General features: G+C 39.9%; 1 protein-coding gene across 17 annotated transcripts; it reads right to left on the reverse strand.

Annotated features, from left to right (window-relative positions):
• Positions 1-1,286: 1,286 nt before the first annotated feature.
• ppfia1 (PTPRF interacting protein alpha 1) lies at positions 1,287-49,349 on the reverse strand. Of its 17 annotated transcripts, none has more exons than XM_030724105.1 (32): positions 48,289-49,349; positions 46,500-46,769; positions 33,462-33,563; positions 32,918-33,082; positions 32,714-32,788; positions 29,077-29,178; positions 26,667-26,900; positions 24,511-24,657; positions 23,628-23,762; positions 20,288-20,371; positions 20,062-20,193; positions 19,829-19,891; positions 19,536-19,615; positions 15,179-15,329; positions 14,959-14,964; positions 14,512-14,735; positions 14,198-14,429; positions 11,749-11,778; positions 10,967-11,094; positions 10,707-10,870; positions 10,505-10,598; positions 10,087-10,098; positions 8,963-9,044; positions 8,669-8,869; positions 7,943-8,005; positions 6,639-6,665; positions 5,275-5,450; positions 4,918-5,015; positions 4,636-4,811; positions 3,904-3,972; positions 3,358-3,526; positions 1,287-2,876 (listed from the first exon to the last, which is right to left on the reverse strand). In XM_030724105.1, exons 2-32 carry the CDS (start codon positions 46,767-46,769, stop codon positions 2,815-2,817), a joined length of 3,753 nt encoding a protein of 1,250 aa, XP_030579965.1. In that variant the 5' UTR covers positions 48,289-49,349; the 3' UTR covers positions 1,287-2,814. The 17 variants fall into 17 exon arrangements, with proteins under 17 accessions (XP_030579965.1, XP_030579969.1, XP_030579967.1 ...); XM_030724109.1 differs by lacking the exon at positions 48,289-49,349 and adding an exon at positions 3,132-3,194; XM_030724107.1 differs by lacking the exon at positions 48,289-49,349 and adding an exon at positions 3,132-3,194 and having other exon boundaries at positions 1,287-2,898.
• Between the last annotated feature and the right edge of the window lie 2,122 nt (positions 49,350-51,471).

Here is a 51,471-nt window from a genome sequence, read left to right on the forward strand (position 1 = left end):
GTTGACCTTATGTGTCTTTCTGCAAAGAATGTTTTCACAGTTTTTGCTCTTTGGCAAGATGCATTATCATCTTGAAAAATGATTTCATTATCCCCAAACATCCTTTTGATAGTTGGGATAAAAAAAGTGTCCAGAATGTCAATGTTAACTTGTGTAATGACAGCTATCACCCCACTGCCTTTACCTGACATGCAGCCCCATATCATCAATGACTGTGGAAATGTACATGTTTTCTTCAGACAGTCGTCTGCATAACTCTCATTGGAAAAGCACCAAACAAAAGTTCCAGCATCATCACCTTGCCCAATGCAGATTTGAGATTCATCGCTGAACGATTGCCTTTCCTTAGCCCATTGTAACCTTGTTTTTGTCTATTTAGGTGTTAGTGATGGCTTTCTTTTAGTTTTTCTGTATGTAAATCCCATTCCCTTTAGGGGTTTTCTTACAGTTCGGTCACAGACGTTGACTCCAGTTTCCTCCCATTTGTTCCTCATTTGTTTTGTTGTATATTTTCTGTTTTCAAGGCATATTGCCTTAAGTTTTCTGTCTTGACGCTTTGATGTCTTCCTTGGTCGACCAGTATGCTTGCCTTTAATCACCTTCCCATGTTGTTTGTACTTGGTCCAGGTTTCAGACACAGCTGACTGTGAACAACCAACATCGTGGGCAACACTGCGTGATGATTTACCCTCTTTGAGGACTTTAATAATCCTCTCCTTTGTTTCGATTGACATCTCTGGTGTTGGAGCCATGATTCATGTCAGTCCACTTGTTGCAACAGCTCTCCAAGATGTGATCACTCCTTTTTACCTGCATACTAACGAGCAGATTTAATCTGATGCAGGTGTTAGTGTGTGTAATGAGAATTTGCAGGGTGATTCCATAATTTTTTCCTCAGAATTGAGTGATTCCATAATTTATTCCCTGTGCTTGTTCTAACAATCTAACTGTTACTGGCTACCACAATTATTTTTCTTGATTTCCTTTAGTGCTTCTTAAAGCCAGAAAGTTGCCATTTGAAATGCCTTTAGTTTTTTGTCATGTCTGTGATCTGCTTTTTTTCTACGAAATTAAACAACTGAAGGAACATCCTCAGAGACTGGTGATTCCATAATTTTTGCCAGGGGTTGTAGATGCAGCTTTATTTAAAGTCTCATGGATACTTAAAGAGTGACAAACCTGCTCCAGAAAAACTGCACTAAGCCTCGCACCACTCTTTGTAAGTTAATCATACCAACAAACACCAGCACAGAATGACGGGAAAAGAAAGAAGCTAAGTCTTTTATCTGCAGTGGAAAATAGCTTTCAGTATTTTATTGAAAGTAAGCAATAAATAATACTGTGATAAAAATAGTTTATAAGTACTCAGACTGTACATCATTGTTACAAGATCAGGAGATTCAATGGGAAGAGCAGGAATAAAAACAGCAACAGGATTTGCATTGTGCATAAATGACTAAATAAACAAAAAACATTTCTAATGTCAGCCTCAACTACATGTAGAGTGAAAAGAAAAGTCTACAGTTCCAACTCATTTGCCATGAAGACCAATGCTGGAACCTGTGTTGTGAGTGTAGATGGGACAAACTTAGACACAAGAAGCACTGCAACACTCAGACGTAGCTCTGGAAGCATCACTGACGACACAAAACATGGAGGAGTAATAATAAATAAGAAGAGACGACAAAGAGTTAAACAGTAAGGCTTAATATAAGATCTTCGTACAAAGTGTTTTTAAAAAAGGTTGGCGGTGGATCGCACCACCTTCAGGGTTATCTGGTGACAGCGGGGATCGACTGAGGCCTCAGTGAAGTTGGTCCATTGAAGTAGTTTCCACGCTTTGGAATCATCTGCACACTTGTTTGAAGTCCTCCTACGAGTGACCATTCCTCCAAAGGTGAGGAAGGTTTTGTTAAAGGGATAATCGGATGGATGGGTGGGTGGGTGGGCGGGGGGTATAAGTGGAGTGGATTCTGCATGCAAAGTAAACTACAGAGAACCTGGAAATCTGTTTTTACTTGCATCCAAAAGTAGCCCTCTTTTTTTCTCCTGCTACCGTTATATGGCTTTAATTCTTTAATTTAAGAGTTTCATTTTGGTATCGCAGATATGGAAAATAAACAAGAGACAAGAGAAATATGATGTGTTTCACATGATATCTGTGGTCATGGCCGCCTGGCTTGCCAGCAGTTATTTTGACGGCACTGAAGGACTCACAGTGTTGAGCAGTTTGTGAAACGGTGCAATAACTCCAGCAGTTTCTCTGATATTCACACATCTACTGACCTAAGAGCTGCATTTACACAATATCACAAGTAATAAGCTACTAATATTACAACAATTAAAAAAGGGCAAAGATATGAATTAAGTTATAGCACATATCCAAGTCACTTGAGCATTAATTCATTGATTAGAATTCAAATCAAAGATAGGAAACAAAAATTATACATCTGTTCAATAGAATCAGGATTATAAAAAAAGATTAGATAAAATGTCTGTTGGTAGAAATATACAAACTCCAGACTATTGAAACATTCAGTTACATACATCTGAGAGCTGAGCTTAATATGGGCACAGTGGAGAAATGTTGCTTTCTTTCTTTTTATAAAGTGGGTTGATTAAGGGACAGCGGCAAAAAGGGGTTACACAGAAATTCTAAAATCAATTAAACGTCCCATTGTTGACATAAATATATGATAAGAAATGCAGATAAATCTAGAAAAGTTCCTCTAGGGATACTGAGATTAGTGAGTAAAGTCTTTCTCTGTGATGTCAGCAAGAAGCAAAATATCTTTTGTGTCCTTGCACGTCATTTCAGTTCATCATTCTGGTCTTGAATACGGGGAATTTCCCTTCATCTTCTGACCAGCGGTTACCTATAGAAATAATGAGGATAAACTGAGAAGGGGATGAGAGAGATCACCAGACATGAGAGGGGAAGCAGGACAGAAGCCGGGGGTGGGGGGTAAATGGGTGGATGTAGTGAAGAAACAAACAAAAAAAGGAGATGCGTAAAAGGTGCGTTATTAGAGCAGAGAACTCCAGGAAACAGAAGCAGTTCAGCTGTGAAGAAATAGCCATACACTTCTCTGGTTTCATTATTTTAGCACTTTTGACATGTGCAGTCTTACCATTGCGTTAACAAGAGTAGGTCCTGACTGTGGCAGTGTCCAGCCTCTGTATAGACTGACTTCCTATGTTTCCATGTAGGCAAAATCACATGCAAAGACATGCCGTTAGTCACAGCATCATCAAAAAGCCAGCCAAAAAGAAGTAAGAGCATGTGAGGAGATGTTCTGCTCAAGTTAAGCAGCAGCATTCACAGAGCACATAACACACACACACACGCACTCTTACCATCCATCGGGCTCCTCTTTGGCTGTGTGGAGGGAGATGCTGCACCAGTGCTGGTAACTCGGAAGTTGGCAGGCAGGGTATCTGATGCACCCAAGGCCATCCCCCTCATGTCTTTGGGCCTGAACTTCTTTCTCCATGAAGGAGCACGGCGGAAGTTCTTATCATCATCCTAGAAGAAAGACGGGAAAGAAAGAGGAAGAAAGACAGATGAAGCTTTTAGTCCACGGGGGGTGGGGGGCTGTGGCTCAGGAGGTAGAGCAGGTCATCTACTAATCAGGAGGTGGTTCAGTCCCTGGCTGCTCTAGTCTGCATGCCAAAGTATCCTTGGGCAAAGTATTGAACCCCAAGTTGCTCCTGATGGAGTGTGAACGTGTGCATGAATGTTAGATAAAAACCACTCTGATGTAGAAAAAGTGCTTGTATGAATAGGTAAATGCCAAAGTGTTGTATATGTATCAAGCACTTTGAGAGGAGTAGAAAGCACAAGTCCATATACACTTTCACACTTGGTTTGTATCACTGTGTCATCGAGTGTGTGTTTGTCACCTCTTCCATCCTCCTGTCTGTGCCCATTGCCAGCAGACCGTTGTATTCGCGCTCCAGAGTTGCTCGGGCCTAGAAAGAAAGGAAAAGGAAAAGAATGATAAGCACAGCATCCCAAGGATCAGTATAAGACCCTCATCCTCCTGTCTGCTGAGCAGCTGGAACTGCGCTTTCATCCACACCCACTTGTTTCTGTCTTCAAAACCATCTCTTCCAGTTCCCATTCAATCTCATTTAACTTCCTGTATACTTACACCCTTTCACTTAAGTAACCTCAGGTCATTTATGTCAGGTAGACACCAGTGCCACATTTACAAACGGAGCACTGAAATAAATGTGTTTAAATTCTCTTTGTAAGGTTTTCAGGACGGGTCCACTGACCACACAAACTTGTCCAGGCAGAAAATTTTACATTCATATTTGCTGCTACATATTTGAGATTTTTTGTCAAATTTCAGAGTTTTTTTTTAAAGTCTATGTCCATTGCATTTTTAATGAGCATTATGATCTTTCAGCATTCGCGTTTGATTTTGAAATGTGTAAGAAAACAGCATTTACAGAACTCGTTCATACATGCAGTGCAAGCGAGAACACAAAGTTTGATCAGACATTAAACAGTTTTTAATATGCAACCTGTGAAAACAGCGCACACAGGTGAAAAATCATGTGACCATTTTTGGGCCTTAAAAAAGTAAAACAACAATTAGCTGGTGAAAACATTTGGCGTTTGTGCACCTGTGTGTTCTGAGTGGGGATCTGCAGCAGCAGGGCCAGGGTGTTGTGGTCAAAGGTTTCATCGAGGGCGAGCAGCGCGCCGTGAACTCCACTCTCATAAAGGTTGCTGCTGTACTCTTTGAGCCCAATGGACTGAACCCAACTGATCACGCGCTCATTACTCCACACCAGCACATCTGAAAGTACAAAACAGTGAATGACCTTCTAACTTGAGCGCCATTTTTAAAAGACACGTGATAACACTGTTGCTTTAATGAGGAAACAAATTAGTGGGCATGTCACCTGCCAGCTCCAGCTGGGAGTCCTCCCTCCTCCTCTCCAGCTCCTTCCTGTCATAGTTGAGCCTCCTTAGACACATCACACCACACTGAAAGCTGTTCCTATAGCACAAAAACACACACTTGTTCATTGTGGTCTCTGTTAGTTGTTACTCTGGCAATGATGCGCTCTCCTTTCCCCAAAGTAAAGTGTTTAATTTCTTTTGGACCAGTAACAGAGCTCTGTGACAGAGAATAAAAAAGTTGCATTACACTTTGTATACACTGACATATGTATGATTTGAGTGGCATAATGTTATAGTTGGCTGTGGTTTCTTCAAGACATTCACTAATAACAAAAAAAAATCCATCTACGTTTTACCTGTGGAAGCTGTCGACCATCTTAAGCTGTCCCCTAAGATCCTTCTTGGTGAGGTGGTCAAGCATGCGGGCGTCTACCAGTGACTCCATGAAGTAGGAGCGGTACTGTGGCAAACCCAGGCTGGGCAGCCACTCGTTACCGATCCACTCGTGGTTCATGTCTCCATACGCCAAAGTCTACAGACAGAGAAGAGGGGATTGAACCAGCGGTGGGAGACTGTGCTAAAAAGATGGAAAGTGATTATTATCACAGGTGTATTATAACTGTTTTAATAAAAATATCGGTTTTCCATTTGTTTTAAAAGATTATGATGAAGAGTTGCTATTTTAGAGCATATCTCTCAAGACTGTGAATGTGATGCAGCCTACATACTTCTGAACTGCAGACTTAACCAGATTTTATATTAATTATTTTGGACTCAACTTGTAAACAATTCATTTACAGTAGTTTATTACACAAACCTTTGTTATAAGCAAATAATTTTTCAAAACTCATTAAAACAAACAAACACACACACACACACACACACACACACACACACACACACACACACACACACACACACACACACACACACACACACACACACACACACGGGGGAAAAGAGCTGGTGCACATTAACCACAAGCGACAAAAGCAGGTTTCCTTCTCCAGCTTCATCTCTGCAACTCAGCAAGACAAACATTAGATGAACCCAATGAATTGTCCAGCAGCAGTGAATAAAACCAAAGTGGATTATTTTACTGAATGGAAAGAAAGAAGGAAAAACAGATTATTGTGTACTAGAGATGTACCAATCTAATATTGAGATCATATATTTGTCCAAACCTGACTCACAATGCTAGATTAGGTATCAGTGACAACACTCCACATATCAGTAGCAGTGCACTGGTTTGTATCTGGAAAGCTAACAAACTGGGATGGCACGACTGAAAAACGCTTTGACTGTTTTTATCGGACTTCACTTTAAGACTCCACCTGACTCTTGTGAGCTGTAAAAGATGTTTCTGTTTTTTTATCTTGTCCTATTGACAATATTTTACTAATAAATACCAATTCAGTATATTCTTGGATTCATTTATTTATTTTTTAAATTTTATTTCACAAAAGCAATATTTAAGTCAAGCCTGATGTAGAAATACAGATAATTAATGTAAATTTTTTGTTGCAGTGTGCTTCTGCTCTATGAGCAAACACAACTATAGTAGCATTTCATATGTGGAGAAAATCAAAATTAAACTGACTGTGCTGGAACATGCTTATTGAGAGGAAAACAAGGCAATCAACACTGAATTAAAAACAGTATTGAAGGAGAAGGGGGAAAAGCAGGTGAGCATAGGTGGGTTTGGGGAACTTATGCAAACCTGGGCCCAGCTACCCTTGTCATCCTCCTGGTGTTAGCATGGTTAGAGTGAGCATGGTGAAAAAAAAAACAAAACAGAAAGGTGAGGGGTTAGTGAGGCAGCAGTGCTGGGGTTAGAGCAGCTTCAAGTGGAAAGTATAAAATAATTAACAAAATATCAAGTCACTTAAAATATATGGAAAATAACAAAACAGACAAATGAACCGTCTGGTACGGCATCAAACAGGAAATACAAACGGTGGCCGATCAGAACTAAATAAATATTTATATAGACCTTAATAACAGAGCGGTGGCTGGATAACAAAATAAATACCCAATAAATTAAGTTTTTAAATTAAAAATAGTGCATAATATAGATTATATATATTGCAAAACTGTGCTCAAATGGTTTAGTCCAACCAGAGAAGCTACCAGACAAATAATGTTTCCCACTTACTTTACATGAGCAGGCTGCACAGCTATATTATTTGTTTCTTTTCACAATTTATTATATTTAATTTTTCAGTGAGATTAGATTAGATTAATTTTACTTTTTTAGCAGTTTTTTGCAGTTAACAGCTATCTTCTTGTCTACCACTTCTCTACCAGCAGGCTGAGAAGTCCATGTTATGGTTGTTCTTGATGTCCTCCTGATTGCCATGCACCAGATGTTATTTAATTCAATAAAAAAACATAATTTAATTAAATTACTTCAAATTTATTTTAGTCACAGAGCGCAACTCCAATTATTTTCAGATCATTTGATGAATAGAAAACATGTTTTGATGGCAACAGATTTCCTTTGGAGTCAAAAATGACACCAGGATATTAAGAGGGTTAAAAATGATAAGAATAAATAACTGCAGTTAAAGGCGGCAGTGGAGGAAGTCCATGTGTATTCTCACTCACTCAGAATAAATAAGGAATCTATAGAACATGAAAACCCTTCGAACAAGAAGTCATCTGAGCACCAGGAATTCCTCTAACCAAACAGAAATCACAAACCTAAGCACATACACTAAACACAAGCTAACGTAAAGCTACTTTAAAAGCAGAAACACACACAAACTGTGTAAGGACTAAAGAAAAAGATGAAGACGTTACCAACAGCAACAAAGAAGTCACCAACTACTGGAACAAATAAGGCCTTGTTTCAAGGTGCTCAGTGATCCTCCATGCAGCCTAATTCATATTGGACTTATTCAACAGAAAAATATGCACGTAATAAGTGAAATATAGCACAACTGAAGACAACTTGAAACAAGGCTCAACAGTCACCACAGATATGAGAAGCCACCTGTGACCAGCCAATCAGGGTAGACTAACCGTGGGAGGTGTGGCTGCCAAACTTTCCATTTCTTCATGTGTGACCCAAACGTTTCCTGTGGTCTGATCATTTGACACCAACCAATTGCAAGTGTGTCAAAAGGGAACAGTGGTAAAGGACAGAAAAAGAGCCAGATGGAGAGAAGATCATGAAGCATTTGTTTCATTCATTATTAGCAAAAGAATTTAGATGAGAAAAAAAAAAAAAACAGAAGCAATTTGATTCAAACATTAAACTGTAAATGGACTCGTTCTTATACTGCGCTTTTCTACTCTACAAAGCGCTTCACACAACATTCCTCGTTCACTCATTCACACACATTCACACAAGCACTTCCTTCTGCAGCTAACGGCTTTCTGTCTAACATTCACACACATTCGTGCTCCGACGGTTGCATCGGAGAGCAACTTGGGGTTCAGTATCTTGCCCGAGGATACTTTGGCACGCAGGCTGGAGTAGCCAGGAACTGAACCCCCAACCACCAACCTTAGTGCTCTGCGCTACCTCCTGAGCTACAGCCACCCCATTAGTACATGTCAAGTATGTAAGCAGACAAAATGTTAATGTATTAAAAGTTTCATGCTCAAGAGATAATAAGAATGCGACAAAGTGCTTAAAAGTATCATTAAGACTTTTGAAAGCGTAAGCTGTCCCAAAATGATCAGCAGTAAATTACCAAACAGGTACAACTGCAAAGAGAAGAGTTTTTATCGACAGACGGGTACCGTTCTGGAGGTTGGTGGGGCTGAAGGGCTGGTGAGAGACATGATTTCCTGGATGGCCAAACGAAGCTTCAGGCGATGCAGTGGGTTGCTGATTCCAATCTCCCTTTGGATCTCTGTGTCCGACAACGCTGACATGATGGCTCCACTCTTCACATTAGCACGACATGCAGCCACATACCAGGCTGGCATGCCCACCCATAGCTGGCCACACGGGGACAGATCAGCAACAGTTAAATGGGATTAATGGTTTAGACATGGCTGACTGGTTTTCAATGAATTGTGTTAGTCTTGTACCTCTAGCCAAACCACAACAGTCGGTCCATCCCACTGGGCAAATGGCAGGCCCTGTCTCCGAGCCTCTTCCAGTAATTCATGCCTGCAAGACAGAATACATATTAAGGCCAACTTGTAATTCACTTGCTCAAGAACCTAAAAATTCACAGCCACGGAGCCAAATGCAGAGTCCGTCATGAATCCCAATATGCACACACAAACCCCAAGACATCAGCTGACATGCATACTCAAGACTGAGAGCAGAAAACAGGGAAACTGAACCCAAGAAAATCTCAAAAATAATAATCTGGAAAGGCCTATAAAGACAACAAGTCTCCTAAGCCTTTTTCCAAGTCTCGACAGCCCAGGTTTAATCAGCTCATTTGACAGCCTGGGACAGATGATAGAAGATTACAACAAGGTCTCGAGGCTGGGGAACTTTATTTTAATGACGTTTTTCCCTGAACCAGTGCGTTGGAAGTCCACTTGGAAAATCTTTTTAGTATGGAAGCACTCTTCTACAATCATAGGGAAACAAGCACAGAGGAAAGTATGTAGGAGAGAAAAACTTTGCACTGGCTGGCTAAAGACTACATTCAGTTCATGCACATTCTCAGTTTGCCATAAAGGAATAGAGCAATTAGACTGCAGTCTTGGCTGATGCTATGGCACGTTGCTCCACTAGATGTAGCTGTGTACCGTAGCATCAACAAGCTCACCATCTGCTTGGCAGACCCATTTTAAAGGGTTGGCAGATATGCCCAAAAAGCATATTCTTAACTAACAATTCAGCTTACGCAAATACTGAGGACTTTAACAAAATGACTGTACTAATCTCACTTTCAAAGTTATGGACAACACACACAAAGAGCCAACTTCCATTAACTGTTTTTCCCATAGTTCTAGTGCATAATGCCATGCTCCAATAGGAAAGGAAAATTCTGCACCCACAACAATCAGCGCATACACACATTCCTGTTAGTTATGCTCTGCTGTGGAAAGCAGGGTAAAGAGGAGGATGGAAAATCTATCAGACATTCAGAGGGACACTTGTTCAGAGTCCTCAGGGCTACTGGTGAGGTCAAGGTGAAGCCAAGTGTCGAAAGAAGCTAAGGCAAGGCAAAAAGCAACATGAACCAACTTACCCAGTCTTTGGACTACACATGGAATGAGGGGGGTGGTGAATAAAGAAAGAAGGGGGTTGGCAAAAAGAAAATAAAGAAAAAGAATGAATTGTTGCTTATTCAAGAGCTACATGGTAGCAAAACATTTGTGGTGTTTTCTTGTACAAAAATAAGAATGAGTGTGTGAAAAAAGACAGGAGATGTAAGCAATGAGTGCAATGGAAATGCTTTGAGGTGGAATGAAAGGCTGTGCACAGGAGCCAGGTGGTGGGGAAACGGCATGTGAGGCAGCGCTTGACTGCAACAGGCACTCTGAAGCTCACAGTAACGCTGATACACAAAATATACAGCTGGGTGTTTTATCATTATTAGCTTTCTTCTTACTCTAATACAGTCTGGAGACATCAGAGGGGAAGGGGACTTTCATGTATACACTTACTTCTTCTGTAGTTTCCTGTTCTTCTCCACAGGGCCCCCAAGGGTGCCCACACCTAAGCCATCCTTTTGAGAGCTCTCCGCCTCAGGAGTGCCAGCTAGGAACATAAAGACCTTGTTCAGAGCTCTGACAGGACCAGAAACTCACCACTACTGGTAGCATGTAGGTACAGAACATTGGTTTAACCCTGTGCCTAGTGTCTGACCTTGGCTGGAGGAGTCCTTGCCAGGAATGCTGGGTCGACCTTTCTCTTTCTTCCCAAAGAGGCGTCCAATGGAAGACTTAATACTCTTCTTCTTGGCTGCTTTGTTGAGAGAGTCTTGGCTGCTGTTGCTACTGCTTGGGTTACTACACTGTCCATCCTGCAGACTGCCCAGCCGACACAAACAAAGGTTAAGTGATAGGTTGAAGAGAGATCAGACAGACAAATGCTTCAAAACAATTTCTCCAGGAGACATATCTTACCCTCGGATGTCTCTGATGTCCTCATGACTGGCAGCATGGCCCACATCCCTGTTCAGTCGCATTGAGCGTGGAGTAGTGGGGGGTGACGTCTCACAATGAATAGTGGCCTTGTCATCTTGGGCAGACTGCTTGTCAATAACAGAGAAACATTAATGAAAAGTATAGTGTGCAAGGTTTAAAAAACACCTTTTATTCACACACTCTTTTTAAGTAAAAAAAAAAAGTTTACATCAAAGTTACTCTGAACATTAAAAAATAAATTAAAATCAGGACCGACGGGAAAGAGCACTGCAAACAAAGCATGCTGACTATTCACAACAGACTTGTACACCTTTATAATTAGTTTCATGTCCCGCTAATGATGCATTTCTGTAGAGCTGATTTTGCTTTCTAATGATGACAATGACTGGTCACAGATGTAACATGTGGTAAGGATCCATGGGAAATTTCCTGCCTCAAGACTGAACCTGGAACCTGCTGTTAGCAATTCTTTAGCAGCTTATTTGGTAAGCAAATGTTTTTTCAGTGTAGTTTGTACAACCTGACCGAGATCCCCTGTTAAATGTAAACTGGTAAAGTAAAAAAATGTAGGTGGTATGCAAATGAGGAGGGAAAAAAAAAAACCTCTTCATTACTATATAAAAATATTTAGCATCATAAAATATATCCAAAGCATATTTTACAATGCTAAATATTTTTACACTCAAAATGACTATGATGAGGACAATGAACATATTAGACAGGTCCCTCACAGAGCTCAGGAAAGCAGGTCACTAGTTTACCTTCCTGCGGTGCTTGCGCAGGTCACTAGGCTGAAGTATGGCAAAAAAAGGAGAGAGGAGAGAAGCAGTTAGTGAGACACACAACAGATCAGCGGTGGAATCAAGCCATGCACAAAGAGACAAGAGCAGGAAATCACAACAAGATACACAGCACAATTACCCGTGTACACGCACACACACACACACACGCACAGGCAGAGAGACACACAGAGATTCAGAGAAACTGTTGTTTTTATTGTGCAATTAAGAAATGGAGTTCTTGGGAACAGTCTGCAGCAGTACCACCACACCCGAGGGAGGAAACACTGCACAAACCAGGCTGGAAGTTGGGTCAGGACAGGGTAGGATGGGTGCAGTCTAGCTCCCAAAATTATACCAGCACTAATATTTCAATGACATCAAAGTGTTTATGAAATCTGCTTTGAACTGGTGAACCAATTTAGAAGCCAAGTAGCTAGCAGGTTACTTCTGTTTAACAGCATTTGGAATCAGAGGTTTTTTTGTATATACTGGAGATTTGGACATGGACTGTGTGGCACCTGAATTTATGATGCACAGCTGTTCTATCATTATTTATACTCTGCACCAACAGTGGTGGTGGTGGGGGGGGATTTTTTATTTCCCTCTGCATTCCTCACAGACCTGGCATTAGCAGAGCAAATAAACCATCAGTGTGCCACATTTCTACAGGAATTTCTTTTGCCCAGGAGGAAAATCTCTAATCACTCATTTCCTTTGCTCAGCTGACAGCGCACGGGCCAAGACAGGGGAGAGAGTGAGGTATGAAAGGGAAACAGGAAGAGGAAATTGAAGGGTGAGGAGAAAATTAATTTAATTACCAAAAATTTTTTTCCTCTTACAGTGTCCATTATAACATTCAGACTAGTTTCACTGATGCATTAAAGATAAACTCGTGTTTTTTTTTTAACCAAGTAAGGACTATAAATATGTAAAACTGACATGTCTCTGGCATTATCCGCCAGACTCAAAGAAGTGTTCCTTTCATGTCTAATGTGTTACAGCCATACTTCAATAAACTGCTTGAACTGCTTAAATTCCTCACTTTTAGCAGAACAGACGCAAGATCTGCACAATGGATAAATTAGAAGCTGCTCTGCAGTCAAGCTAATCCAAGACAACTTCATTTGTTTTCATAACTTCAGCAAACACTTAAACTTAGAACACTTAAACTAAGAAACCAAAACAAAAACTGAGTGCAGTGGGAGACGAATGGGAGCTGAGAAACTGAAAATAAACAGACGTGCACCTCCTGTCATATCAGGTGGCACACGGGGTCAGTCGCCTGCGTTCCTAATGTAAGGAGGGTTTGCAAATTGAGAACTTCTTCTTTAAAACTAATTCAGCACATTTACGTTAATGCAACATTACCAAACACAGATGAACTGGCAGCCTGTTAGCAAATCTTACCAAAAATAAACCAAACAGCCATTTAAACAGGCAGGCCCTGTGGGCAGCAGCAAACACCACAGGTGTTTGCACCTGTGAGCAGGAAGCACTCACGGGTAGAGGGGCGTTGTGCACCCTCTGTTTCCTCCTAGTGTTTTAAATACATGGAATTCAGCTTAACACTTTAGGTGTGCTTGTTTTTTGCATATAGAATACTGACAGAAGACCTGAACGAGCCTGAGCATTCACATACTATCACTTGCAGTTTTGCGCCTTTCGTTCACATACAGCTGAATGAATCAGATGTACGAGCCAGAATGAACGAGAAGCTACCAAAGGTTTTCGGGACCACACAAATAATCTAATCCTTGGTATTCAGAAAATATTACAAGCAGATCTACATTTATTTACAATTTGGTTAGTGCTCTCATAAGCAGTCTACAAAACAAATACAAAACCTCAGAGCCAAGATTTGGGTTTAACACAGAGGAAGAGTTTCCTGTTTGCAATGAAGTTGGCAAAAGGATCAGAAGGGACAGGAAGTGGCAGACTGCACCCACCCGAGAAGGGAATGAAGGGAGCTGTGGGAAGATCTACAGGTACCTGGAAGTATGGTGCATAGTTACTGGCTTGGGGAGGGGGACTGAAGCCAGTTGTACCATATGGCAAATAAGTTACTGTCTGCTGGAAGAGGGAGCTCTGGGTGACGTAGGGGTCATAGCAATACTGCTACAGGCAGGGGTGCAGTTATATATATATACACAAGCTGTTACAAACTGTCATGCATACAAATATAAGCAGACTACCACAATGATTAAACAAAAGCAACATGGAAGGCCAACATTTTTTAAGTTATATAATAATTTAAAAAAAAGACGATATCAAACCAAGACAACAGGGTGAAAATATCAGTAAATGTAATCTGAGAAATCAACACTACTGTTTTGGTGACGTATATCTCAAAGAGGCTTTTCAAAAAAAAATACAGCAGGCCTAGGAAGTTAAATGTGTACTCATCATAGGAAAGTAAAGGAAGTGTTACCAAGGTCATGACACCCATTCGATCCAGTTCTCTGTTGGGGCTGTGGGGAATGCGTCTCGGGGTGGAGTGGCCGGAACCGGGTGGAGAGCTGCCCAGCGAAGAGCCAGCACAGAGTGACGGAGGGATGGAGCTCATGGAGCGGAAATGTCCTCCAAGGCTGTCGCCACTGCTGACCCGGCACTCTATCTCCTCTGCTCGAATAGCTGTGCTCTCCTTCTCCTCTTGGATCATTCTGCAATTTGAATAGGTGAAAATATATGTATCATTTTCATGAAAAAGATGTTACATGATACAAGAGGTGTTTGTAGCAGTACCTGATTTCATTGTTGATAGCATCCAGCTGCTCCTGCAGCATTAAGGCAAGGGTCTGTGCATCAGCCTGGCCAGCAGGGGACAGCAGGTCCACTGAGCTGAAAACTGTCTCTCGATCTTCCTCCAGGTCTGAGGCGTCCATGTCGCTCTCAAAGGCTTGTGCCACATTTGCCAGCACATTAGCCTGCTGCATGCGCTCCCACTCCTGCTCATTCAAAGTCTGCACCTGCATTTATGCACACAGGTATAAAACAGGGAGTGAAGGAAAGATAAAAACATCAGGAAAGCAGAAATTGCAGGGAGAAAATAATGAAAAGGTTGGAGAAAGCAAGCAACAGGCATGCGAGAGGATGACAGGCACAGAGGGATAAATGGTTAGCTAGATACTCAGGCTTTTGTAATTAATTCAACACAGACACTGTCACTGTATCTCAGGCACACCGACTTACATGTCGCTGATTGTCCATAATGGAAGCAAATAGAAAGAAGTGGAGGACAAGAAAAACATCAGAGAGAACTCAAACATTAGACTGAAACAGGAAAGGAATGAAAAAGCCACACCATACAAGGTACACAGCTCTGAGATGTGTTCAAATAGTGCATTATTTAAGAAAAAACAACAAGAGCTGTTACTTTACATCTGCTTTACGTCTGGAGTTGTGAGCTCACCTTGGATGGTTCGTCCCGGAGCGCTGCCACACGTCCTTTCTGAGGCCGTCTCAGGACGAGAGCACCACCATAATGGTCTGAGTTACTGTCCATCATCAAGGAGGCGGACACTGGATATCTGAAATCTGGGGTGCCTTCCAGCTGAGACCGCCTTGAAAAACACAATCGCATCAATGAAATTAATTTATTGAATGGGAAACTGACTCAGAGGTCACATTAGGCATATTAATTCTGTCACTTCTTGAATATTTGCTTTTAAAATCACAGGAAAATTTGAGATTTACAGCAGAAAACATTAGTGTCAAAAATAGTTCCAGCAGCACCCGTGGCCTCTCAACATTAACACTGTACACTCCTCTCTACAGATCTTGAAGCACCTCAGGTCACTGACTGATGCAGCCTGGTGCAGGAAGAGCACATGCTGTGGAGGTTCTTCCCAATGAACAGAGTGCTTGTTGGTTCACAAATTCTGATGTTCAGACTGCCTTGCTGACTTCTGATCGCTTCAAAAAGTTTTGCTAACTGTTGATCACAAATTCATAATGACGTAGACAGTGCTGGTATTACAGAGTTTGCTGAATGCAATATTAAGATTCTGAATTAAATCAAATTAATATGAAAAGTGATTCGAGGAAAAGAAACTCCTCTGCAGCAATCTCTCCCAATGAAGCAAACATCAAGTCTAATTAATTTAGTTTATATTTGGCCGTTTAGTTAGAATGGCTATGGTTGTTTTATTAGCCTCCACTGTCACTGGGGACAATCATCTGCTTTATCTGATGCTCAAGTCAAGTGGCCACACAATCACCATTTCCAAGCCCTGCTTTTATACTACATAAAATAAAATAAAAGTTCAGTTAAATAAAGACTATGATAGAAATACACTCACTTTTGTTAGGTGCACCTTCCTAGTAGTGGGTTGGAAGCCCTTCCAACAATGTGCTGGAAACATTCCTGAGAGAGTTCGGTTTATACTGACATGGTAGTTTCACACAGATGCTACAAATTTGTCAGATGCAAATCTCCTGATCCACAACATCCCAGAGATGCCCTGCTGGATTAGGATCTGATGATTGAGTACAGTGAACTCATTGTCATGTTCAAGAAACCAGTTTGCGATGATCTGAGCTTTGTGACATGCTGGAAGCAGCCATCAGAGATCGGGTACACTGTGGTCATAAAGGTATGAACACTGTCAGCAACAATACTCAGGTAGGCTGTGGTGTTTAAACAATGTTCAACTGGGACTAAGGGGCCCAAATTGCACCATTACATCACCACCATCAGCCCGGACCTTTCATACAGGGCAGGATGGATGCATACTTTCATCCTGTTTACAACAAATTCTGACTCTACCATCAAAATGTTGAAGCAGAAATCAGACCACGTGTGGCCTGTTTGCTGGGTCATCAGACCTACCACAGTCTCTTTGGTGCACTGGTTCAACATGCTGTGAATTCAGAGATGTTATTCTGCACTACCTTTGTTGTAGTGACAGGTTACAAACTTCTTATCAATTCAAAGCAGACTGGCCATTCTGCTCTGACCTCTGTCTTTAGGAATTTTCACACAGAGAATTTTTTTTCTTTCTTTCTTGTTTTATGTTTGTCAAATCATTCTCTGGAAACCCTAAAGGTGTGTGGGAAAACACTATATGATCAGCAGTTTCAATAGCTCGTCTGGCACAACATGTTCAAAATCACTTAGGGAGTTTGTTTACTGTGGTCTGAATCTGCTGATGAGTTTGTAAACGTGCAGCTGTGGTTTGATTTATTTTCACACAGAAATAGCTCCAAATGTACTCCAAGTAAACCAAAATTCATCACTACAAATTATGCGAGAATGTTTAGTCCTCTTTCGGTCAGATGTGTCTGGGGTGGGAGAATACAGGAAGGTGCTGTGTTCTGGCCTACTGGATAGCATGGAGGTTTTTTTTACATTAATTTTACAACTAGTTGCTAGCCCGTACTGACCATCTGCACATCTATGGCACTCTGCTTCATCCCAGAATGTAAAGCATTCCTGGCTATGGGAAGCATACCTGGCAAGTTTGTTAAGCTCAAACTTGCAGCATACACCTGGTAGTTGGGTCAGATCACATTCACACCATAAATGACCCGCTCTGGAATTTGTTTGGAACCGGACTGAGACCGCTTCCTCTAAAGGGTCTTGGTGCAGTTGTTTTAGTCCACACCTGAGTGGGACTAAAACTGTGTTCATATCTGCACAAGCGAACCACACCAAGGGGGAAAACGAACCAGGGTTCAAATTAAACAGACTAAACAATGCAGGTATGAAAATGCCCTTAAATCACCTTTCTTTGCCATTCTGATGCTTGGTTTGAACATCATCTTGACCATCTCTACATACGGTTGTGGCCATAAGTTTTGGATTTTCTCTAATCCATACAGGCAAAAGTATACATACAGGCTCAAATATCTACACTCAGTTAAATATTTTAATAAGTGGTGCCAAAGGTTCTACAATGTCTTTTAACGTGACAAAAACAAGGTCTATTAACTTCTTAGTGATTATGATTGACTACAACTCGTAGTTTCTCTTTGCCAGCATAAAAGCTGACAGCTTGACCAATACAATGGGAAAGTCCAAGAAACTCAGTAAAGATGTAAGGAGGAGAATTGTAGACTTACACAAGTTGGAAAAATCTCTTGGAGCCATTTCTAAACAGTTTAAATGATTGTACCCAAGTACAAATTATTTGAATGTGTCACTACTTTGCTGAGGTCTGGAAGAAGACGAGCCAAACTGTCACCCTCAGATGAGCGGAAACTGGTTTGAATGTTCAGGAACAACCCAGAAAATACCAAGGCTCAAGCCCGCCATGAACTGGAAAATGTTTGAACACCGGTGTAACAGTGAAGCAAAGAAGCCCCTGCTCCAAAATCGACACCATGAAGTCTGAATGAAATTTGCAACTGCCTACATGGACAAGCCAAATGGTAAATGGACTAGTTCTTATAAAGTGCTTTTCTACTGTAATTGAGCACTCAAAGCGCTTATACAACATGTTTGCATTCACCCATTCATACAAGCACTTCCATATGTAACTAAGCTAAGTGCTTATTATCTAACATTCACACGCATTCACACTCCAACGCTTGCGTCAGAGAGCAACTTGGGGTTCAGTATCTTGCCCAAGGATACTTTGGCATGCAGCCCTGAGCAGCCAGGAATCAAACCGCCAACCTTCCGATTAGTAGGTGACCGGCTCTACCAACCGAGCCACAGCCACCCGCACAAATGCCTTCTGCAAAAAAAGTTTATGGTCAGATGAGACAAAGACTGAGCTATTTGGCCACAATGATAAGAGTTATGTTTGGAGGAGTAAAGGTATCAACTCTCCAGCTTGGTCGTGGTAGCATCATGCTCTGGGGCTGTTTTACTGCCATCAGTACTGGTACACTGCACAAAGTGGATGGAATAATGCAGAAGGAAGACTACCTCTAAATTCAAATTCTTTAACTTTACCTCAAATCATTGAAACCTCGACACAACTGGATGTTCCAGCAGGACAATGATCCCCAAACACATACCAAAACTGGTTTTGGAATGGATAAAGAAGGCTAACCTAAAACTTCTGGAACAGCCTTCCCAAAGCCCCAACCTCACCCTACTGGAAGATTTGTGGACTATGCTTAAAAGCCAGGACGATGCCACACAAAAAATAAATCAAATAAATCAAAAAAATCAAGCAATTTAAATGAATTTACCAAGAATTATGACAGACGTTTGTTGATGGCTGCCAAAAGTATCTGGTGCAACTTGCTAAGATGTATAACTAAATATTAGTGGAGGTGTATGCATATGGGGGTGGCTGTAGCTCAGTAGGTAGAGCAGGTCACCTACTGATCGGAAGGTCAGCGGTTCAAATCCTGGCTACTCCAGGCTACATGCCAATGTATCCTTGGGCAAGATACTTAACCCCAAGTTGCTCTCCGACCGTTCTGTCAGAGTATGAATGCGTGTGAATGTTAGTTAATTAAAAGCACTTAGCTTCATAAAAATGGAAGTGCTTGTATGAATGGGAGTGCATGGGTGAATGCAAACAGGTTGTATAAGCGCTTTGAGTGCTCATACTGAGTAGAAAAGCGCTATATAAGAACTAGTCCATTTACCATTTACCATATATTTGAGCCTTTAATAATAATAATAATAATAATAATAATAATAATAATACATTTTATTTCTAGGTGCCTTTCAGGGCACTCAAGGTCACCTTACAGGATATATATACTTTTATGTATACCTTTATGTATACTTTTGACCCTCTGAGCCATAGTTGCCCAACAAGGTGTAAAAAGGCAAAACAGTAAATGCCATCAGTTAACCAGCTCACCCATGTAGTAGAGAGTTGCTCCTGCTCCGTCCCTGCTCATTCTCTGCCCTCATAGTCTCAATTTGGATTAAGAGCTGCTCCTATGAGAGAGCACATTTACAGATATCCTTGTTACCTAGTGAAGAACAAAGTCTGTAGCTATGAAGGACAAAAACCACCAGTGCCATAGTATCAATAATCATTAAAATAAATAAATTAATTAAATCATGAGACGATCATCATAAAATTCCACCAAAACATAAAAACACATAAACAGGAGGAATTCTTTAATTGCACTTGCAACACTTCCTTACTTTCTCATGGTGAGACTCCTCAATTAATTTTTTGGTGTGCTCCAGTTCTCTTATCAGTGTGTTCTGAGAAAAAGGAATGATAAATACTTAACATGAAACATGAATAGTCATGGGACACAGATTTCATAGAAACAACAAATATTTATATAGTTATGAATACTGAGTCCTCAGCTTGCCTGCTTCTGTGTTCATTGCCCTGACTTTAGAATTTGGTACTAGAGCTCGTTACTCACCTTATCCTCCAGGGCAGACATCCTCTCTTTGAGGTGAAGCTGAAGTCTCTCGTTGGACTCTGACAGGAGCTTATCCACTGTCTCAGACAGGCGCTTGTTATGCTCCTCATTCATCTTCTCACGCTGCCGTGCCTACAAAAATAGAAATGCCACATTTTGACACAATGCACAATTGTAGCAATACTATGATGAGCGGGCTTTCAGTAAAAAGACGTCCCCTGCTCACCCTGAGCAGTTCCTGGTTCTTTTCCTCAAGCTGGGCCTCCAACTGCTTCAGTCTCTCCTCAACATTGCCATGGCGTTCCTCTGCCTGAAAACAATGATTAAAAAAATATTAATAATTCTGTACAAAGATGTTTCTGTGGTTTGGTATATTTAATGCACTCAGGGATGAAGATATCTCTAGGGCCAGGCTTTGCTGTCCCAAACACTCCACAATCCATCCTAGAGAAGGACTTAGCTAAAAAGGGGCTTGGTCCTGTTTGGGATTATGAGGACAGGTCCTTCGAAGGGATGAAGTTACCAACATTTACATATTGTAAACTTAGAGCAAAAAGCTAAAACCCTTGCACTGTGTAACAACACCCGAGCAGCATGACCCACAAACAATAAAGCAGAGCATGCTTCCCATAATGCACGTACACCTCGTCATTCTACAGGGAGCCAGCTAAACAACAACACCTGGTTATAAGCTGACTGTGTACCAGGTAATGTTAGGCTCAAGTGTCCTAAAAAAATCACGTTCCCTCTGATAAACATTTTGATTACATTCTCACATCGTATGAGAGTTTATTTATTCAGTGTCTGAATCACTGACAACATTACATCCACCTCGAATAAAGTTTTAGTAACAGCGGCTAACTGCACAAACACACAAATGGTTACTGACAAAACCTCTGAAAATCCTCAACAGCTCACCGCGGGCCCGATCTGTATCGGACTCCATTCACAACATTACAATAAGTAGCTGTGGATGCTACATGTATCATGAGTGGGCCAACAGCCTGCACAACCTGTCAGTCAGAGTGTTTGAGGGGACTCAGGGGAAAAAACGTAAAATACTGCAAAATATTTAATTTTCATATATTCTTCTTTAAAAAATTCCTAATTAATTTATAATTATTGATATTACTAAAATGTTAAAATAAATGTGTACATGAACGGTTTATATAAACAGTACCAGACTGGGCGCAGCTGCAATGGGGGTACAGAGGGTTATAATATTGTACAATTATAATATTGATCCTCCTAATTTGCTTTATTTGCTGTTAAAAGTATATACCATTTGTTATAAATATATATACAGTCTTAGTACAGGTGGCTGCCAATGGGGCTTCTTTAGCTGTCAGTTTCAGATCACTGTTGAAACCTTTTCTCTTTTTTCCTTTTATTTTCCCAAAGGCTTCTCTTGGTTCTTTCTTTATAAAAGAGAAAAATATGACCCGAATGAATCAGTTACATTGTTGAGAGCGGGATCTCTCCTGTGTGTAGGCTTGCAGTAATTATAAGCACTGGCGTTTGACAGCTCTGAACAGGAACAAATATGGTGGACGCTTGTTTTGGTCGGGCAGCTTTTGGTGACAAAGGCCTTGTTGCTCAGTCTCCCTTAAGCTCATGTCTCTGGTACAAGAAAACTAAATGAGCACAAAAGCCACATTTGACTAGAAAACAAATGAAAATTGAGTAAAAAAAAAAAACTGATCAATTGATCAGTGTCTACTAAATTTCACCTGAGAGGTCTGTTTTTGGTTCATTACGAAAAGTTAATGCATGAGAACAAAATAAATCAGTATCTACATATCTCCTGAGACGTACATCTATATTTTTCCCCTATATTGTCACAATTACTGATTTTCAGATCAGACCTGCGACCCTCCTGTTTACCGACAGCTGACAGGACCTGTGCCACAAAGTGATTTCTGGTATTTGCCATAAAAACACCAGGTTACATCTGTTAAAAATGACTTTTTTGCACTACAATCTGTCAAACATATCTCTCATGAATGATATCAAGTCATTCTGAGCAAGAATGTCACAGGGTAGCAGCTACAAAGTAACTTTTATATATTCTTTATTTATCAGGGTAAAAAGCTCAGTGACATTAACAATGTCTTTTAAAAGACAAATCTGGCCAAGAGGTGCAGAAATTGCACCAAATATAACTTCACAGCTCTATAAGAGATATTTTAAGTGGCCAAAAAGAACTGGATTGATTACATTTAGATACAATAACACAGTCATAAAGATAAGGTCCTTTCTTCATAAATCCTGTTGACTAAAGTCCATTTAAAAATGTAGGCAAAGACATCTCACATTAAACTAAAACATACCAAAAACGAACAACAGAAATCACTTTTTGGCAGATGATCACTTTCTGGCTCAACACCGCCAAACAGTGTCCTAAAAATCACACTTTCCCTCTGATAACCAGTTCAATTACATTCTCACATCATATGAGAGTTTGTTCATGCAGTGTCCAAGTCTGACAACAGAAGGAAATTTCAGTTATGCCGACTAACAGTAGCTAACAGAGCAGACAGGAAGTGCTGGAAATCCTCGACAGCTCACCTCAGTATCGCTGTCATTGGACAGGAAGTGAGCTGCTCTGACTCAGTGACTCATTTTGGACTTTTTCCACAGAGTTTTACAGCCTCCTTCAGAGTAAATAAATGTGGACGCTTCGTGAGGTAAACAGTGATTTTACAGCCTGTCCTCACTGGATAAACGTCGGCCAGAGATTTTGAGGTGACTTGGGAGTAAAAACGTGAAATATCTGTTTTTTATTCCTGATTTATTGCTAAGCATTTATTGTTAAAATCTTAAATACAGTGTGTACAAAAACAGTTTTATACACAAACAGCAGTAGAAACACACTGGCCAGCGGGGTCACTATGGGTACAGAGGAAACTCAAATTCATTTAGATCTACTTTTTAAAAAATTTTCAGTACAATAACTGTGTCACCCATTCACTTACAGCCCACCAAGAAATGAGAAAGTTAGATTTCACAGGTGAGTGGGAACCCTGCTATGTGAAAACATAATGCCGTGCCACTCGCCCCATAACAGCTAGGATAGCTTGATTTGCATGTCTTAAAAAAAAAAAAAAAAGGTATAATCAAGTGTAATTGATGATACAAATTAAATTAACATAAGAAAAATGAAAGCAACAGAGAACTGGGAATATACTTAGATTACAGAAAGAAATTATGTGAAAAGAGACACTTCCTAGTAAACACAAAAGCCAAAGGTTCATATGAGTAGAATTAAAAACATTCTGCACTGAGAGCCAGACAGAATACTAAGAAGGAGATAAGATGTCACTGCGGTGCAGTTAGGCAGCAGGATGTGGTATCCTGTGGTATGATAGTACCTTTAATTAGTTGTTATGAGGTGGTTCAATTTTAAGTCAGCTCATATTTTGCTCCATCCCCATTTCAAAATTATCTCACTAGCAATCCACACCAGTTCCACAGAATAAATAAAATGCATGCATTATAAATATAAAGAAAGAGTTTTAAAAAAGGTGGGTTGATAAGACCACAGGACAGTTTAGAGGTAATGATACCTTTGTGAGGGCAGCAACTCTCTGGGCTAACTCAGCTTCCACCTCTGGGAGTGTCTCTGCCTTGCGGATGGTCTGCTGCAGCTTCTGCTCAGCCACTTCCAGCTTCTCCTGAAGCTGCCGGTTTCTCTCTTCAGTCTACAAACAGCAAATCAAATGCACACAGTCATGAGCAAAACATGTTTTGTCCTACATTCCAGCCTCAAGGGAAGGGGGAGAGCTTTAAGACAGGAACAGAAAGAGGGAGACAAAAGGGAGACGGGGTGAAGAGATGGGTAAGGACAGGGTGAGCATTCAAAATGGAACAAAGACAGACAATACCCAAGACAGGCAGAGACAGACATCTCCATCTCCAGTGAGTACATGTAAAAAAACCAACCCAGTGTCTTCAAGGCTTCCCATTCAGGACCTGCTGTTCTGCACAGTGTGTGAATATAGCAAGAATTCTTCAGCAGGAGTATGACAACTGTCAAAGACCGCCAACTCTGAGGCCCCGTTTACACGAGGACGTTTTCAAATGAAAACAGCAAAGTTTTGTTGCGTTTCAGCCTCCCGTTTACAGGAGAACGGCGTGAAAACGCTACTTTTTGAAAACAGGGGCACCGGCACATGCGCGCCATGGTTGCGACTCCTGTACCCACACAGCCAACTTGCGGCTTGGCAATGGGAACGGCAGCGTTTTCAACATCTTGTGTTTCCGTGTAAAGAGTGATCGTTTCTGAAATGTTTCTGTCTGAACACATTATGGAAACAAAAACGGCAAAACGACACTGTTTCCACTGAAAACGGGGCCTGAGATACGAACACTAAAATCTTCAATTTCCTTTAAGCCAGATTAAAGTGTGTAGGTGTTTGTGGACAATAGGACAAACAGCATGGGACCTACTTGTCTGTAGAGGGAGTCTTTATTGGCCACTTCATTTTCCAGCTTGTCGTTAAGGTCGTGGACAGAGGTAGCCTCTCGCTGAGCTGCAAGGTAGCGCTTCTCCAGAGTAGTAATCCTCTCCTCCATATCTTCCTTCTGAGCCATAGACTGCATGCACAAATATATTGTTTTAGTGTTCTCTGCCTTTGTGACCTGGAGCTTTTTTTATAGTGCATTTTACATGAATGCGAGAATAAGATTTTTTTTCTATTAACTTTGAGCAAAAACATTACAAGAACCAGACAAAGCACTAAAATAATCCTGGAATAGTGATCTTTTGGAAAATTCTGCAGCAAATATTGCAGCTATCCCATCGCTGCCCTGAAAAACAAAAAGCAAAGCAAACAAACAAACAAACAAAGCAGCTGGAACAGGAAACATGAGCCAATTATGTTGCTGTACTGGCTCATAGCACAGTAAAGGTTCTCAACAGTTTCAGATATAAAATAACCAAACATCTGCTTGATATTGCAGTAAAGATGTATATACATGTCCTTATTGTGTCTTGGCTTACTGTATCATTAGCATGGCATTTGTTCAGTGCTCTGTAGTAGGATGCACCAGAGACAGTGATCATGTCAGAACTTTAGATTCAAGAAGTCAGAATGTTTCAGAGGCAGTTTTTAACAGGGAAGTTCCTGGTGACTTATTTACTAGTTGTTTATAGTAAATTAGTCACTAGTCAACATAAACAACTAGTGGTCTGGTCTGAAAGACGGAAAACATTCAGAAAACATTCAAAACTGAGCACACTTTAAATAGATGAAGTTAAACATTGGCTAAACAAATTTCGCATGTGTATTTTAGGAGCTATAAGAAACAGTTCATCACATTCCTCATTACATGCAGTTTTATATCCCAGTGACCTCTGAAATGAAGGTTTTGGCCTCTTCCCCACAGTAAGGACATGTATACACATCTTTACTGCAACATCAAGCAGATGTTTGGTCATTATCCATCTGATTGAGTCTCCTACAATAACTTTGATGTGACACAAAATAGCACATGGAAAACTTTAACAGGGAAGAATAACAGCTAAAAGAAACACACATATATGCATAATGCTGCTTACACTGCTTTGTAGTATTACACTTTTAGAGCACTGTATCTTTTTTAAAGCACTATGCTGTTGAGGTCTATAAAAACTGCTAAAAACCTTTAAACTTCTGTGTGTGAAAGATGTAGAGGAAGGAACGTGAGGCCAGGGTTCTAGCCAGCATTGATCTTCTTGCCCCGGGCTGAGAATGTGGGCGTGCACCCTGAGCACTCCACCCCTGGCTAATACCAGACTCTTTTTTTCTCTCTCTCGCTACATCGCTGCACTACAGTACTATTTTACAGCAATTTGCAATCCACCACCGGGCACGGCCAGTTTCGTCCACAATGTGCATGCAAGATCTTGCAACAGTCCTGCTCACACCTGATTTTGTGGGTCTACAGAAAACAAAATGGTGACCAGCGTGAACGCGAGGGGGAAGAAGAGGAAAAGGGAGCTCAAAAGGACAATTTTGGCTTCCTATTAAACATAAAATCAAGGAGCTGTGAGTGGTCTTGTCATGCTGGAATGACAGATAAACAAACACAAAGAGTGCTGTTAGCAGCTGATCAGATTGATAACACATCTAGATTACAATGTTTTTGCTGTGTTTTATGTGATTTCTGCAAGCCCATTAGTGGAGGGAAAGGGCGCTCTGGGACACGTTGAATGCATGATATGTAAGTGTAACTCTTCTGCTTTACATGCAAAAAGAATTGCTGCTCTAATAAGGCCTGAATTAGAGTTCTGTGTCGGTCCTATGTACGTAAACAGAAATCCCCTCTGAACCCGATGCTATAACATACGACATAACCTGATTTGCACCTCTCAAGAAATCTAACTATAAATCCACAAGGACTGTGATTGAAGACCCGAGGCAGAAGTCTAGTTCAGGCCTAATAGTTCACCATCACTCAACTAGCAGGTGGGCGCAGCATTTAGTGTTTAACATTAACAAACTAATGCTAATGCTCCCCCCGAAACGTTGAAGCATTTCTGGCTAGAACCCTGGAGGCAAGTAACTTTTGAAGAATTGCATGTACACAACCTCAAAATTACAAACAGATCCTGTCCTCCGTACCTCTCTGAGGTCTCTCTGTAGTCTTGTGTTCATGTCTTCAGACTTAATGAGGTCCTTTCGGGCTGTGTCCAGGTCCTCCTCCAGCTCAGTAATGCGTGATGCCATAGCAGCCATGCGCTCCTTCATTTGGCCCAAATCAGCTGTCTGACGGTCCACTACCTCCTGGAGCTCACCAACCTTACCAAATCCAGGTGCAGACTCTTCTTCCTGACTCAGCGAACCGTCCGATGACCGCTATAGGCAGATTAACAAAAGCTATTAAACAAATATACAAAATACAGTTTTTTGTTTTTGTTCCCCCCGGCTCAAAATCAGCATTTGGGTGGTGACTATGCACTTATGTAACACTGGTCTGTGTTACCTGTCTGCAAGATTTGAATCCCTGTGATATACACTCTGCTTGATGTTCCTCAAACAATGACAAGCTGATAAAAGTTGTATCATGTTAAGCAGAGAAAACTGCAGGATGTAAGCAGTAATGTGGCCATTTTACAGGAGATTTGTAATTTGTCTGAATGTTATAGTTTAGCAGATTTAAACAGTCCATTTCACAACAGTTAAGTTTAATTCTCTTAATCACTTGAAGGAGGAAAGGAAATGTGAAAATAAATAACACTAAAGTATTTATTTTGAACCTGTAATACCCAGGTGTCAGACTGTTTCCATGAGAATGTTTTCAGGTCAAAACAGTGAACTTCTCTTGTGTTTTGGCCATTTGTTTATACGACAATGGCACAATTTGAAAACAGGTCCCAGAGTGTGACATTTCTGAAATGCTACGATTTCTGTCTAATCAGGGAAAACACAAGTTTTCACTAAAAGGAGATATCGGCACATGCGCGCTGTGTTTGCAACTCCTATGCTTTTTTTCTGCACATGTGCGACTAGACTGACAACAATAACTATGGATTCCAGAGCGCTGTTTGTGCTACGCTTGTGATACGCTTCTTACTGCAACAAATGAGGACTGTGTGTCTTTTTCCAGCTGAGATATGATCAGAAATATGAAATAATAGTTTTACATGTTAAATTCAAGCAGCCTGCAAATCCGGACTCTGGATTGGATCCACATGATCTGTCTGGCATTAATTCTTGGCCCTCAACAACAATGTACTGAATATCAGGTGAATCCGATTCGTTTGAGGGAGATATGACTTATTTTTATTAATTAATATATATATATATATATATATTAATATATATATATATATATATATATATATATATATATATATATATATATATATATATATATATATATATATATTAATATATATATATATATATATATATATTAATATATATATATATATATATATATATATATATATATATATATATATATATATATATATATATATAAAAAAATTTTTTTTAACTTTGCCTTATGTGGAGTATAGGGTAACTGGCTGTTTTTAATTTTGACTACTTTTCATTTTACCTTTATAGTTCACTGATTTTTAACTTGCCTTGTTTGGTATCATTTTTTATATGATGAACCATATGTGTGACTGTACAATTATTTCTTTTTATTTTAGCATAATGTATTAACAGATTGGAACTATAGTTCACAAAACATAAAATCAGAGTCTGTTTTTACTTTGAAAACCACGTTTAAAACTATTTTTATAACTTAAAATACAAATATAAGTTTTAATTTTCAAAAACTTATGTACAAATTTAGCAAACAGCAAAGTTATATACAACTATTTACATTACATGCAGGTAATGGCTCAGGTGTTTATGTACAAATATATATAGAACAATCAGGTGTCACAATAAAATGCCACACAAATTATTTGTGCCACCCCATGTCCACCACAAGACAGAGCACATCACAGGCCTGACACTTCCAGGTACGTCATGCCTCCTGTTGTACACGTAGAGACAGTGTTTACATGTGAGTCTGCCTTAGATGCTGCCAAAAAGCCACCAGTCTTGTCCATGATGACGACACACTAACTATACGCTCCAAATGAGCTTAAAACATCTCAAATCTCTCAAATTTCAAAGCTCACTATCGATATCGCTGTCTTTCTTTCACTTCAACTGTCACTTGTGGGTCAGCAACCAAATGCCACACGTTGCCGTATAAATGAAGGGATTGTTGTTTTTGTTTTTTTGTTTTGTGTCTAAGGGTCATTGGCCTTCTTTTGTGCAAAGTTCAGTATGAATCAGAGGTAGTTTTGCTGAAATTTTGTTAATAAATCAAATAAACATACCAAAAACAATACCCTGTTCCCCCTCTAGGGGTGGGGTAATTAAACACCAATTAATACTCTTAATTTAGTTACTTAAGCTTTCTTTTCATTTCCTGAACAGATGTTAGACAATTGTAAAACAATGTAAAACAAGCAACAACATGATTTTCAACAACATGCTATTGTGATATGCTATTGAGTAAGCTCACCTTGCCATTAGTGCTCGGTGTGTTTTCTGAGTTGTGGTTAACCTCGCTGGTTCCGTCTGCCAGCCCTCTCTTCTGACTGTTCTGCTCCCTGAGGTACGCCAGCTAGGGATAACACAGGTTTGTTAGCACCCTGTCAAGTCATTCATTTACTTGTTGAACCAAACAACTATAAAATGAACCACTAAACAGAGAGAACAATTCTTCTTGGCTTCCTTTAATCTTGTAATAAATTTTAAGCAAGTACAGTATTTAAATTTACATATACATGGGATAGAGCCTCATATTTCAAAATCTGAAAGAGATGCCCTACTAAGGAAGTAAAGTTCCTTATAAAACCAGAGTGTGGCAGGTGTTAGATTTTGTGTGTGATTGCGTGCGTGCATGCATGTGTGTGGTCCCAGTATGACTCCCAGGAACAAAGGATGACTGCAGCACTGCAGCATGAAGCAGAGAGGAAATCTAGGACACCTCCCTGAAATCCTCTGGGCCTTTAGTGAATCTTAATCCCATTCAATACACAGAGGACTCCAGAGTCTTCCTCCCTTTGCATGCATGTGTACACATGAGTTGTGAATGTCAATTTCCTTTTTAGCACGAATAAAGAAACAAAGTTTCACTTGCCCCACAAAATCAAGCATGAACAGGACCGTAGCAGATCGCGCGTGCACATTGTGAACTAAATTGGCTGTGCCCGGTGGTAGATTGCAAATTGCGGTGAAATTAAAAAAAAAAAAAAAAAAAAAATCAGTCTGGTATCAGTGACGGGATGGCATGTGTAGAGGGTGTGGGGTGTGCGCCCACTTGCTAACTGCAGTGACAGAAAAGTTCCAATAGTAAATCGATGAAATTTTCAGCCCGGCGCAAGACGACCTCAGCATGGTGCAGCGCCGTGTGATCGACCACTGGCTAGAATCCCGCTCATCACGCAACAGTTTGGACTGCAGTGATATGAAGTTTTTAATGTGTTTTAGAAGATTTCATTTCACCGAATAAAGATATTAACCCCATAAATCCTGAGCCATGAAATAATTGCCAGAAAATTCTAATTTTTTAAACTGTAATGTTTATTGAACCTCATGACAATTAAAAAGAATAACTATTAATTTTTAAATGAGCTTTAATTTGTATGAGTTTTGCTACATCAAGAGTTTTTGTGCAATTTATTGCTCACAGTGGCACTGCATGTGTCTTATTGTATACATCAGGTTTTCCAGGAGAAAGGGAAAAGAAAATCACACTGATCATGTAGAGGTCTCAGAAACTCGCGTATCAAATATGATACAGGGTTAAATAAAGTGGCTTGAAAAGACTGAATACGGTACTACAATATTTGAGTAAATGTATTTAGTTATAGTGCACCACTGATGATGAAAAAAGGAATCAGTTCAAATACACTTAAGTAAAAAGATCTCCTTTCATCTCAAACAGCAATCTGTTTACATCCACCCTTTACATCACTGCCATCTTGTGGCCACAGTTGGCCATGGTCTCTGGAAGCAGAATTAATGCTGCTAGATAATGAAGCTGCTGAAATCTGCAAGGGGTATTTGTTCTCATGGGTGTGTCTGTGTTGTTAACAATGGCTGGAGCTTGTGAAGCTGAGAGGCCAGCAGCTTGCAGTTGGTTGTTTGCACACGCACACTGTGGATAAATCTCTGCCCTGAAGGAAGACTGCTGGGAAATTAGCAAAGGTTGGAAAAAATTATTTTGAAAAATTTCACATTCATACATTTTTTTGCTTAGGGATTAAAGTTTTAAACTGGATTCTTGGATTGCTCTGCACAGATGGACAGAATGTGTTCTTATCCTATTTCAGCCAAGCAAGCAGTTGAGGAGAGAGATACATGTGATACATATGGCCCAGTGATTATCAACCAGTGTAGTCTGAACAGCATTTGTGCAGTTTGAATCTCACCACTGTCAAACTTTATTGCTAAGAACTAGGGCTGCAACTATAGATTATCTTAGTAATCGAGTATTCTATCAATTATTCCATCGATTAATCGGATAAAAAAATATTTTTGTCTTATTAACAGTTCATCTGCATATTTTAACTTACGTAGATTTACTACTGATTTTTCACTGTGTGAAACAAAGCAGTGGGTAGAGCAACTACAAAGTTCTCTTTTTACGATGACACTTGCTGATCAGGTGGTTGATGAAGGGCTCCTCCAGCTGTTTCAAGGTAAAGGTTATAATTAGGGACGTTCCTGGTGACTAATTTCTTAGTCGACTATATAAGAAAAAAAAATAGAGCAACCAACTAGTCTAAAACTAAGAAACACAGATATCAAGTTAAATTTCAGGCCTGTTTAATGGACAATGTCAAAAATTGTCTAAACAAAGGCATCTGAAACCATTAATCATGTTCTTCTATAATGAATCGCACTTTAAATGCTCCTTAACTGTGCAGCACCGCGCATTATGAACACGTTACACTCCAAACAACGAAGAAAAAACTTGAATTGATGTTAAATATATTAAAACGCGTTACTGCAAATGATGTTCACGCATCATCGAATATGAGAAAATAACATTCGAAAAACGAATGAATTACAACTTAAAAGTGTGGCGCATTGTGTCGCACAATATGAACGATGCTCGTTGCTCTACAATTCATGACACACATCACAACAATACAATACAAACATCGCTCCGTCCATTTTCTTCCTCTTATCAGGGGCGGGTCACGGAGGGGGCATCCTGACCTCCCTCTCCCCCAGTCTCCTCCTCCAGCTTACCCCCTGATTCAGACTTCAGTGCTGGGTCTTTGTAGAGCTACGATGTAACCTACGTAAGGGGCCGATGTTGTTGCCACATTTATGGTTGTGCAGGTGCATTGCGCATGGAAATTACCTTTCAGTCATGTCCCGGTGTTTTACATTTGGTGCCGGCCAACGGGAACATAAAATGGTGGGATTTTTCCCCCTACTAGGTCCAACTTTTTGCTGTGGTCAGATTTTTAAGTTGCAAACACATTTCTCCCTCCATTTTTTTTTTTTTGCTTCTTCGTACAAACTTGGGAGAAGCAGCAGTAAATGCAGAGAAGGAAGGGTGTTTCTCGGGAGGTGCACTTCAGGTTACATTGTAAAGCTTCAAAAATGGACGCTAGAAAAACGCTTTCTTTCTCACCTTCACGATAACGGCTCTGAATCTTTGTGCTTGCTGCGTGTGTGCAGACAGACTGCACGTACAACAACTGCTGCTGTTGTGTTATCAGTGTTTTTGTTGAAAAACTGGGGGCTGCATGAGCTTAATGTTGTAATGGTTTGTATTCACACACGCCCTCCAAAATATGTATCTATTGTAGGTCTATTTTAGTCGCTAATCAGGGATTAAAGCATAAAAAATATCTGACGAAGCCCCTCGGTACCAAATGGGATTTCCCCCCATTAGCCAACGATTGCTAAAATGTAAGCCTGCATGGATGGATCATGTTCACACTGCTTGAAAAATATCCTTTTCAGGGATTTTACATTATTTTCAATTCTAATGCTGTTTCATCACATATTCTTACATCACATAAAATGCTGGTTATATTATAAGGTTATCTTGGTATTAAGCTGGAGATAAGCATTTGAGTAAACGTTTCAGTAGTAATTTCTAATACTCAGTATGTTGTGTTTTGTTTTCTTACTTCTTTGTGTGAGATGGTGAGCTGTTCCTCCAATGCGCTGCATCGTTCCAAGGCAACGCGAAGTCGCTCCCTAACCTTGAAAATGTGAAACATACACAAAGAAACATGTAAAATCTTTGTCTTGGTAACATTTCTTTGGTGAGCAATGGTTCACATGTTGGCATGTACCAACACTCTGAAAGAAAAAAATGTACGGAATAGCACCTTCTCGTCAAGGGCTTTATGGTGTTCAAAAAGTGACTTTAGGGCTTTGAGGACCTCCACCTCACTCGAGACGCCTGCTGGAGATTGAGCCTGCCGCTTCACCACTGTCATCCTCAGACTACGCTCATGGCGAGACACCAGGCACTCCAGGTGCTCTAGCAGGAGCTGCATACACAGACAATGTAAACAAAAGCTCAAACTCATTTCTCCATCATCCACTCACATCTGAAGAAGCTTTTTCTAACAGATTCACAAAACAGGGCAAATAAAATTGATAGAAACAGGCACTAACTGCTGTTACAAAGTCATTTATAATTTGTGTAATGAAATATTGTGAAATATTGTGATGACTAAGCAGTTTGCCATGCCCTAAACTGTGACAATAGTTTGGAATATTAAACCGAAACTGTGTTATGACTACCACCTTTACTCATAACAGAAACAAAGGAATCTGACAGGTATTTCCAGGAGTATCCAGGCCAACTAAACTTTCCTTATTAATAGCTGATCCTCTGTGATTATGTGTGCAGGACATTCTACTGACCCGTGTGTTGTTTCTCTCAGCCTTTAGCTCTGCAATCTCCTCCTCTTTCTCCAGAAGTTGCTCTCGGCACATGTTCACCTCCTTTGTTAGTGCAGCAAATTCCTAAAATAAGAGTGGACGAATTCAGTAACATGTAACAGGAAAAAACACAATGGTGACAGGGAGGCAGAGAAACTGTACATTTGAAGTCTAAAACTTTGATCAAGGGTACAACTCTTCTCTATCTCACTCTCCCCATCACCATATTATGATCATATGCCCTTAATTATACATTTATACGCATGCATATTACATATTGACACAAAGTGACAATATTAATAAATGAAATATATTTAAAAATGAACTAAGAATTGTAAAAAAGCACAAGTTTATATCTAAAATAGTACAATGCAGTTTATACAGGCAAAGTCTTACAAGGTATTTCTATGTGCCATGTACTTCAATGATATGTTCAATGTTACAAACACATTTGACAAAACTAATGATTGGCAGCTAGTTTTTTTTGTTTAATTCACCTATGTATAACATATCTCACCCCCCCCACACACACACTTATTTAAAAAGGGACCATGTACAATATTAACATAAAGGCTAGTATTTCATGCACTGTACCAGAGTTAGCTTAAAGCTATTTTCTAGTTTCAACATTGACATCACCTACGTTATTTCACAAATTTTTTTTATCTGACCCAGTAAGAACCCGGACCATGTACTACACATTTATGCTATATACTCAGTAAAATCTCAGGCACCAAATTAATATTATGTAGTTGTTTATGATCCAAAGCAAATCTTCAGACTCTAAAACTAATACTGCTCCTCACTGGCATATTTGTTCACTGCTAGTGTTAAGATGTCAGTTAAATGCATCACTATCCTGTGTGTGTGTGTGTGTGTGTGTGTTTTTTTAAACCAACACCATGACTGCATACCAAGCGCATTCCTTTCTCTCCTTGCCGGTGCTGACAAGCATAGAGCCATGTTTACAGCTAAAACAAATGAGCCAGAGATGACAACCACTTAATTTCCAAAGGTTATCGTAACTCCTTCACACTTATTTTTTAAATCTACGGTGTGCTATTAGCAACTCCCTACTGATGAAAAGAGAATCAATTCATTAGTGTAAGAATTACACCAACAAGAGAAACAGAAGGGAAAAGAAAGTGAAATACCTTCAGAGAGCCTTCTGACAAACACCTCAATATATGTAAGAAAGAGCAGGATGATGACAAAGCAGTTTTAATCTTACATCTTTCTCAGGTTCTCTCCCAACAAATGCACACACACACACACACACACACACACACACACACACACACACACACACACACACACACACACACACACACACACACACACACACCTTTTAAGGATTACATGCATGGTTGGACCGCTAAAGAATATGCCATCCTGATTTTTTGCCCTGTAGCACAAGCACCCTAAGTAGTAAGACCTTCTTGCAATGTTTTTGAGTGTAGGAGGGGGGGTTGGGGTGGGGGTGGGGGGGGTTGGGGCTGCTGGAACTGATGGTTCTTTTCAGTCACTACCACAACTATTCTTTCTTCCCTTCATTCCAGCCTCTGAGCTTTTCCAGCATTTGGCACAGATTCTGCTCAACTAAATAAGTAAGTGTTAGCTTCCTATTGGCTACAACCAGGGTCTTCACTCTCTGCTAGCCAATAAGAGACTGAAATACAGGCTCGGCGTAATTACACAGTGGCTTACTTCCTACATTCCAGAGCAGAGGCTGAGGTTAGGTTATAAAGCAACCTTGAGATTTCTCCCTGTCTCACTCTACCATTTAAGACCCTCTTCTTTACCCCTAACATTCATCATTTATACAAAAAATATAAATCATATTGAGTACGATGAATGATGGATGTCAGGCCTCACAGTGCTTCTTAATGAGGACCTGCACACGGTTGCTGCCCCCCCTCTGCATTCTGTACTACAACCCACCCCCACCCAATTACCTCTATTTTATGCTATTCATGTTATTTCTGACTTCATCAACATCATGTCTATTGTCACTACTGTCTTCTCTGTTATGTAAGGTGTTTTTGTTGCTGGTCTGCATTTTGGCACTCCATTTATGCATATGGGCAGAAATGTGAGCCATTCCTGTCTTAGGCTGTTCACGTATGCATGTGAAGGGTCAGGGAGGTCCCCAAACAGAGCCATGCTGCCAAATATAAATCACTGAAGGTGGGATAAAGGCCCAATTTTGTCTACAGTGGTTATGATAAAGATATAAAGTCAAATCAAAATGTATTTGTGAACACACCTAATCTGGCAGCAGTTGTAAGCTCACCTGCTGAAAAAAATATTACAGCAAGTAGTAAGAGGTCATCAATTAAATTTATTGGGGAGAAAAAAAAAAGTGTTTTTTTTGGGGGGGGGGGGGGGGGTACTCATATTTAAGCTTGATACATGTTCTTTAATTCACAATCTCTTTGGGTACTCAATTTGAGTACAGATTGTCTGCCCTCCCTCCTGACGTGCTAATTCTGTTTGCCTATTTGGAACCAGCATACCCAAATTAGTGAAAATCAGTTGTTTTTCCTCAGGTTAGCAGACAAAAAGGGTTTTTTTGTTGACCAGTGATGTTGATATGTAGACTGAATACATGGCTCAAACCAAACAACCATCGGCGTTTAAGTCCATTCCTACTCTTTGTGTAGCAGAGTAAACTGGTGCATGGTGGATAGGGTGGATGAGTGGCATGCTAGTTAGAAGTGAACTGAGCTGCTCTGCAAGCCTTTTAGAAGAGAGAAAGGAATAAGAGGGGTACGTGAATATGTGTGCTAAGGTATTAAAGGAAGAGTGTACCAAAACACAAACGCCTTTCAGAGATAACCACAGAGTGCAGAGCTCACATCCTCTCCACCTCAATACCCTTGTGACAAAGAGAGAGAGTAATTGTATTATAAATATAATTAAGGATTGTTTATTTTGAGAGGGTGACGAAAACCGTGAGTTCAGAAACAAATGCTTTTAAAAAAAATGGAAAAAAATCTTTCAGCATTAAAATTATGATTATGTATTTAATCTGGACTGTCTCTTATTTAGCATTCAACTTGTCTCAGCTCTCCCACAGAAAACTCCCACTAACAGCCTATAGTAAATATTCCATTTGTGTCGCTTAGTGACAAAGAAATTAAAGGACATTAAAATAGCAGCTCTGTTATAGTGCACTAAATCAGCAAGGCTGTCAACATACATGTTAACAACTAAATCTTTTAATTTGTCAGTGTTCACACGCTAACTGATGTGTGTTAATGTCTTACATTCACTGCAGCTCTGGCAACATGCACAAGGGCAGAAGATCAGGAAACAGTGAGACTGTTATGTCAATACTAAAGAAAAGAATGTAAAGCAAACTATGTGACAGTATATATGATAACGCAAACTGGCCTTTTGTGGGCACTGTGTTAGATGCTATACTAGAATGGTACTGCAATAACCTACCACTGACACTGGTACCACACCAACGTGGCAGTGTTTCCCCACACAGACTTCACTTGGGCAGCCTGCATAAGTACCTTTGCTAATTGGTGGGACAGCCCTCACCATCTCATGTTTCCCTACTGGCTCACTCGCTGGCCAGATCACAGTTGTTCAATCCTCTGCATCATTCAGTTGCTTCGTCAAGAATGGATCTTGTACCACATCCTGACATATTCCAAAACCACCATCCTGGACTTCAGCTAGCAACGGGGCTCCTTGTTCTGCTCTGAAGAGCTGATGTTCTAACACAGGGGTCTCCAAACTTGCGCCTTCCCCTCCAATTAAGAGGGTTAAGCGAAATGTCAAAAAAGTAACTTAAAGGGCCAAACTGTATGTTTGACATCAATTCGCGGACCAGAAGTGGGCGGGGCCGGATGCGGCCCGCAAGTTTGGAGACCCCTGTTCTAACCAGAACATGAATCAGGGGAGGAAATGTTTCTTGTGCTGCTGAGCTACCTGAGGCTGCAGAGCAGAACAAGGACTACTATCATGAGCTGCAGTCCCTGATGACATCCATCCAAGTATGTCTGATCTCTGAATAGGACACACCTGCATGTGTGTATTTACACACACGAGTGCACACATTCTCCCCCTACCGTCACAAACAGACCTGAAATTTGTGGGAACCATTGCCATGTGATAAGTTTGGATACTTTACAAATGACAGTGATTTAATTAAATAGTGCTTCCTGAGTTTTGCTGCTTTGTGAAGCAGCATGTGTTTTTGTAAGTAACAGTGTCCTAGCCAACTGGCCTCATCAGTTCAATGGTTTGATATTTTACATTTATCTATAGCAGGGATCCTCAAATCCAGGCCTCAAGGTCCGGTGTCCTGCAGGTTTTAGACGTGTCCCTGATCCAACACACCTGAGTCAAATATAGAAGTCATTAGCAGGACTCTGGAGAACTTAACTGCATACTGAGGAGGTAATTCAGCCATTTGATTCAGGTGTGTTGGATCAGGGACACGTCTAAAACCTGCAGGACACCGGACCTCGAGACCTGGATTTGAGGATCCCTGATCTATAGTAATCCTGGCCCATCCAGGGTTCATACACCTTTTCCAGGATCAAATTCAAGCACTTTTTTGTTTTTATGATTTTCCAGCACATTAACACTGTGACACATTTTTATACAAATACATACATACTCAAAATTATTTCGCATTTTTAATCACATTAAAAAGATGGTATTAAGCACTTGACAGAAAACAGTAACTACTGATCGTTAATTCTGGAGACTTTATTCTACAGATTGTGAGCAATTCCCGTTTAAAACAGCTCTTATGTTGCTGCTATGGTGTAACTCGGTCTTACGCAGTAACCTGAACTATCTACCAAACTGACCAATCACATTAGGCTCCATAGGCTCCGCCCAGAATTCAGGTCCAGGCGAGTAAAGTTTCGTCATGAAAGCGTGAACCTGCAGCAGCGCGTGAACAGCAGACACTCGTGTGTGCGCAGCTGCTGAGTCCTACGCATGCGAGTTGTTGAATTTATTCTTGAGGAATGAATAGCTGCACTCGCGGAATCACATTATTTGTGCTGATTATGTTTTTTCTTGCGCGTGACTTTTGTCCTTAATATAATTCCATACTTGTCTTATTCATAATTGGAATTTGCAGTTTTCCAAACACTAATTAAAACTGCGACTCACTATCTTTGGGAGACGGGTGGGGTCACAAACAGACTGAAAGGTCACATGCAGACGTGCAGGTCAGGCGGAAAAATCACTATCTACAAAATTCAAGCATTTTCAAACCTTGAAAGGACAATATTAAAATCCAAGCATTTTCAAGAATTTCCAGCACCCATACGAACCCTGCCCATCAGATCACTATTCACCTCAGCTGTCAACACGGCAAATGTGAAGCATCCTGGAAGAGGCTGTAAAACTTTGTGAAAGGGCTCCGAAATGAGTCAGTGAGTCAATGAAGCATTACTTCTGTCCACTGACATACTGAGATGATACTGATGTTGAGGTTATACTGAATTTTTCTGTTTCTGTTGATTTCAACACCACCTAATACTTAGGTAGCTCTGAATTTTGCTTTTAATGCTCTCTCATGGCCAAAATTCTTCTTTTTTCTAAAATCAATAAATATGAGAAGTTCATTTTTATCCTTTTTATATAATGAGTGTACAGATCATAACTGAGCATATATAGATTTGAAAGAGACATTTCCAGTCTATAAAATGAACGCAAACTTAAACGACACTTTTCAGTGTGTTTTAGCTACAGTTACATGTCTATAATGTTCAATAGGTCTCCCCCTTCAGAATTATCAGGAAATTGGAGCAGCCTAATAAAATTCTACTGGGGTATACTGTGAGAGACCATGAGAGCCAATGTTTAACTCGGCAAAGAGTCTAATAAACGTGCAGACCTGTTCCAGGCTGTGTGGTTTATTTTTGTGACGAGAAAGCTGTTTTTACCATGCTAGTCTGACACAGCAATTAAGCCCCCCCGCCGGCCAGTGATTTTTTTTTTTTTCTGGCTAAAACCCTGAAACCTTGAAATGAAAAGAACTCAACAGTTTGTCAGACCTCCTGTTCAAATAGTTTTAACACGTAGAAAAGTTATCTTTCACCTGCTGCCATCCACTGGCATTATATTTCTTTTTAATACAACAACAGTACACTTTCTAGGCTGATATGAAATATTATAAACAAGTTTAAGCTGTTTGATTTGTATCTTCAAATGTGGCATATTCTCTTCAACATATCTATGGGCTAGAACAGCAGCCTCTCTCTTCTCTGTCTAGCACTTGGAGGCAGGTCATGTCTAAAGTGTGATCATTCCATCATCCCTAAAGGCATTTTTTTTTGTGTGTTTTTTGAAGCATTTTTATGCAACAAAAATGTCTGGTAGCTTCAGCTATTATAAACTACACATGGGCACTCATTTTGAAACCATAATACCTTTACACTTTGCCAAATTTTGAGAGTTCACAATGTATTAGAGCAAGGCAACAGGCTTGACAGTTATCTCAGTTATTTCTTTCCAATCATCAGCCTGTACTGCCTCAGGAACTGTGATCGGAACCAACAGCCCGGCCTCCTACATAATGGCTTTAGCTGTTCTTACAAGCTTATAGCTGAAATCTGACACTGTGCATGGGGCATCTGTTCTCCTAGATGCGGACCCACCATCAAAAACTAATGAGACACCACAATGGCTCTGTACAGAGCTGCTTACCTGCTGCCCAAACACACATCAACAGAGACAAAAACTCAATGGAAAGGAAATGAGCAAATGTTCATTTTTAACCACCTTTTACATTACATTTATGTTACAGGTGCACTCAAAAGATTCTTGAGCCATTCTAGAATTATTTAATGTGTGTACATTAAAGTTCTCAATGTACCGTTTAAATGTGCCATGTTCTCCCAACTTCCTTCTAATGCATTTATAGTGAAAATTAAAAAAAAAAAAAAAACAGATTTTATTCTTATCTATATTATTCTTCTCTATATTTTTATAAGGTAGGGGCAATTTCTCATTTCCTACAATAGCTGTTTTTTGTAATTTGTTTGTAATAAATTGTAACAATAAATTGTAATAAATTATTTCGTGGCATTTTCACTATATTGTGGGATTTTGCAGTATATGGGTATTTCTGTAACACCCCATAACTACGTTCATCACTTGGACAAAGAGATAAGTTATGCCTACGCCTGAGGGTGAAGACGCGACACCAGCTTCATCGCCATCAGTACTGCACAGCTACATAATTCATCATTCAAGTTGTGGTAAGAGAGTAGGAAAGGTTTATAAGAGTGTGGGAAAGGTTTATAAAGCCTTAAAATATATATAAATAATAACATAAATATAATGCAAACTTTCACCTATTGCAGGGGTCTCTGGAACGTAACCCCTGTGATAGGTGACGGATCACTTTACTACCAGTTTCTTTTTCTTTTTTTACTGCTGTATTCACAATGGTTCAGAGCTGGGACATCACTGCCAGCAGACTCAAACCTACAACCACTGAAGTCCATTTCAAGCAGAACTATTAGGCTGACACAGAAGCTCAGAAACTGATTTTACAACATATGTATCTTAGTCTTAGCTTATTAAAGAGTAGCAATGATATACAAATTAGAACTGGTGTCAATTAGCCCTCCTCAAGATGACATCTCACAGTGGAAATGTCAGACTAATTTGGCCTGCATATAGAATATATGAAGCACAGGAAAGGAAAGCAAAAATTAATAAATACTCAGCATCCAACAGCACACTGATGGAGCAGGAAAAAGCTGTTAAGATTTGAGCAGGCTGCCCAGGAATGTTTATGCATTCCAGTCTAAGGGTACTCACATCAGGAGGGAGGGAACAAGAAGGAAAAAGGTTGCTTCTCTATGTGCACTTTTGCACACTTGTGAGACGTCATCAGTCTCAGCCCAAGTACTGTTCCAATTCTAAGTACGCATCAAGGCAAGTACACTGAAAATGCCTGGATGTGTTTATGCGCTGCTCCTTCTATCAAGGATGCACCGGGCGGTGACTTGTGTGTGCTTGGTGCAGCCAAGCATCCCAGAATGCATTACGAATGAAACTCAAAACCAGCAATGGCAGAGGAGAGTGGCTAAAACTGAGTAAAGTTTGAAGCATTACTGCTTCTGTGACACAAAGTAAAGTTTTACGATGTTTTCAGGCGAGAATGTAAACGCGTAAACCTCAAATATCTGTTCTGTTTATCAAGATATTGCTTAATTGCAAAAGTGCTCCAATGCGTTTGGAGATGTCCGTTCCCACTGCTCTAACAACCAGCTGTCCACTCGCCGGGTGGTTGAGGCTCGCTATGCCCGGATAGAATGCCTGACCCCCGGCACATCGTTTTCAAACTCCCACTGGTTTTCTCTGCTGAGTAGAAGTTAAACACAGACATAATTCACTCTGATGATCTCTAACGGTTGATGTTTGGTTTATTTCAGTGTTTCATTTGTTTCTGAGCAAATCGGTTTGGCTGAGATTAAAGTTAAACTTCATAACTGGACAGCTGTATTTAACTTTAATGTCTCACTGAAAAGCTGTCAGTGTATTTGGAAATGAATCATTTGCTCATCTTTTTTTTCTCTGATGTACAAATGTGCTACACTTGTTTTCACAGCTTATTTTGAATTAAAGCTGATATTAAAAATATTATACTCAGGGAGGAAAGCACCATTTCACCGGGAACAAGAACATCTGTTGATGCTGTTTGTGGAGCTCATGAAGCCTGCTCCAGAAATGATCAAATTATACGTTTTTAAGTATTGGGAGTCTTCTGGAATAAAAATAACATCACTTTAACATCTGACTTGTTCGTTTTTGTTCAGTCAGCAGATGGAGCTGTGTGTTTTTATTCAGAGAGATGAAGTTTTAAAAGCCGAGCATTGTATTAGTCACAGTAAATTTAAGCTGGAAGGCGGTAAAAACACTGAAGCTGAGCTGTGATGTCATCAAGTATGCTGGTGTTCCAACTGAGAAATGATCGCGCTGTGTCCTCTCGACCAATGCTGCCACACAGCTAGAACAGCAGCAAGAAGGTCTGTGTTCAAATCCACCTTGGCCCTTTGTGTGTGGAGTTTGCACGTTCTCCCATGTCTGTGTGGGTTTCCTCCCACAGTCCAAAGACATGCAGCTACTGGGGGTTAGGTTAATTGGTGTTTCTAAATTGTCCATAGGTGTGAATGTGAATGTGAATGGTTGTCTGCCTCTCTGTGTTAGCCCTGCGACAGTCTGGACACCTGTACCGGTGTATCCTGCCTCTCACCCTATGACAGCTGGGATAGGCTCCAGCCCCCCCGAACAGGATAAGTGGAAGAGAATGAATGGATGGACTGGACCCCGATTTAGGGCTGCAACGATTCTTCGAGTTACTCAAATAATTCGATTATAAAAAAATCCTCAACACAAATTCATTGCTTTGATGCTTCTTTTAACCCAGGGGTCAGCAACCTGCGGCTCATTCAGGCTTAATCTGTGGCTCTGTGCGGCTCGCAGGAGTAAATTATAAGTATCCAACTGAAGTGCATTTTATTTTTGTCAGTTCAGTTTTTGTTGTAGTTCTAAACTGGAACATTATTGTGACCTTGAAATATTAAAATAAAATCATTTTATTTATTTATTTTAGTTTCTCAATATATGCGTCACTCGCGGTAGCCGCTACCAGCTTCCTCTAGTATTTGCGGCTCTCACGGTTTTGTTTTCCGTGGAAACCGGGTTCAAATGGCTCTTTCCGTATTATAGGTTGCCGACCCCTGGTTTAACCGTGTAAAGCCGAACATGTCATCGGGGACACAGTGTACTTCAAATGTCCCGCTGTTTGCGGACTTTACTGGGAAACAGCTGGAGGAGCCCTTCATTAACACCCTGATTAGCAAATGTTAACTTGAAGCAAAGAGAACTTTGTAGGTGCTCCATCCACCGCTGTTTGTTTCACACAGCGAAAAATCTGCAGTAAATCCACGGAACTTAAAATATGCAGATGAACAGTTAATTTAAAATATATATATATATATATATATATATTATCCGTTTACATCTATTAATAGATGGAATAATCAATAGAATACTTAATTACTGAAATAATCGATTGTTGCAGCCCTACCCCGATTCATCAACAAAAACCCCGGAAACCGACTGGACTCATATCTCTACAATGTTAATACCAAACCTTTCGAATACATGTATAGCATCTGACAGTATGTTATGGCAGTGCACTAAAATGTGAGCAAATTTATTTGGTCTAAATAACTTGGTCCTATTTCTTCCTAGTATTATTAGTCATAACAGGCATTACCTTTCTATTTATGTATTTTATTATTTATGTTTTTAGTTTTCAATTTAGTATTTATTTTTAAGAGACTGTAGACATGTGCTAGATTTCAAGGTATTCACTGTTTTTTAAGTGAAATAAATGAAGTTTGTTTACAAAATCAATGAGTAACTGTGTTAAATAATTGTGATTTCAATATTGACCGAAATAATCTTGATTATAATTTTCTCCATAATCGAGCAGCCCTACTAAAAACTGCCATAAGTGTTGACATAAGACAGATTGAAGACTGGCTAGAACCCAGTCTGTCACTATCTACATAGCCAGAAATTCACATTTAACTTTTACATCTGAGCAAAAAGTTCTATAGGAATATAAGCAGAATACAACCACCTGCCCCCGTGCTCCTTTGGGCGCTCCAGCACGTGCTTTTGAGAATGCGCTCGATCGCGACTGTCTTCATTTGTATCAAGAAGAGGTTTTTAAATACTCGGGTTAGCTTAAATTACTAGTAGTAAAATAACAGGTCACTATTCTGCAACTCTGTGGGGGGGCTACATATGTGTTTGCATACACCTCAGAAAGTATATAGCTCCACTCCTGGATGGATGTTAATATCCTTTAAGTTAAAGTAGGTATGTTACAATCACTGCATCATAACCTAGCATCGTTCTCGGTGCTCACCTGTTTGGAGCCTTGGATAACACGCTGAAGTGATCTACCAAAAAGGAGATTCTGATCAGATGAAGGTGTGTAGTTTCTGTGATTTTTTGCTATAATGTAGGGGGAATACTGCTAGACAGCCTCTTTTTTTTCATTTTTTTTTTTATTCTGTCACGTCTTCCATATTGAGCGATTGCTTTTGAAAAAAATTGCCAAAGTTTTTCTATTTACATTTGTCATGCCCAGGACACTCTAGAAAAAGAGATTTTAATCTCAATGTGTTTTTCCTAGTTAAATAAAGGTTTAATAAAATAAAATTAAAATAACGTGTCAGAAACACTGATTTAAGTCTTATATTTTACCAGCTTCCACTTCTTGTATGAACATATGTTTAAATAATGCAAAATATCATTTATTATTATCAAAAAAAAAAAAAATCACAGAAAATATTTTTTGTCAATATCGAACACCCCTAGGTTATAGTGATCCGTCCCAGGAGCTAACAGCTGAAATAAAAAACATTTAAAAAATAACAGCTGAAGTTTTCAGCACAGCGAGCACAACACGGCAGAGAGCGGTGGAGGTGTGGAAACGTGTCAGCGATGATCCACTTAGTGTTGTAAAGGGAATCCATCGTGACGGAGAAGTTTTTAGAAAGGGGGCTTTCTAACTCGGACCATTTCACAGAAAACAAAAATAAAGCTGAATGCAGACTGTGCAGAGCAGAGCTTTCCTTCCACGGCAGCATCACTGCAGTGCTGAGCGTTTAAAACGCCGGCACCCTGGAGCTGTGATGTCAGCTCTGGATGGGTACGTTAGTGCGTCGTAGACACCTGTTAATATTTGTACAGTAATGTTTCTGTTAGTTTACCTGTCGGAAACAAGCCCACATGGATGATGTTTGCTAAGTGCCAAAATTCCAGTTATGTTAGCTCACGAGTGAAGGACAACAGGAGCAGCTACGTTGTCTCCTATTTGTTTTCTCGCAGTAAGATTAGAATTTATTCTGAATAGTAAACCTATAGCTTTGTTTCCCTCTTATCTCTTAAATGGCAGCGCCTGTGACGGCAGCAAAGCCATGGAACACTTATCTCTTGCTTGTCTCTGTCTGTGGATGGATGTTCTGACATGTAACAACAATAATTTGGTTCTTAATTGATTCTTGATTCTAACTTTATGTACAATGATTTGGTCCTAAATTGATTCTAAATTAATGTACAACACTTTGGTCAACTGTTGTTGTGTTAAATGTGCTATATAAAAAAACTTGACTTGACTATTCATGAACTGAATCATATGTAAACTTTTCAGTGGTTCTGGATGGAAAAATCTTTTTGATTTTATTTGAACTTTTGGACAGAGGCCATTTTAATTATTTGCACATTATATTTTCATTTAAAAATAAAAATTGCACTCACTTTAATATGCATTGTTTATTTGATATTTATTGTGAGGGTCCCATTAATGTTAAAATACATTTGATTTGTTTCAAACTCGTATTTTTATGGGTCATTATTTTAATTGTGAGAAGCGACAACAAGGTGATGTGAACAGGTGGGCAGGCTTTAACAGGTGAGGTAAGACTGAAATAATCGTTGACTAATCAACAAAATAATTGACAGATTTTTTGACTACCAAAATAATCTTTAGTTGCAGCCTACTACCAACATAGAAATAGAAGTTGTTCGTGTAACTAGAGTGAAATACCTCAAAGCTGTTGTCACTTTGTTTGCTTCCTCTATAAAATGTTAGCTCCCCCTCTAGCAACATGCATTCTGCTGCTGACATGTGGTGTAGTAATCAACATACACTTGAGCTAAACTGACTGTAGACTGGCTTATTGTTACTGATATCCAATCCAGCTTTTCAAGTTACCATCTGGCAGAAAGAACTAGTGATTGATGCATCACTAGCTCAAACCTCACTGTAACATTCAATCCAGAGGCCATACAATTTCCCAAACCACATCACACACTGTACTAATTTTTTCAGCAAAGGCTTCATCCAAGGCACCAACTGTAGCTGTCCAACACATAATTTCTTACACATCATGCAACTCTACAATAGAGTTTTCTTTAAGAAATGTGAAATTCTATCTTACTTACCTGTGGCAAAGCAGTGTTAAGTTGTCTCTGTAGTGAGTCCCTTTCATGGCTAACTTCATGCAGTTTGCTCTGCGTCAGGCCCAGATTCTCCTGAGTCTCTCTCAGAGTCTCGAGAAGACGATCCCTCTCCTCCAGCATGGACACCATCAATGACTCAAAGTGACCCTCTGAGTCTGACTGCAGTGGGGAGCCAGAGCCCCGGCGGCCGTTGCCACTTCCACCACCAGGCCCTTCTGCCTCACTGATGGTTGGCATCACTTCGCACATCATCTGCAACCATGGATAACCAGTAGGGCACAGGAGAAACAAGAAGCTGTCACTGTCATGTCAATAAAACAATACATTTAATAAAAAAAAAACCTCATGGAGAAGTCAAAACACTAATTCTTATGAGTTTGCTTTGTACTTTACTTGTTATATTTCACTCTCATCCTGACAAACTGTAAAAATGTAAACCACAAAGCATATTTTCAGTAAAGAAAAAAAAAAAGGGGGGGGGGGGGGGGTCTTACCCAAATTTTGTAGAAACAAAGCTACAAATTCTGGTCAGAAAATGTTCAAAATTAAAACTATAGCTCTGGAGCCAGAAGAAAACACTGGAGCACAGTTTGGTTTACATAGTTTTGGGAGAAAAAAGCTCTCTCAGTATTCATGTCCTGATACAGATCAGGAGTTTTTCCTGATTCAGAAAGGGTATGTTAGGGTAACTATGCAGGACTGTTCCACATACAGTTAAGCCAGAGTCTGTGTTATGTGACAGATGTCAGTGTTATTTTTTTAGGTCATTAGATCTTATCTTAGATCTTATATTAACAAATATGATAAACAATTAAGACAGTGGGGAAGTTTAAAAGTAGCACATAAGGGGTGATTCTATCTTCATACTTTGAATACACCACCACAGTTGCTTACTGACTGAGCAGAAGGAAAAACAAAGGCTCAAATCAGTTGAATCTAGTTGCCTGATTGTAATGGTTAACTACTTCTGAAGGACAAGAGGCCTTTAGTAAAACAATCAATTAAACCACACTTGTTTAGAGAGGAAAGCGGAAAAGAAGGTCTGGGTAATAAAAGCCACGCTCCAAATGAAGAGGCTTAAGTCCTGCTGCTAGACAGAAAACTAGGAATCATGTGAGCTAGATTTAACAAACCAGCGAGGAACAACTTCCAATACCGAACAGGTGACAGGTAGAGATTTCAAAAGCTTAAAGAACTAAAACAAACGTAAACGTAAAATCCAAAATAAACACTTTTTAATAAAGGTCAGGCACCTCAGGATATACCATATTTAAGAGGGGGAGGATCACATCACATCAGGATCTATGGAAAGGTAATGACAAATGGTGAGGTGGGGGTCTAAAGTAACCTAGCATGCGTCAAAAACTAAAAGATAATAAGTGGAAGCAGGGTACTTAGGCTGACTTAGAAAAATCCCGAACCACTTGAAAAGCCAATCTGGAGGGCTTTCTTACATGGGCGAAGACACGGAATAGCTGAGTAGTAAATGAGGCATGACAGGCGAATCAGAGGGCCAATATTTATTTCAGTATTTTAAAATGTATTTAACACATTTTTAGAACTATTAAACTAACAAATTCTTAATTTTTAGTAGGTCTACATGTAATATATCCGTCACGAAGAATCAAGTACGCATCAAGTGGCTTGTTAAGCCAAAATGCATCTACTGTACAGGGTTTTACCATGCGATGTTATCAGACCAGTCTGTAAGTTAGGGTATGCATTATAAATACTGTTTAGTTATTTTGTGTTAAAGGGTGTTCTTTCTCACCTTGGAAGAATATTATGAATCCAAATTCCTTCGTAAATCCACGTTATTTTATGATGAAGTAAACATCAACAAATTGCAGATTACTCCAACTGTGGATTACAGCCGTGTCAAGCTTCACACATTTCCAGAATCATTCAAAAACATAGAAATTCCATTCGGAGGCAGGAATGCATTAAGGCAGTGAAAGGGTCCTCTTGGTGTAAAAAAAAAAAAAAAAATGTTGATTTCCTAAAGGCCTCAAAGCGAAACTCACAAAGTGAGTAGGGGGCAGTATTCCAAGTTTGGCTGGCTAACTCTGCGTTAGCAAACTAGCAATAAGTAAGCTGGTGATTCGACGATTGCATATCTGAATTCTGGAATGAAGCGTTCATATTTGCATCTCAAAACGAACGACCATCCTCAGATATAAAGTTTGACTCATATACAACTAGTGAACACTAACTGATGCAGTTAAATGGCGTGGAAAAATATGTAGCCTTTAATCGGTTTAGCTAATTTGACAGAGGATTCTTTGGCTTGACGACAGTTTAAAGTCGACTGCTAGCCATTGTTAGCTACTAGCCAGCTAGGAAGCTTATATTTGCTACGCTATTTTAGCTTAAATAACGTCAGGCAGTCATTGAAGCGTTAGCATTATTTCGTATAAAAGTACACAACATAATTTAATTTATCATAACAATGTATCTTACATTATTTAAAATGCTAAAATCCCGAAATGGGTCTTGAAAGCTCTGCTGAAATGATTCATTTATCAAGTAGCGTTAGCATCAGCTAACGTTAGCTTCCCGACTATTCGGTGGAGTCGTGTCACCACATCACGGCACCAGCCAGAAAACTTCCAGCTAACACTCAACGTTAGCGGCGTTTTGGTCTGTTTGGAAAATCCAAACCGCCAATAAAAACGTTATTTCCCTTGGTTTCCGCCCAGGTTCTGTCAGTATTTCCACCACCAAGGTCCGTCCGTACGGTCCTTCCCTGTCGCCACTGCCTGCCAGCTTCGGCAGTCGGGACAACCAATGGTGGGCTCTGTGTCGCTTGTACTTCTTAGCCTGCCAGTCCACGGGAAGAGAGCGCTTCCCAGGTTGGCAACAGGAGGAAGAGGAAAAGTAGCAGTACTTTCAGTTCCTGTAGGGTTGAGTTTACACTCATCTATTAACTCCAAAGCAGAAGTGACTGCGCAACCATGATTTTTGTATCAACAATACTTTTTACTTTTTAAAATTTACTGGCTACGATACCTCGGATGTTACACAGCTCTGCTCTACAATCAAACAGGCTATTTCATGATATCTTGTATTTTGATATTAGAAATACACATGTAACTTACACTTTACATTTTATATTGTTTATTTTTCTATTTTTTTTTCACTGCAGAATCCAACTAAAATAATAAAATAAACAAGTAAAACTAAAATATGAATTACGGGAACATTTTACATTTTCATTCAGAAAGCTGTGAAACAATCTCCTTAACTCAATTTAGCCATTGCAATCAATAAATACTTTGGTTTTATTAAAAATAATGTGTAGTTCACTGAATGACCTACATTCAGCTGTTAATGAGAAACCGAGCTCTCACAATAAAGACACATTTACGCCATCTTGTGGTGGATCAACACAACAAACCTTGCATGTAGTTTCATGTCTGGTTAGGTTCTTGGTCATCCAGGTCATAGCAGCCTCTGGAGCTTGAAAAAAGGGCAACTGAACTTCTTTTTGTTTCTTGAAGACGTTTCACCTCTTATCTGAAAGGCTTCTTCAGTTCTCAAACCAAAAGGTGGAGAGACCCAGGTATTTAAACTCCAGGGGGCATAGTTAGAAAACAAAGTTAGAAAGGCAAGGCAGAGATGGTTTGGACATGCAGAGGAGGGATAGCGGTTAAACTGGACAAAGGATGCTGAATAGGGAGCTGCCAGGTGGGAGGAAAAGAGGAAGACCACAGAGAAGATTGATGGATGTAGTGAAGGAGGACATGCAGAGGGTTTGTGTGACAGGAGAATGCTAGGGATAGGGTGAGATGGAGGCAGATAATCTGCTGTGGGGAGCTCCAGTGGGAGCAGAAAAAGAAGAAAAACCTGTGGTCGAGTCCTGCAGGACTCAAAAGTTAATGTGGATAATGTTTATTGTTCACTATTTTTATTATGTGCTGTTACAGTCCTCAGAGCTATTTTCTGTAGTAGGTACCTATACTTTGACTAAGTACATAATGCAGAATAAACTGTATACCAGAGATATTAAAGTCCTCAATTTGTCATCAGCTTATTTTTGTTGTTTTTATTTTAAAACAAGTTTCAGTTAGTTTCCAAACAGGTTTTACTCCTTTCAGTTATTTTTCTAATGATCATTAGTTTTCAAATATGTAGATTTGGATTGTTCTTGTGTTATGATAATGTGGTAGTTTCTCAGGCAGTACTCAAGAACATCTGAGCAGGTGTTGTAGCACAGACACTGGGACGTCTACAATCCCTGTTTTAATACAAAGACAAAAACTGGAGCAGATTTATCCTGATGACAGAAAATGAAGCTTATGTATAAGTTCAACAAAGATCTCTAATCACTCATCTGCTGCTTTCTGGCTGTTCAGCTGCTAGTCTGTTCTTTACGTCACTTCCTCTTTTCCCACACTGTCAAACTCAGTACTGACATCATTACTCTAGCTCAGTCATTTTCTTGCCTGTCTTCTGTGAGCCAATCAGCCTCCACTCTGCATGCTTTAAATCTCAGCATTCTTCTGTCTTTCAGACTCTCATTCGTGCAACCCACCTCCTCCCCATCTCTGCCTCACCCAGGTCCCTCAGAGCCCCATCCAAGCCTCCATCTTCGTCTTCACCATCATCAGCTTGAAAGGGTGGGGGTTCTTTCTGCTATGATGGGTCATTGGACTCTGACTGCCAAATAACAATTATCTCCTTATTGAAGTATTTTTCCAGATAGTCTAAGTGTAGAAAAAAATCTATCAATGAAGAAGGAAGGGTAAATGATAAGCACTGAACTTTAACTGCAAACATATATTCATTATTAACGAGGGGAAAAACACCAAAAGGAGGTTCCTGCTAATATATCCCTCTACTGCACACATTGTGATGGTACATGCTGAAAATTATTTGACATCATTTACTGATTCACTTTGGGCCATTTAATTGCCAAAACTATTTTTTTAATATTTCAGACCCCCCCTCCCCA

The sequence above is a fragment of the Archocentrus centrarchus genome, unplaced genomic scaffold (assembly GCF_007364275.1).
Source record: "Archocentrus centrarchus isolate MPI-CPG fArcCen1 unplaced genomic scaffold, fArcCen1 scaffold_32_ctg1, whole genome shotgun sequence".
Taxonomy (NCBI): Eukaryota; Metazoa; Chordata; class Actinopteri; order Cichliformes; family Cichlidae; genus Archocentrus; species Archocentrus centrarchus.

Bases quoted from the DNA above. Each gene is read 5' to 3' on its own strand.
- ppfia1 (XM_030724105.1), bottom strand. From the start codon at position 46,769: ATGATGTGCGAAGTGATGCCAACCATCAGTGAGGCAGAAGGGCCTGGT. The intron at 14,430-14,511 runs GTACTGCTACAA...TTCAAATTGCAG, and splicing joins GCTATCAACAATGAAATCAG to AATGATCCAAGAGGAGAAGG. The intron at 2,877-3,357 runs GTAAGAGTGCGT...TTATTTCTATAG, and splicing joins AAAGAGGAGCCCGATGGATG to GTAACCGCTGGTCAGAAGAT.